The sequence below is a fragment of the Sciurus carolinensis genome, chromosome 16 (genome assembly GCF_902686445.1).
Source record: "Sciurus carolinensis chromosome 16, mSciCar1.2, whole genome shotgun sequence".
NCBI classification, from domain to species: domain Eukaryota; kingdom Metazoa; phylum Chordata; class Mammalia; order Rodentia; family Sciuridae; genus Sciurus; species Sciurus carolinensis.
In genome coordinates this window covers 1,580,394-1,636,798 of record NC_062228.1, presented here as the reverse complement: position 1 = coordinate 1,636,798, position 56,405 = coordinate 1,580,394, and the positions used below count along the sequence as shown (strand labels likewise).

The following is a 56,405-nucleotide window of genomic DNA, read 5'->3' as shown; positions in this document are numbered from 1 at the left end:
CTTTTCTTTTAGAATAACTTTAGGTTTGAGACAAGTAGCAGATAGTCCTGAGAGTTCTTCTGGGCTCACCTTCCATGACCACCATACACTGTTCACAACCAAGACCACAACCCTGGGACATTGCTACCAGCCCAACTCCAGACCTCGTGTGGATGCCGCTGTTTTCCAGGAGACCCTTGTTCTGTTCCCCGAGGCCCAAGCAGCAGACATTTAGCCACAGTTAGACAGGGCTCTCTTTTCAGACTGTCCTGTGCCCCCACTCCCACCCTTCAGCTGCCCCTGGTGCAAAGGCTGGAGCTGCACCTGAGCCTCCTGCTCAGTGGCCTCTCAGGTGCCTCTGCAGCTGCAAAGAAGAAGGCTCCTCTGCTGCTCTCCTGCCACCCAGACAACCCACATTGGCCAGGCAGCCAGGCGTTGTTCCCCTTACTCTCTCCCAGACATGCTGGGTTTGCAGAACGCTGGCTGCATTCTGCAAACTCAGGGAACCAAGCACAAAGAGCTAAGCCACTGCTGAGCCTTGGGCAGTGGGGCCATGGCAGGGGTCCACGGCCTCCTGCCAGCCCCCAACGTCTTGCTCAGGCTGCTGGGTCGGACCAGCCAACGGCGTCTCTCCGCCAGGCATCTGAGCACAGCCACACCCAGTGTGGCCCAGGAAAGGGGCTCAGCCCTTTGCGTCGCCCAGCCCCTGCCAGCTCCAGCCCTTGGCCTCCCACTCTCGCCAGCTCATAGAGGGCTCTGCAGCTCCGCCTCAGCCTTCCTCTTCCTTCCATGGTTGCACCTGTCCTCGTGTCCCAGAACTCTGGACAGGAGACTAGAACGTACACCTTCCCACAGTCGGCCGTGGAGTCAGGAACTCAACACCAACCTGGAGGGAGGACAGACTAGTTCTTAAAAGCAGCTAAGGGCTCTGAGTGACCATGATATGTCCATGTAGGCCCATGGATCAGGATGAATTCTGGTGTGGATGTCCATGGAGAGGCTGTGTGCACGGGCAGGGTGTGTGGAAACTACTTACTGCTCGATTTTGCCATGGCCCTAAAACTGCTCTAAAAAAAAAAGTCTATTAAAAGACACGAGCAAACCTTGTGTGACTTGGCTATCCTGGGTCGCTCCTGTCCCGAGTGGCAAGGGTCTGGGCTCTTGCTCCCTGCCCTCGGCCCCTACTCTGCAGTCCCCACTGCAGGATGACCCTGTGGCCAGTTTGGGGCTGGGACTCTGCCCCCCCTGTTCTTTGCTCAGATTGCCAGACTGGGCAGCTCCAACAAGGACCATGATTTTCTCACAGCCCTAGAGGCTGGACATTCAAGGTCAAGGGGGCACCAGGGTTGGTCTTCCCTGAGGCCTCTCTCCTCGGCCACCCGCAGCACCTCCATGGTTGTCCCTTGTGCGCACAGGTGTCCCCGGTGTCTCGGCCTGTCCCAATCCCTCCTCTTTGAGGACAGCAGTCAGGCTGGACTTGGGCCACCCTGACATCCTCGTCTTACCTCGGTGACCTCTTGAAAGGCCTTGCCACAGATGTAGTCACTTCTGAGAGGCTGGGTTGTGGGGCTTCAACGCAGGAACGATGGGAGGGCAGTTCAGCACGGACATCCCGCCCTGCTACCTTTATATCCTGAAGGTAAAACAGATTCAGAGAGCCACGCAGAGCAAGAGTGGGTACTGGATCCCTGCACCCTGCACACCAGGGGTCAATAAATAGCCTTTGCCACCCAGGAGAACCCCCACAGGCCTCCTTCCCAGCCCAACCCTCCTCTTGTGGCCATTCTGACAACTGTCTGGTCCCCGCTCCCTGCCACGTGCTGACCAAGGCTCTGATCTGGCCCTGGACGCTGCCGAGAGGCTGCTGCACGGTGGCCCGGGGTGGAGTCGGTGTCCTCACCTCTGTGCTCCTCGTCAGTCTGTCCTTCTTTGCAATCTGTCTTTGAGGTGACCACGCAGCTCAAGCTGAGGAGTTTCCCACGCCTGGACTTGGCCGGGTGCGCTCACGGTGCAGGCTGGCGTGACGTGCGGCGACCCGTGAGCTCCCAGCGGCACCTGCTCCTGTGTTGGACACAGGCATCTGCTGGCACCTCCTTTTGTGATGTCGGGAGCCATTGGGGCTGCAAAGTTAATTGCCCCCTTTGTTTTCATCAAATAGTTGTAATGATCCATGATCTTGGAAAGAGGACTTCTCCCACATCTGCTGTTTGATCACAGTGGTGCACATCTCACAGCAAAGACGTGATCAATTTTTGCTTTAATTCACTTCATTTTCAAGAGGAAGACTCACCCGAATCACCCTCGCGGTGTGAGAGATGAGTTTGCTTGTTAAATACCATGGTGAACTCTTGGGTCTACACAGATCTAGGGGCTTCGGATTTGTCACAGCTCTCAGCATCGTTGGGGCTGAACTCACCCCTCTTGGGACGGCGAGACCCTCCCCAGGCTATCGCCTGGGGCCTGTTGAGCGGCCCTCGTGGTCCTCATGGCTCCCAGGTGTAGGCGCACCATGACCTTCCTGCCCAGACCCGGAATCCAGCATTTTCCAGGCCCTGGCAGTGGAAAGCGGTATCTCAAGACGGCAGCCTGGAATCCTCCTCTGACCCTTCATGTTGCACAGAGTCCTGAATCTCAAGGACAGGAGGGCGAGAGGGCGACTCCCTTCGTTGCTCATTAGCTGTACTCTGGTTCACAGACCCTTGTCTTGGGAGAGCATATTAATGCCACCACTGAGTGTGACTGCTGACAAAGTCACGCGGCTTTCAGGAGGTGCCCCCGGTCCCCTGTCCGGCATCTGTGTGACATTTACGTCGTCACGCCACGTGGCTGCTGCACTTTACAACATCTCTTCTTTCCCACTAGTACTTCAACGCCCACCTGTCTGGAGCTCAGGAGCCATCCTGGCGTCCGTGTCCTCCTGGTCCTGCCGGCGGTCGAAGCCCTTCTCCCGCAGGTCCTCAGAAGGAGGTGGGGACAGAGTTCTCGCCCTCCTTGGTGTTTCCTCTGCCCTCTTCGTGGTTGGGGGTTGGTTCGGCGGAATAGGGACATCGGCTCAGACGTGCTTCTCTTGAGCCTCTGTCATCCTCAGTCCACTGCCCCTGCTGCGAAGGGCTGCCCCCAGGAAGTCCACCCAGTCTCATCTCCTCCCTCCTGAGTCTGCGATTTGGCCCGGACGCCCAGGGATTGATTTTCCTAGCCCTGTCTAGGCCCTCGTGGCCCAAGTCCTGGGCTCCCCTGCCCTGGCCTTTCCCTCAGCCTCCTCTTGTCTGGATGCTGGGTTTCTCTGGCTGACCTCGGTATTCCTCACTTTCTCTCACACCCTCGCATGGCTTCCTTTGGGTTTTTTTATTGTTTTTGAGTTTTGAAACTCAAAACTCTCCTCATCATCTTGTTTCTCTCAAATGCTATTAATCGTGTCAATTTACTCTTCTTCTTCTTCTAGGTGATCTTTGCTGATGAAGTAGTTTCTTTACATTTCTAATCAGATCTTGAGTCTGTCACCTCACTTCTGGATTTTACTTGGGGTCTTTTCATTTGTGTGTGTGTGTGTGTGTGTGTGTGTGTGTGTGATTTTAGCTTTTGAAACAGCAGGACACCATTTTGGTCTGTGCATGTGGCCACGTCCTCCTGGAGTGCTCCACAGACCGTGGGGTCATTCTACTCCTTATTCTCACTTCCTGTCTTTTTCTTTTTCTTTTTATTTATTTATTTATTTTTTTATGTGGTGCTGAGGATCGAGCCCAGGGCCTCATGCATGCTAGGCGAGCGCTCACCACTGAGCCACAGCCAGCCTCCTCGTAGTGCCCTGGAATGGACGGGACTGGTGCTTTCCTGTTTCCATGAGAGTGTGGTGGCCGTGGTCTTGGAGCAGGCTTGCTGCAGACAGCTTTTCTCCTTTCGCTGGTCCCCTTCTGCTGTTTGCGTGTGACATTAGCCTGGCCTGAGGTCTCTTGGTCCAATATTCTCCCTCACTGTGGCCTAAACCCTTTCCTCCATTTGTCTCCATTGTCCTTTCCCTCGTAGATTCTGATGCGCTCCCAGTGTGTCCTGGAGGCCGTGTGCCCTTGAGACACGCAGGGTCTCCACGACCCCAACAACTGCGGCAGAAGCCCTTCTGCCACAGTGCTCCCATTACATGTTAACATAAATGACTTATTTCTAAGTGAAAAGTAACTATATTTCTTAAAACACAACATTTAGTGAGGACAGTGGCTTGTTTTGTTTCTGCAAATCTCCTTGTGTCTGAATTAATGGAAGAGGTCAGGTTCTTACATCTGTGTCAGCCTTTAATCTCTTGGGCTATCACCTGTCATGTCATCTCTGGGAAATCCCTGTCCACACATACCTGGGGTCTTTATGTTGCCAGCGGCTCTTACTCTGTTTTTGTGTGGGGTTTTGGAATATGCTGCCACAGTCATCTCCCAAGAATCCTTCATGAGCTTGTTGGTGGGGAGGGTAAGAACCAGGATGTGAAGCTATAGTGTCCTCTCTCGCTGTTACCATCTAGGGCTGCTGGGTTCATTTTCTCCATTCAGCAAAGAATCAAAGAACAGGACACAGAGACCGCAAGCAAGGAGCAGGTTTATGGCAAAAGCGACAGAGACAGACTTCTCCAGAGAGAAGGGCCCAGAGCTGGGAATATGGGAGTCTTGACTTGTTCTTTTTATGGTCTCTGGAAGTTCCTCCTCTCCTTATCTCCTGCCCATCCACACTCTCCTCACTATTATTGATTGGTGCTCCCTCTGTCCACACATCTGTCTTAGTTTTTCTATTGCATCCCCTGCTTAGGAGCATGAGGCCAGAAGTATCTGTCTGATTGGGTCCCCGCCTGTGTCCAGGAGCACTTTCCTCAAGCAAGAGGTTGCCCTCCTTAGAAGACCCCCTCCGGGCTCCTTTTCTGGCCCTGTCCCTGACCTCCTGATTCGCCATCTGGCCCTGGCTGCTTGGGCCCTTCTGTATCTCCCTTATTGCCATGTCAATTAACATCATAGAGGAATTAACCACAGCAACAAGGCAGGAAAAAGAAATAAAGGGCATAAGGTTTAGGAAACAGAAATTAAACTGGTGCTATTCAAACACAACGTAATATAGGAAGTCCAAACCACTGACTGATAATCTACCAGAATTAATTAGTAACTTTAGCTGAGTTTCTGGATACAAGATCAACATTAAAATTCTGGTTATGTACCAGCAATGAACTCGTAGAAAGTATGATCGTAAAAGTTACCATCGAGGGTGGGGATGTGGCTCAGTGGTACGTTGCTTGCCTAGCATGCACAAGGCCCTGGGTTCCATCCCCAGTACTGCAAAAATAGAAAAAAAGTCACCATTTATAAGAGAAGCAAAAAACAACAAAGACCTAAGACTAAATTGAACAAGAGACATGCAGTACTTCTCTACTGAAAACCACAATGTATCCAGAGAAATGTAAGGAGTCATAAATAAAAGGAAGGACACCTCTGGATTATCAAGGGGAGACTCAGTATAAATAGGTGCCAATTATCTCCACATTATCTCTGAATTTAGTGCCATTTTCTGCAGAACCTCAGATTGTGTGTGTGTGTGTGTGTGTGTGTGTGTGTGCGCGCGCGCGCACGCGTAAGGGCAGGCAAGCTGGTCCTAAAATGTAAGTGGACACGTGAAGGACAAGAGCGAGGGGGCTTAGCTGTGCAGGTGTGAGGCAGGAGGAGGTGGGCTGGGCCTCGAGGGGTGGGGAGGTGCACATGTGAGTTCACAGAGAACCAGTGGCCCTCCTGCAGTCACGGCACCTCTGTCCATCCCAGGTTCTACTCCAAAGCCGGGTGTAGCCAGGAGCAGGCCCCCACTGCTTCACTGCACAGGGTTTGTGGGTGGCCCTGATCCAGTCACCTCACACTCTCCTCAGTAAACTGGCTGTCACATCTGCCTCTCCCGGGGTCACCTGGGTCCTCCCCCAGGATTTGTCCAGTTGTGGGAAGGCTCCATGGTGAGGGCAACGCTTTGTCATTTTCATTAAGAAATGGTCAGTGAGCCAGGCACGATGGTGCACGCCTGTAATCCCAGCGGTTTGGGAGGTTGAGGCAGGAGGATTGAGAGTTCAGTCAGCCTCAGCAACTTAGCGAGGCCCTAAGCAACTCAGTGAGACCCTGTCTCAAAATAAAATACAAAAAGGGTTGTGGATGTGGCTCAGTGGTTAAGTGCCCATGGGTTCAATCCCCGGTTTAAAAAAAAAAAAAAATTTAAAAAAGAAAACGATGGTGTGTCTTTGGCCCGAAGTGCAATGTCAGAAGTTGGACGGTCTTCGCTTGAGGGAGGTGTCGCTGTGGCAGCCACGGCTCTGCCTTCAACAGCTCTGATTTCCAGCCCAGGATGCGCACAGGCTACGTGGGCACACCCGCCACCTTTGGCCAACTATTGAAAAAAATGGCAAAAGGAAGAAAGGACGACATGGAAGTCAGGAGGGAGGGGCAGCTCCTCAGGCTTGTCCCGTCAGGCCGGGAGTCGCTGATCCACCGGAATGCGTCCTGGCTGCTCCTGGGTCCCTCCGGCTGTTTTGCTCCTGGGAATTCAGGTAGAGGATTCTGAGGGCTTTAACGAGCAAGGCCAGAAGTGGGGAACAGGATGTGTCCAGAGCTGGAGTCCTAGCGTTGGTGCCAGAGCCCAGGGAGCTGCTCTGGGCGCACAAGGTGCCAGCGACCTGCAGGTCCCTGGGCCAGGGGTGCGCAGGAGGCAATGCAGGCAAGCTCACCGGGACGCGGGGGCCCTGCTCCAGACAACCCCGCCTGAGTGCAGGGTGCAGGGGCGGGGGCTCTCAACGGTGCCCACCCCCAGGTCCTCTCCAGGCCTCCGCAGGCCCCACTGCAGACCGCAGGCGCGGTTCCCAATCCAGGCAGCCCCGTTCCTCCTCTGCGGTGCACTGTTCAGGTCTCCACGGTCTCTGGGGAGGTGCTCCTGACAGGAGCAAATGAAAATAAACTCGACAGTCTTTTCTTCTTACTCGTAAGACGCACGCTTCGCTGGCTTTCCATCCACCTAGCTAGTGGACACACCTTTTAGCCCTGGGTTAAATGATGCCATGATCACATTCTCCAGAGATAATTAACCGTGTTTTGCTGTAATTAGCGGCCACGCCGGAGCCCCGTGAACTTCCTGCCCACCCTGATCAGAGGTGACAGGCATGCTGGGGCCTGGCGGCCTCATGGCTGCCGGTGTCTCTGCCGTCTGGACCTCGCTGGCTTCCCGAGGCCCTGCTCCCAGAAAGGAGCAGCCTGTGTCCTGCCGTCAAGGCTCAGAGATCCCTCGTCCAGGGCTCCCACGAGGCTCAGCCCCACGCTGGCACTGGGCCAGTGAATGTTGTTCTCTGCTGCTGAAGGCCAAGGCCAAACTCCGACTTGGTAGCACGGGTTAGATAAGCGAGACTCCAGGCCCCCGGGGGAGAAGCTCTGCGTTGCCCTGCGACTGCCCTGCCTCCCGGTCAGGAAGCTTGGTCGGGCGAAGCTCATAATGAGCACTCTGAGGACTGCTGCCGAGGACTCGCCTGGACCCAGCACACAGCCGCTTCTGTTCTCCCGCTGCGCCCAAGCACTCTGTGTCTGAATAGCTGCCTGTTGGCCACTGGACAGTGAGCCTCGCCAGAGGCGGCAGGGCCGGCTTTAACTCGCTAGGCCCTGCCGCCAGGGCTGCCTCCAAGGTCCGCTTAGGCCCTGCATCACGGGCACCAGGAGGCTACTGCTCTGGCGGGATGGTTCAGGTGGATGGCCGAGGCCTGAGGAGCCAGCTGACAGACATGGTCTCCTCTAGGTGACAGGCCCCACCAGGGGAGGCCATGGGCAGCCGTGGATGTCGTGACATGAGGGCAATTAAGTCAGGGCTCTTGAAACAGGAGATGACCCTGGACTGCCCTGTGTGCCATCAATTGAGAGGGCAAGGGCCACCGTGCTGGCTATGAAGGTGGGGACGAGGGCTTCTCCCTGGAGATGAGAGCCAGCCCTGCCCACACCTGACTTTGCACCAATCAGACCAGGTTGGGAATCTGACCCCTGGAGCTGTAAGAGAATCACTGTGTGTTCTAGGACACTTAGTCTGTGGTCAAGGTGACAAAAGAAAACAGATATACCTGGTCCAGGTGAGCAGGGGGGCCGGTTGCCCAGGTGCACACTCACACAGAAAAGGTGTCCCTGAGGGTCAGGCGTGAGGGGACCCTGGGGCTTCTCACAGCAGCAGAGCTGGGCAGGGACAGATCTGGGTCTCAGCTCCTCGGTGGCCTGAGGACGCTCTGAGTGCCACAGGTGGCGGGAGAGGGGTAGTGGGAGCAGATCCGATGACCATGGGCCGTGGGCAGTCCCTGAGTCCGGGGCTCCTCTGCCACCTTCCTGTGACCACTTGTTCCTCTCGGACCCCTGTAGCAGGAATGAGAGGAGAAGAATAAAGTTCAACAGCTGGAAATGACGACCCTTGTCCTCACACTGACCCCCAGAAAAGCCATGGAAGATGTTGGGCAGAGTATTCTGGAAAAAGCCCTCAGGAGCGCCCACCACCTTATTCCATGTCTTGGGGTCCTGTGGGAAAGGGGCAGCTCACGAAGCAGGAGAAGCACCTGCTGAGGACCCTCGTGTGCAGGACCCTGCCCTCTGCCATGTCTCTTGACTCCCCACGGCCCATGGTGCTGGGAATGGAATCCAGGGCACCCTAGCCCCCAACCTCCCAGCCTCCCTGCCTCCCTGACTCCCTGCCTCCTGCCTCCCCAGTTTAAAGCAGCCTGTCCAGGTGTGAACCAGGTACTCCTCCTCTCTGAGCAAGGAGCCAGGGGAATCTGGACGAAGCAGCTGAGGTAAGCTGGGCTGAAGGACCTCCCAGGACAGCCAAGAGGCCCAGCAGTTCTGCCCCCAGGCTCGTGACCCACAGAACGGAAAACAGGTACGGACAGACCCAGGCATGGTTGCCCAGAGCAGCCCCATGCACAGGAAAGGCGGAAACAGCGAGGGCCAGCCACCAAAGGCGGTCCTGCCCAGCTGGGACCCGAGGCAGGGGGCTCCGTGACCAACCAGACTCCGACATCCACCCCAAGTCCTCCCCTGGGAACTGTGCACAAGAGGCAGATTCAGAGACAGAAAGTAGATTGCTATCACTGGGCTGGGGGCACGGGAGTGGCTGCCAGAGGGGGCGTGTCTCCTTTTGGAGTGCTGAGAATGTTCTAGGACTGGACAGAGGTGACGGTTTCACACGCTGTGACTGTAGTAAATGCCACTGAGTTGTTCAGTTCAAAATGGCTGATTTTGTGTTCTGTGAATTATCTCTCAATTTTAAAAAGCTCCTTTAAAATTATAAAAAAAAAGGAAAAGGGCGTGGGGGGGCCGAGGTGGCTCGCTGCCTGGGCTGAGCCAGGTGAGGCCAGGTGAGGCCAGGTGAGCCAGGTGAGCCAGGTGAAGCCGAACCCCAGGGCGTCCACAAGGCCGTGGCTGGCCACAGCACGCTGGCCCTGGAGGACCAGGAGCGCACGCCCAGGAGGAGGGAAGCCCCCGCGCGGGCGTGAAAACCCCGGGCCTTGCACTTGCTCAGCCCTGTCCTCAGTCCTGGGGGTCTGGGAAGATCCTGACCGGCAGAAGACCTGTATCCTCTCAGCTGTCCTCAACCCAGTGGAGGCCAGGGCCACAGGCAAGAAACCATGGGCACAGTCAGAGATCTCCAGTCCTAACGGGGATGCATCTCAAGTCGTCCGTTCCCTAGAGACGCATGGGCCGTTGCAGACGCCTCCAGATCAGCGAGATCATGTGCCCCACGCTCACTCCTCCGGGGGCAGAGTTCTGGCCCCACTGGAAATGCCTCAGCTAGAGAGGCTCAGGGGCGTGAGACCCGTCCCGTCAAGGCTGGACTCCACAGAGCTTGGCAGGGCTGGAGACGAACCCGGCATTTCCTAGAGCACTTGTGACTCAGGCCTGGGGACATCTGCTCAGGCCCTGCTGGCCACAAACACTGGGCTGGTACCCACGTGAGGGCACAGCAGTATGCCCCACACACGTGCCCCGGGACCTCGGGAGCAGCCATGTTTGGAAAGAGGGTCACTGCAGGTGTAAGTAGTTAAGAGGGGCTGTGCTGGAGTAGGCCCACCTACCTCCAGTGACTGGTCTCCTGAGAAGAGGGCACAGGGACACAGGGAGGCAGGAAGGCTGTGTGGCAGTCAGGGTGGGTGTTGCAGTGATGTGGCCCCCAACTGGGGACACCAAGGACGGCCAGCAGCCACCAGGACCTGGGGACACAGGAGGAGCCTCCAGAGGCTGCCGGCCCTGCTGAGGCCCTGACTGTGGCTTCTGGCCTCCAGCCTGAGAGGTACAGGTCTGTGGTGAAGAGGCTGCAAGTGGTCACTGGTGCAGCGACTTCAGGAGCCAACAGCCCCACTAGGGACTCCTGGCTGTGCAGACCCAGGGCACAGGGCTTTCCACGGGCTGGGCTGGCTCCGAGGTGCCCGCCGCTCGTTGACGCCCGTGTGGACTGGCCCGCAGCCCCTCCAGCCCGTCTCTCACATCCCTGGGGGAGCAGCGGGTGCCGCCCCCCATCCCTTAGCCCACATGGGCTCACAACATGCCACGGCTCTCCAGCATGGGCTCCATGGATACGTGACCCTCGTCCTTTCCTGACCAAGCAGCACAAAAGCCAAGACACCAGGACTCAAAGTCAGCACGTCCCCAATGTCCCCATGCTCCATCTCTATCTGCCCAGCAGATCTGGTCCCTGGGCCACTGGGTTTCCCAACCTGCCCCTGCAACACCAGGCCGGGCAAGCGCACCGGGCTGCACCTCCCACCCACGGTGACCTCGTGGACAGCACCCCGCGGAAGCAGTCAGGACGTGTGTCCCTGTAGGGAGCGGTCACCACAGAGACAGGGCTCAGGACTGGGAAGGCTCAGGAGGCCCCACCAAGGCACAGGCACTGGCCCCACACCCAGGCCGCTGTGGTGAGGGTGGAGGTTTCTCTGGGACCCAGGGAGGCCCGTTGTGTTGGTGCCAGCTGCAGGACCGTGGGCAGGCCGCACCCCTCCCAGGCTCCGGGCACTGCCCTGCCTCCCCAGCTCCTGGTGGCTCCCGCGTTCTGGGTCTGTGGCCACACTGCTCAGCTCTGCCTCCCTCTTCATGAGGCTGTGGATTGTGTCTGAGTTCCTGTCCTTTTACAAGACCCCCGTTCCGGGATGGGAGCCTCTTGCAGGCCAGCATGACCTCATCTTAACTAATGACACCAGTGAAGACCCCAATTCCAAATAAGGTCCAATCCAGGCACCAGATCAGGACTGGAGCACATTTCTGGGGGACACGGTCAACCCATAAGAGCCGTGAGGAAGAGTGGTCTTGGCAGAGGCCGCAGGACACAGACAGAGCCCCCATCTCTTTTCCAGCCTCCCTCCCCGATGTCCCTGGAATCTCCTGCACAGGGCATCTGAGCCAGCTGCAGGGCCTGGACAAGGCAGCACCACAGCAGGGACCCCAGGCCCAGGCACCTGCACGCCCCTCCAATGCCAGGGCCTGGAAGCTGCTCGGGCACTCCGGTGGCACGGGGGAACATCCCCAGCCCTGGAGACCAGCCTCTGAGCAGGTGACATTGGCGCTGCATGAATTCCCCCGACAGCTCAAGGTTTGGAGAGAAAGCTCTCGAACCAGGGAGTGGCTCTGCCCCTGCCAAGGACAGAGCAAAGCAAGGTGGGAGCTTAGGGTGTGGCCAGTGCCTCAGGGGCCCAGGCTCAGACAGAGCCCAGTGCTTCCAGCTTTTGTGGCCACAGAGCTTCTGTGATTCTGCTGAATCGTGCCCTCAACCCCACCCTGTGCCCGGTGTAAGAAAATGAGGTCGGAGATCCCTCCTCGGGGGAGCTCTGTCCCAAGGACAAGTGAATGCCTGGCCAGGTGACCCTGCCCTGCAGCCAGGGGCCACAGAGGCCAGTGCAGTGGAACGGTGAGCCTGGAAAGCTCTCCCTGAGCATGGGATGCGTGAGCGGATGCTGGGGTGGGGAAGTGTCCAGGCGGGGCAGGGGTGGGACACAGCAGAGCCCCATGCCAGGCCTGAGTTGCAGGACCCCTTGCCCAGGGCAAGGGTGGGTGCGGGGAGGTGGGTGGCTGGGAGCAGTGCGTGGCCTTCCTCTTTGAGGGTGTCAGCAGGGCAGGAAGTGGGGCAGGAAGCAGGCGTGAGGGCCCAGGTGACTCCCAAGAGCGGAGTGTGGACAGCTACTTCCAGCTGTGGGACCTGTTGTTCTCCGGCCCTGTGAGGTGCTGGGGTAGCAAGTCTCATCTTGGGGCAGCCCAGACCACGGTTCCTTCCTGGGTCTGTGCTTCTGTCACCAAGTCACTTAGTGGATGCTAACCTGGAAGCAAAAGTAGCTGGAGTATCATTTGGGCTGCAGGATGAGCCAAGCAAAGCCCCTCCAGGGACCTGAAGAGCTCTAACCATGGTGCTCAGGGGCGCGAGCCACTGTCTGTCACTTTAGCTGCACGTGGCCCTCCAAGGTCACCTCCACTGAAGGACCAGGACGCTCCCAGAGGTTGGGCATCTGTGCCAAGAGCTCAGGGTGACCCCATCCCGGCGTCCCTTGTGGCCTGTGCTCCCGTGCTGTGGGGCAGCTGCTCTGGAGAGGGACCAGCTGAGCCCCTGGGCACAGACCTCCCGGCGGCACCGTCGGGTCTGGCTGCTTGGCTCACTGTTCTGTGTTGTGCCTTGCAGAAAGGGTCGTGTGGCTTCAGAGTCTACAGGCCTCTGGTCTGGCTGGGAGGCAGTGGCCCAGTGTTGTCCCCAACACCGGGACTACGGTGGCAGAGCCTGACCACTTGCTGCAGGACATCTCACAAAATGGCAGTGATCTCTCCATAGACCAAGGCTGACACATCCCTCGGGAGAGTGGACTAGTGTGGATGTGCCCACAACGTCCATGCCCACTCAGACCTCAGCAGGGGCTGTGCTTGGAGAAGGGACCTTGCAGGTGCAATTATAGAGAGGATCAAGAAGAGATCATCCCAGAGTCTAGCCAGACTGCCCTGGTAAGAGGAGAAAAGGACACCAACATGGCCACACAGAAAACACCTTGGAAGGACAGAGGCAGAAGCAGGTGTGACGGAGGCACCGATGCCTAGAGCCCCCAGCAGCTGGGAGAGGCAGACAGAGCCTCCCTTGGGGCCTTCGGCAGAAGTACAGCCAGCCACGCTTTGGCATGGACTCCTGGCCTCCAGGCTGCAAGAGAGTGAGTTGTAGTTGCTAAGTCACCTGTGGAGGCCACTGGTGCAGCAGCCACAGGACATTGGCATAGGACACTGGAACTGTGTTTTCTTCAGTGACAGCAAAAAGGCATCCTAAGATGATCTGAGGTGGTAGGAGCAGCCCCCACAAGCCAAGCTTGTCTGACCCTGCTACCTGGTGCCCGTGTGCCAATCCCTCCAGGCTCCCACCAAGGAGGCAGTGACTTTATGGTGGATTCACTTGCCAGCATTTTCCACCCTGCCAACCTCACCCCAACTGCGAGAAGGTGCCCTGGTTCTGGATGCAGGGACTGCCCTGTCCAGGGGTGTGGTTTGCACGGGTGGTGACAGCGTTCCTCAGCACCTGGAATGTCCCATCGTCTCACTGGGTCCATGCTCCCAGCTGTCATCTGTCCTCTGATCTGGCCCAGAGCAGAACAAAGAGGAGATGCGGGGGGTATGGACAGGCCCGCTGCTTCAGGGAGGTCAGAGAGCCGCTGTGGACAGAATGTCTGCAGAGCTCCTGGGGGCCTTTCCCACCTCCACCTAGACCTCCTCCCTAGCTTGGCCTACGCCAAGGACCCCAATGGCCTTGCAAACACCCCCACAGATCGACCCTCCAGGAGGCTGCTCTCAGAGCCAGGCTGGACCAGAGAAGTCCTGAGCCCCAGCTGGCACTCATTGAGGGCCTACTGTGTGCACTGCGGTTTGCACCACTCCACGCAGGCCTGGAGCAAGTTCTGGCACCAATTCTGTTTGCAAGATGACTATGAAGAACCAGAGTCAAAGAAATGAAGCTGTCTCTGGTCCCTGGGCAGCTGGGCAGGGGTCAGCAAGCATTGTTCCCACGGTTCTTGGTCACCAAAGCTGGAGTGCTCTGGGACGCCCCCTTCCAGCAGAGTCTTGGGAGATCCATCAGGAGCAGCTGGCTCCCTCCAAGGCACTAGGCCTAGATGGGCAGAGAGCCTTCCCGGAGGCCACATGGGATCACAGCAAGCACCCCTCTGCCTGGCAGGCACTGTCAGGAGAGCAGGAAAGCCTCCTTAGTGGCCCATCCCTCTCACCCTGGGGAGCACCTTCCAGGGTCATGACCTGGACCAATTGCTCTGCCGCCATTTTGAGATGCTAGAGCAGCTACTGCCTGGCTTTGGCCATGAACCCTGACTTCCTGCTCCCTGCCCTGCACCCAAGTCTGTTCTCTTCCCAGACAGACTCTTGGTTTTGCAAAAGTCATCAGCACCAAGAAATCACTCCTGTCCCTCTTGGAGGGCTGGGGTGGGGTGCAGTGGGGCAGCCCTGCCGGGAAGCATGCCCTCGTGTGCAGGAAAGGTCTGATAAAATGGAGTTCATGATGAGGAGCCCATGCTCACAAATGTCTGTATCAGGCCTTGTCACAGAACTCTGAGGCCACAGTGTTCAGATAAGCCACTTGCACAAGGACAGCGGCAACGACTGTGCCCACTGGTGACACCAGCCATGCAGCGAACCTCTGGAGCAAAGGTCGTGGCTCGGAAGAGCTGGCATGGGCCACCTCTTTCTGCGTCCCCTTGCCTGGCCTACAGCCAGGAGGCGAAGCAGCAGGAGCGCAGGGCTGGCTGTCCTGCAGACCCTCACTGGCTGCCTTGCTAGACGAGCCAGTCGAGGTGCAGGCAGGGTGCAGGGTGCAGGGTGGGAATCCTAACAGGCGAGGAGAAGGACTGAGGTGATGTGGTGTCCTGTGTGGGGTTCTGGAATAGGGACAGCACACAAGGAGCCAGAGAGATCTGTGCAAAGTGTGGGTTTAATTACTATCACGAACCCCTGGGTTCACCCTGTGACCAGTGTTCCTTCCTGCGAAGGGTGGGTGCATACAGGAGCTTCCTGTGCACTCTTCAGTTTCCCATAAATCTAAAATAATTCCAACATTTAAAACTTTTAAAAAATCCAGGGAGGTGCTCTCTCTCGGGTGCTGATTCTGTCCGGGGACTGGAGGGTGAGCGCCTCCTTAGACTTTCTTTTCTTTTTGTGGTGCTGGGGAGAAAACCCAGGGCTCTGCCACTGGGCACATCCAGCTGCCTCCTTGTCCCCTGCCACCACACCCTCCTCCCCAGTGGGCGCCCTGTTCTTCTCTCCTCAATGCCACAGAGAAAGGGAAACAGAAGGTGCAGGTGTCAGAGGCCAAGGGGGAGAGGCAGGGCCCTGCTGGTGTAAAGGGTGAGAAGCCCGAGAGTCTGCTCAGTGAAGGGGGTAGGAGAGGGAAACAGGACCTGTGGCGGGCATAGCTTCCAGTTTGGGGCTCTCTTCCAGCTGTTCCTTCTGTTTGGGGCCTTCTAGAATATTCCGTGGAAATCTTGCAGGTGCCCACAAGTACACATGAGGTGGGCCTGGTCAGCACTGGCCACCTCTCCATGGCCTGTGGGTGTGGACCCCAGGGGGTCAGTCTCCCTGAGCCTCAAGAGCGAGGCAGGGTAGATGTCTCCACTCTCTGCAGCTGACATGGTTGACCTGTCGCTGAGTAAGCAGGAGCCCCAGATCAGGGCCAGCTGCCACAGAGGTGGACAATCAGCATGTGCCCAGCAGGCAGGAGATCCTCAGGAGCTGGCCTGGGTCATGACTTCAGGCACGTGCCCGGTGAAAGAGCATCAAGTGCAGGTCTGCTGGACCTCAGGTGTGATCTCATTGGGAAGCAGGGTCTTTGCAGGTGGGTTAGGATGAGGTAACCTGGGTCGGCAGAGACGGGAGGGGCAGGCGGCAAGCTGAGGGAGGCCTGGGGCCACAGGAGCCAGGGCAGGAAGGGTGTCCACTCTGGGCTCTGGAAGGGAAGTGCTGCAGCCCACCCAGGACAGCTCAGAACGTCCAGGATTGCCCTTCGTGCCATCCCCACCCGTGCCCTGCCCTTTTAGGGGGCGTGGAGTTAGCTCTGCTCACACCCGACACCCCATGCCCTCCGCCCCAGCATTGAGCATCCCTTGAAGCCAAGGGCACGAGGCAGAGGGAAAACTGAGGCCCTGCAGCGACCTTCATGGGGTGCGAATGGATGGGCTCTTGGCCACCTGCAGGGTTCTGAAAAGTATGGGAAGACCTGACCTGGATGAGCCCAGAGGGGGGTCAGGAGGTCCCCGCTCTCAGAGGACCCCACAGCAGGGGCACACTCAGAGCAGGGGGTCAGCACGCCGGCAGAGCTCGCGATTGAGCCTTGGGGTTTCTGGTCACGGCCCTGAGTGGCCTCACGTGGGCTGCAGCACTTCCCTTCCAGAGGCCAGAAGCCTAGGATCAACGTGTCCATGGGGCCATGCTGCCTCCAGAGGCCAGAGTGGACACCCTTCCTGCCCTGGCTCCTGTGGCCCCAGGCCTCCCTCAGCTTGCCGCCTGCCTCTCCCGTCTCAGCCAGCTTCCTCTGGAAGAACCCAAAGAAAGGAGACAGAGGTCCGGCCTGAGCAGTCGAGGGCAGGGCCGCCTGTGCGGACTGGGCCTGACGCTGCATTTCCCTGCTGTCCTCCCCAGCTTCACTCAAGCCGAGTGTGCCACAGAACAGAGCTGACGCCAGATGGAGGGACAGAGTCCCCTCCTCCAAGGCCAGCCTGGAGGCCTCCCCAGGAAGCAGGAGATAAGGGGTGGAGGTTATGGGGGCCTTGACTACCAGGAAAGCAGTGCTGGGCAGAGTTCGAGTGACCACATGGTCACCCAGGAGCCTCTGCTGATCCCACAGGAGTTGTGACTGGGACAACTCTCAAAACCGTCCTGGCTCCGGGCACCGGGGCCCGTGGTGCATGTGCACCTGCCTCTGGAAGCGGGCAGCCACAGGTGGCAGGCTTTGGCAATGGCCTCCCCAGGTTGAGCACAAGTCAGGAGAGCTCAGCCCGGGACTCTGGAGATCCTGCGAAGTGAGGCCGGGTCCTGACCGCGTCTGGGCTGTACCCCAGTGTCCACTCCAGGCCTACCTCCCTGAGTGGTTCCTGGAGGGGTGGCAGCTGTTGCCGTCGCAGCAGGAATGCAGCTCGGCTCCCAGCTGTGGGGCACCCTGGACACCCGCCTCAGGTTCAGAGCCACAAGGTCTCTGGGTCCCCGGGGACTCACCCCGCACGGGAGCCTGAGTCAAACGGGGCACAAGGGCAGACTGCTGCGGCAGCCCGAGGGCGGGGGCCTCCTGCCTTCCTTCCCCAGGCTCTTGCTCAGGCTGCCACCAGCAGCTTCCAGCAAAAGAAACTGCCCCTTCCAGGAGCTTGCATCACCAAGACTGGGCTCTCCAGCGGCTTCCGGCAAGTCTCTCCTCAGGCCGCCTCGCAGCAAGCCCTGGGAAGGGGAGCAGCAGTTTCCCCGGAGCTGCCCATGGGCTTCTGCTGCCCAGAAGCCCCTGGCTCCAGAGGGCGGTGGGCCCCAGACAGGTGGGTTTCCTGCGGGGAGGCCACTTCCCTACCCTTGCCGGCGCTGCCTGGTGGGTCCTCTGCCCACCCCCACTTCGCAGGAAAGACGTAGGGGGTGGAGCTGCCCTCTCAGGTCTCGGGGTGGGCTGGGACTCCACATAGGAAACGACCCCGGGATCCTGAGGTCGGAGGGGACAGCGCCCTGCCTATTCTTCGACTCCTGTCGAAAGATGTCTGGGAATCTCGTCTTTAGAATTCTTTTTGTTTTTGTGGGGATTGAACCCAGGGGATTTCTTTACCGCTGAGCAACACCCCAGCCCTTTTCATTTATCTTTTAAATTTTGAGACAGAGTCTTCCTGATTTGCTGAGTCTGGCCTTGAACTTGTGATCCTCAGGCTCCTCCTGCCTCAGCCTCCCCAGCTGCTGTGACGGCTGGTGAGCATCACCAGCCCGGCTTCCCAGCTGTTTTTACAGAGGGCCCAGTGAGCAAGGCCATCTGGCCATGGAGCTCGGCAGGCATCTGTGCAGGGCAGGGCCTGCAGGCTGCAGGGAGCAGGGCATGCCCACCTCGAGCCTTGACTGCGCTCTTCCCCTGACCGTTCATCTTCCACGGCCCAGCTCCCAGGGCTGAGCCCAACATAGGAATGAAGCGGGAGCAGCTGTCATGGAAGAGGCGGCGTGGGTCTCCACTCTGGCAGGGTGCCTTGGAGAGCCAGCTCAGGCCGTCCCGTGACGGGGACTGGCTGGATAATGTCACAACAGGAAGGCGTGGGGGACAGTAACCCCAGGGCTCCCTTGAACTCTTGCCCCGAAGGGCAAGCCCCCTGAAGTGTTAGGAAATGTCACCAGCAAGCAAAGGCAGCTGCCCGTGTGCACTGTGCCCAGGAGGACCTGGCGAAGCCTCTTTGAGACCCAGAGGGCCAGAGCCCATGTCCCGGCCACCCAGCCACTGTGACCTCGCCCTGAGCTTGCCCCAACCCCTCCCCGACCTGAGTCAGGAGCTTTCGGGGGATTAAGGGATTCCGAGAAGCTGGTGGGACTAACTGGAGCCTCCTACTGAGGACAGGGTAGCCTCGGGCTGCCAGGCTTCTTGCAGAGGGCTTGGAGGGTGGCGTGGGCTGGGAACCTTGGCTCTGGGCTCTCACTAGAAGGGTTAAGTCTCCCTGGGGTGAGAACTGGGGCTATGTGCCCGCTCTCCTCCCAGCCTTGCAGCTGTCAGCAAGGGAGAAGGGACTTCTGGAACCTTCCATCACCCTCTTTGACCCAGAGGATCTGCTCGCTAGTGAACGGGTAGAGACTAGTTTGTGAGGGACCTGTTCACTCAGGGCACTGTTTGAAGTGGCTGACTTTAATCATGCAGTTGAGCTCCACCTGCAGTTTAGTCATTCTCTGCTTCAAGGGAAAGGACTGGGTCTTGTTGGGACTGGACCCCAGGAAGCGAGCAGGGCGGGACTCGGCCTGCTTGGCGTGGCCAGGCACACACCAGTCAGGATTTAGGTTTGGCAGGAGGATGAAGCCTTGGACAGAGTCCAAGATGCTTCTGGGGGTAGGATTTGCCTGTTCCCTGGGGACAGGACCAGACGGACTTGGGCCTTAAGGTGGGTGCTGAGGCCAGGCCCAGGAAGAGGTGGGCTGGAGGCGGGGCGGGCCTGCAGGGTGCAGGGCAGGCACCTCTTCTGGGCCAAGGTCTCCCAGTGCCAGGGTTTGGGCTCCACCCTGTGTTCTGAGTCCAGTACACATGGATCCAATCCTGCCTCTGAGTTCCTGTCTCCCTGGGCAGGTGAAGGGACTTCTGGGGGCCCATTTTCTCCCCCAGGGTGGGGCAACATCATCCATCACCCCATCTACCTGCCGCAGGGTCAGTTCACTTTCTCAGGAGCGACCAGTGGGGCCCCAGGTTCTGGCCTAGGAGCTAGAGGGCAGCCCCTCCTGGCCGCCCAGTCACAGGCCTCGGGGAGCACACTTGGAAGACTTGCTGGGGAGGGGCAGGCCCAGGGTGGGATCCTGTGGGGCTCTTCCCTACCTGTGCACCCCACCACAGGAGGCTCTCCACTGTCACCGTCCCTGCAGATGGAGGCAGGCAGAGGCTGACAGACTCTTCAGAGTACAAGAGATACCCATTTAGGGGGCTGGAAGGTCCTGTCCAAGCCCAGGAGGACCTCAGAAGGCTGGTGTCACCGTCCCCCTCCCTAGTCCTGGGGGCAGGGAGGTTCCTGAGTCTCCCACTGGCTGGAGGTCAATAGTCCATGCTCTCAACCAGACCTAGTCCCACTCCCCACCCCCAGCCCCATGCCTGCTGACCACCCAGGCCTGTGTGGGCTTGGGCCAGCTCCCCAGGCAGGGGCCCTCCTCACTGCAGGCCTGCCACCTGGGCCACTGCCGGCCAGGACCCCTGTGGCTCATGCAGGTACACCAAGGCTCGGGAGTTCGATGACCTGAGGCTGGGGGCACAGGACAGGCCAGCCGGCAGCATCCTGCTCGAGGCTCCCTGCCGCCCTCCCTGCTCTGCGGACCCAGCACCGAGCACACAGGGTGGTGGGAGATGGAGCAGGCACCGATGACCGGCCAGCGCGGCCATCTCTCCACCAGCCGCCGTGGCAGCCGCGCGCTGTGGGGGGCAGGCCCAGCTCCCCCAGGCAGGTTTGCGTCAGGACACCTTCACTGCAGCGACGGGCGGCGAGGCCCCCATTCACACGTAGTCAGGACTCCCACACGCTTCTAATGCCTCTCCTGCCAAGGTGGTCCTAGTGGCCACTGGGCTTTCTGTCCAGCTGGACTCCGTGGGCAGAACAAGGGGCTCGCTGGGCTCACTGAGGGCAGGCAGCTCGGAGTGCACTGGGAGTCCAGGACTGACCCCAGGCCCTGCTCTCTGGGGAAGGGAAGCTGCCCCAGCCCTGGCACCAGGGACGCATGGTCCACCACCTTCCAGACTGCTCCTCTGGCACCAGGGTACCAGCTGGAGCTTTGAGGGGGAGGGAGGGCAGGGTGCACAGACAGCCGTCTACCCAGACCCTCTGGCCTCCATTCCTTTGCCTCATCAGTGACCAATGAGACAAAATGCCTTTTGAGCAAACTGGTTCAGTTCCTCTCCTGCCCCTGAGCCTGGAACTCGGAGCAACCTGAAGCGCCTGAGACCCTCTGGTCAGCAGATGCCTTATCTACCTGCCGCTCCTTGAGCCCTTTGCCTGCTCCCCAGACCTCCATTTCTGGCCCCATTCCCTCCCAACAAAGGAAAACCCTCACCTGAAGCTTGAGGCCCTGCCAGGCCTTACAGTCGGAGCCTTGGCTGTGATGTGCCCTAAAGCTCCTGGGTCCACGCAGGGATCTTCAGAGGTGCCTGGACCCAGAGCTGTAGTCGCCCCAGTGTGGCTGGGTGGTAACCAGGCAGGTGGGGCATGGCTGCAGCCGGTCACTGCTGCCCTGTGGCCCCTTCCCCTCCACCAAGCCCTTCCACCATGATGTGCAGCCACACCCGGACACAGAGCGGTGGACTGGCCATCCCTGAACTCAGACCTCTGAGTCCCTGAGCCAGATGAACTTTCCCTCCTTTAATTGTTCTTGTGGGTGCTTCAGTTGCAGAGGAGCTGACCAAAGCTCGGTTGAAGCAGGGTCCCCCAGAGCGATGACTCTGAAGAGTTCTTCATAAAGCGTGCTGTTTCACTTCTCATACCCGTTTAACGCCCACCAGAGCAGCTCTCCTTGCCCTGAAGAGGGTGGTGACGAGCCCATCAGGCCTGCCTCCAACCAAGGCTGGCCTTCGGTCCCACCAGGCTGTCCCAGCGCAGGGCCTTCACACTTGCCTGTTGCTGCTAGCTCCCCGTCCTGCCCCTGGGACCTGCAGCTCACCCTGCAAGGTCAGCCTGCTCTCTCCTGCAGGGACCTGAGAAGGCCAGGCCCTGGCCTGGGGAACTTCCCAGGGACTAGAGCTCCGCCCTGTCCAAGGCTGGCTGTTTGTCTGGCCCACTGAGTCTTGGTGGGGGTCTTGGAAGAGATGGATACAAGGCAGCACTCCAACCCAGCTCTGGGCTCCCAGCAGGTGGCACCTGGGCTCCACTCTGCTGCTGTGGTCCCTGAGGAGTCGGCTATTCAGAGGAAGATAAGGGGCTTGAGGATCTGGGACTGGTCTTGCCCCAGGGAGACCCTAAGCCCCCTGGGAAAAGGGGCTTTCTCCTAGCAAGGTGCTCCCAAGGACAAGGGTGGGGACCGCCCAACCTGGGCCACTGTCCAGGAGCATCAGGCTGTTAAGTTCACCGTGGATGTCATCAGGAAGCGCCAGAGGGTAGGAGGGTTGGCGGCACCTCAGGAGCCCCAGGGCGCTTCTCTAGCAGGAGGGCGATGGCCACCTGTGGCTGTGGCAGCCAGGCGCCCACTGGGATCTCACCCCAAAAGTGGGGCTCACAGCCAGTCCCTGGCCCCAGTTGGTGCTGGGGCAGGTGTCAGGGACTGAAGGCCCAGAGGAAAGGCTGATCAGGAACTGCCTGGAGGCAGGCAGCAGGACCACCCTGCGGACAGGCCCACCTGGTCATTTCACAAAGCGAGGGGGATGGGTTGAAGGCCTTTCGACGCCCAGCCTCCCCCAGTGTGGGAGGCTCTTGCAAGTCCCACTGCTTCAGGAGAACGCCAGATCTACTATCCCTCATGACAGGAAGGACCGCCGGCTCAGATCACTCCTGCCTTTGGACAGCACCGGAGGCCTGGGCCTGCCCTTCCCAGGTGGGGCACTATTCAATCTCCCAGGACCCAGGGAGGCCAGCAGGCAGGAGGAGCCTGGGGCTATTCCAGGCCCTGCTTGGGCACAAAGCTCCCAGGTAACCCTGCTGCAGGGCTCCCTAGCGGGCACGTCAGGATGCTCTGGGCAGCACCCGCATGGGCTCTGGTGCCGGCCCCTTGGGGAAGCCTCACCCCTCCTAGGTTCACAGGGACCTGCTGCAGCCCTGCCTGCTGAAATCACCCTCCTCCACTCTTTTGCATAGACACTACTGGCCTGGGGCTTTGTGCTCCCAGCACCTAGGCCCACGTCAGGGTCTGTGACCCAAGCCCTGGCCCCTCTCCATGCTGTTCTGGCATGAGATCCCCAGGTCCTGGGACAGAGCAGGTCCTGGCACCACAGGCAGGGACACTGTGATGTGGCAGAGGCCCCAGGTCCTTTGCCTGGAAGTCCAGCCACAGAGACTCCGAGCTGTGGTGGAAGGACACCCTTAGGTGCCCCTTCCCTCCCTTTGATCTGGAGCCTCCCCTATGGGTGTCCCACACCAGCCCTTTGGCCCCCCAGGCTGGGTCCCTCCACCCCAGGCCCCACACTTGTAAAGTTGTGGTGCCGCCCCCCACCCTGTGGGGCCACATTGCCTGTCCAGACCCGATGACTGTGAGAGTAAGGTGGTGGGAACCCAGAACAGTCTGCCACCCGAGAAGAACACAGAAGCACCTGCGGTTTTTAGAATTCTAGTTGCATTTCTGTAAAAACAAAAGACCCCACAAATAACAGAACTCCCCACCCCAACCAGCCTAGTGTAACAGGTTAGCCATAACACAAGAATGAACAAAGTACCGGCCATGGGCCACTAACTCTGTGGACGCCACAGCAGATGGGTCATGGTGACCGACACAGACACTGTGCCACACACACCACAGCCAGATGCAGCCGACCACCCAAAATAAATACACACGGTGCCAACAGTACCTCTGCATTAGTAAGTGTTAGGAGAGGATGGAAAGGCGGAAGGTGAACAGAAGACTGTCAGGCCAGGAGCTGCCACCCGAACCCAGGGGACTGTCGGCTGTGCCTGGTTGGACAGCAGGGTCTTCCCAGACGGGCCAGGGTCCCACCATGCTCCTGGACTCCAGCCAGCAGATTGGAGTCAGCACCATGGACACAGCCCAAACCAGACTGACCCCTCTGACCTGCCTCGCAGGTGGGGGTCCCATGGCGTTACCACACCCAGCCCCAGGAACACGGTGCACCCCGCAAGGTGACCCACACTGCCCTCCTCCTGGAGGTTAGTGGTCTGAAGCTGAGCTGAGCTCCCCAGAGTGCAACACAGGAGCTGGCTGTGGTCTTCTCAGGCCCTGAAATCCCTTCATCTGACCTGAGACAGTAACCTCTCTTGCGGGTGGCTTGCAGAGACTTCCTGAAGATCAGCAAGAACCAGGTGGCCAGATGTGCTGGCCAGGCCTCGAGTGCCCCAGGGGACAACAAAGACAAAGCCCAGCAGAGGCAGAGCGGTGAGCTGGGTGCTGCAGTGGGGAAGGGGCACGCGGAGGGAAGGGGCACCTGGCCAGGCGGAGGAAGCCAGCCCAAGACAGCCCAAGGGGCTGCTGTGTGGTCAGCAGAAGGCAGAGGCTGGGCCCCTGTGGCCTCTGGGGGCCCCCAGTGAGCCCTGCCTGCCCTCCTGGCTGTCCCTAGATCTGAAGATCCAAACTTTGCCCGAAGCAGAGCTCAGCCAGGAGGCGGCGCTGCCCGCTCCAGGGCCAGAGCACACGGGCACATCGGGATGGAGGCCCAGGCGCGCTCTCAGGATTCCAACGGTCCCCGGGCCCAGGGAGTGGCCCTGCTGAGGCTTCCCAGGTGGCACAGGCTGTGGGGAGCCCTGGGTTCGCCCGAGCCATGACCTCTGCTTGGAGCACACAGTGGCCACCGCTGGAGACTGGCAGGGCCTGTCCTGGCTCTTCCTGAAGAACTTTCTGTCTTGGATCACAGGGAAGGAGCTACCTTGGGACTTAAGGCAGAGACGCATCAAGGGCTGTTCCCTCTCACGCCGACATCTGTGACATGAGGTGTGATGGCCAGGGACAAGCCCAGGGGCATGCTTGCCCAGCCTTCGCCGGGCCCTGGTTCGACCCCGGCACTATGGAAAGGGGCAAAGGCAGGCACTGCCAGGGCCTGGGTCCTCAGCGTCTGCGCGCCACAGTGTCTGGTCCCGTCGAGGCACGCGGTGCTGCGGGCAGCACTGGAACAGGAGGCCTGTCTCCCCGCCTCCTCCTGACCTATTTCTTTAAACAATAATCGCCTTGGTGGCATTGACCTGACCCGAGATTTAAGTTAAAGAATGCAAATGAACGAGGGAAGGGAGAAGGGCCCGAGGTGAGTCCGCGGGCTGGAGCCGCCGGGCCTGCCTCAGCTCACTGCCGGCACCTGGCCCGGGAGCCACCAGGGATGTCCATCTGCCAGGATGCCACTCGTACCAGGCTGTTCACAGCTGCTGTAGGTGCCGCCCCAGGCAGGGGCAGTGAGGGGACTTGGGGGTTGGACAACAGGACCAGAAGCTGCTTTTCTGAGGGTGAGCTGTCTGGACGTGGCCTTCACCTGCTCTCTTCCAGCACTGTCCACCGGCTAGGTCTCCTGAGGGACCACCTGCATGAGCTTCTGGCAAAGGACCGTCATGGAGACTGTGGGCAGAGGACAGGCGGGTGAGCGTCACCAGGCCATGTGGTGGGCCACCATCCTTCCTTTGGAGGCAAGGACCTCATAAGCCCGGTTCCCACCCAACCTACCTCCACACCCTGCCAAGCTGCCAAGGAGGCCAGGCACTGCAGCTGTGTGGCGAGCACTGGCAGCTGCCCCAGGGCCTCCTGGCTGGCAGCACACTCTGCACCTCTTGGTCCTGCCAAACTGCCCAGGCAGCAGGCGAGCGGTGAGGGAGCAGGTGGAGCCGCCCACCCGGGCCCTGTGCAGGACCCGCAGAGCACACCTGGTGGCCTCGGGGCACCTGGCACCCCCTGCACACATGCCCGGCCCTGCAATGCCTGCGTAGTCCCTGCGCCCCAGGCCAGGTGTGAGGGATTCCCATGAAGACGGGGACAGCCGGGCACCTTCTTTCTTTCTTCTTCGTGGTGCTGGGGGTTGAACCCAGGGCCTCACGTACGCTAGGCCAGCGGTCCCTACTGAGCCACATCCCAGTGCCACCCTGGCACTTTCTACAAAGAAATGGTCGTGGGGAGGGAGTCTGGTTTCAGGAAAAGCTTTCTGTCCTTCCTTTGGCTCTGGGTGTGATCCTGCATGACAATCAACAGGGCCCCCCAGCCAGGCTCAGGGGAACATCCTACTCTAGTGACCAATGGCTTCTCAGTCCATGGTGAGGGTGGGGTGGGGTCTCCTCACCCACAGAGGCCATCCTAGAATCTTAGGTCACCCCATGCTGAGGTGCTGGCGAGGCCTGCAGGTGCCGACTCCCCAGGAACCTGGCCCTTCGTGGGGTGAGGACAGGGCCCCTGCAGTGAAGCACCCCGGGGCTGGCCACTGACATGCCTTCTCTAAGCTGGTGACCCGCAGCGGGAGCTTAACTGGCGAGAGCAGCCTGATTTGTGGGAATCCCTTTGAGATGAGCTGGTGCCCAGTTCTAACCCCTGGAGTAGGAGGGCAGCCCTCACTGCCAATACCCCACTGTGGCCAGAAGCCTTGGCTGGAGCCAACACGGCATCTTGGCCAGCAGGGGTGGACAGGCCTCACAGGGAGGAGTGGCCAGCACAGCTGTGCTCAACCAGCAGCCCTAGGACACTTACAGATGCCCTGGAGGAGCCACTTGGGCTTGTTCTGCCACCAGACCCCAAAGAAGTAGACAGGCAGCCCGCTGAGGATGATGGCGAAGCCGATGCCGCACTCCACAGGTGTCTTCCAGAAGGACACGGCGATCAGGAATAGGCAGGCCAGGATGAAGAAGATGGGGAGGGCCAGGTTCACCTGGGGACAGGCATGGTGGGCATCAGCAACCAGGCCTCGGCTCCCTCCCACGCTGCACCCCCACAGCCCCACTGAGAGCTCCGGCCCACCACCCTCTGGCCAGCAGCCAGCGGCACAATCCTGGAGCCTCCCGGCTCCGGCTCTGTGCCCGCCCACAGCCCTGGCGGGCGCCTGTGCCAACAAGGCACCCACTGACTTGCATCTTTTCCAGGGTCGGCCCTGGGGCTGCGGAACTGAGCCCACGTCCCACACCACTTCACTCTGGCCCCTGCACAGGCGCCTGGCATGTGATTACCCCAAGCTGACAGAGGGATGAAAACAGGCAGCCAGGCTGCTCAAGGTCTGCAGGGGCGCAGAGGGGAGCCCTGCTGGTTCCCACGCCACAGACACGGAACCTCTGGCCCCAGCACCACGGGAGGAGCAGGGGTTGGCACTTCTAGGAAGGCCTGGCCACCCACCAGCAAGCAAGGACTCCTGCCTTCTCAGAGGACCCTTTGTGGACTGAGCGCCTCCTGCCCCAAATCCACAGCCTGCAGACAAGCTGGAGCAGAAGCCCGGCATGAGAAGGTGGGCCAGAGGCCTCAGCAGCAGAGCCTGTTCTCCCTGCTCCATCTTGGGCTGTGCTAGACAGGCCTGCTATGAGCTAGCTACCCTGCATCTGCAGGCAGGGCAGCCATTCTGGGGAGTGCAAGGCTCGAGGGAACTGACCACGACAGTGCCTAGTCCCCTGGGCAAGGGACCCACAGGGCCTGGTGCCTGCTCTCCACGGCCAGCGTGGCTAGTCTGCTGGGGCCTGCACAAAGCCTTCTTGTAGATACCTGCCCCAGGGCTTTGCCACTGGCAGTGCAGGCGGCCAGTAGGTTGGTCCCGTGAAGGGTGCAGTGTCCGAGCTGGCCGCACCCGTGACAGTTTTCCCTTAGGGCTCTTGTCGGGTGGAATTTTGAACCATGGGTAAGAAGGTGCTAACAGGCCACCTGAGCCCCCAGGCCCAGGGGCAAGTGGAGAGCAGGGGCTCCCTCCAGAGATCCAGGCTCTACCTGTCTGGAGGGACAGCAGGGGCGGGGGTGGGGCCTGCAGTGGGGGCCAGCTATAACGGTCTGGTGCCAAAGGGAACTGGCTGAGTGACGGGAGCTGCTGGCCAGTGGCCACTCTGGCAGCTGCCGTGCGTCTCTGCAGGTTTGTGCTCACGGGCCGCCCTGCAGTTCTCAGAATGCTACAGAAGGCAGCGATGCCACATTTGCCGAGTGGAGGAGGCGGCCGCTGGGGCGGACCAGGAGCGTGCAGAGGCCCCCACCCCTGCCCCAGGTTCCTTGGGGCACACAGCCCTGCTGCCTCTCTGCCCGGGATGCGGGCTAGACAGTCAGCCAGGAGCTCACCTTGATGGGCCGCTCCAGCTCCGGCTTCCGGAAGCGGAGCCAGACCATACCGATGATGGCCAGCGCCACACACAGCCAGTTGAAGAAGCTGAAGAAGTTGATGACGGAGAAGATGTCCTTGGAGAAGGCGTACAGCAGAGTCATGATGCACTGCAGTGGAGAGCGGTGGCTGAGCCTAGGCAGGCCGTGCCCAACCGGGGAGGACAGCAGTGGCCCCTGGGTGCCGGGACGCCACCGCCTGTCTTGTTGTAAAAGGGAGTCTAGGCCTCCCACACGTGGGTCCGTGTGAGGAGCAGAGGACAGCGGCGGAGGCGCTGCTGAGAGCGGAGCCCACCCCTGGCCCCGCGCCTCTGGTGCAGCCTGGTCAGAGCAGCGACCGGGACACTGACACTCCCACCAACAGGGGCCATGCAATAAGCGCGAGCACCCACACACAGGTAGCTGTTTCAAAGCCAAGGTCAAGCTGGGCCGCCTGAAGCATGTCCAGAGCTTGTGTGGTGCCTCTCTCTTCACGAGGTGGAGCCTGGCCTGCTCCTGAGGGACGGTGCTTGTGGACTCAATTCTAACAGGTCAGGCAGCAAGGACAGTGAACTCTGAGGCAGGCCACAAAGCACTCTGGACCCAGGTGCAGCGGGCAGCCAGTGCCCTATCACAAGGGTACCCCTGTGCCCAGGACCTTTGGCCTCCTGCCCTCAGCCCCCACCATGCTCTCAGAGGGCAGCATCCCAACTGCCATCTTGACCACAAGCTCCGAGAGACGCAGGTGGGCGGCCTGCACGGCTGCTCACAGAAACATGGACGCTCGGTGCTTTTTCCTCTTCTAGGCCATGGGTTCGGGGTGACTGTTACAGTGACAAGATCCAACATGACCAAACAAGCGGGCACAGAAAGAAGCTGCGAGAAAGGCTTGTGGTGGGCCCGTTAATAAGACTGCCCGGGGACACGGCTGAGAACACGCCCCAGCCCCGGCCAACAGGCCCCCGGGAGGCACTGTCCCTGCACACGCTTCCGGCCATTGGGATTGCCTCCACAACCGCACGGGCAGGAGAGTCCCAAGCTTCAAGACACTGGTGTCTTTTGTGTCCTGGGGCCTGGCTGACTCCAGCCCCTGCCCCGGCCCTGCACCCCAGCACAGCCGGTTGCAGGCCCAGAGCGCCAGGCCAGGGTCCAGAGCACAGCGGTGCACGCCTGGCAGCCCAGGTGCTGCGCACGCCCGGAGGACAACCAGTGGGCAGGGGCTGTGTGGCAGGCTTACCGTGAACACGAGGGACGGCATGGGTGTCAGGAGCTGGGGGTGGATCATGGACAGGACCGAGGGCAGGTGGCCCTCCCTGGACCCCACGAAAAACAGCCTGTGGACAGAGCAGTGGGCACTCAGCTCTGTGACTCCACGCAGGGACGGAAGTGCCTGCAGACAGCAGCTGGGTGGACTGTGCCCTGCCACCTCCCCGGGTGGGCCTCCCGGGCACCCCTGGCTGCCTCAGTGGGCAGGGGCAGGAGCGCTCATACCACCTCTGGGGAGAGCGAGGGGCAAAGGTCATACTTCCCATCTCCACAGCACCTCACTTTTAAACAGGTCACATCCTTCAACAAACAACGGGGCTTTGAACCACACGCCCAGCCGCTGGGCAGTCTCCCTCCGGGACGGAAGGGTGCTCACCTTGAGGATGTGAACAGGGACCCGTTGACAGAGCCGAAGCAAGACAGGCCCACAAAGACAGGAATGATCCAGGACATGACCCCCAGGTGGTAGTTCCCGAAGTCCTGCAGGCACAGGAAGACATGAGCCCTGGCCCCGCAGTGTGGAAGCCTCACTCTGGTCCTCAGAGCAGCTCATCCGTGACCTGACTGGGGCTGACCCAGCACCCACCCCACCCTCGTCCTGGCTTCTGCACACACAGCCATATCTTGGGATCAGTTCTGGACTGTGGGGACATCTCAGGGACAGTGGCCCTTCCTGCTGTCCCAGTCCTGCTCGCAAGGGGGCGCTTTGGCTGCTCCTGATGCCAGGCCCTCAGCAGGGCCACCTGACAACCTGCAGCGGGCCTCCCTGGGCTGCCCTGGCTGCGCTCACCGGGGCTCTGGTTGACCAAGAGCAGGAGCTGGTCTGGGGACAAGGATCAGACTGCCTTGCTCGGTGACTCTGCATAGGGTCTGGTAAGTGGGTCTTTGCAAACAGTGCCATCTGAATCAGGTCCCTGCTCCCCCTGCCCAGGAGGGAGCCCCGGGAGCGGAGCAGTCACAGCCCAGCCCCTGTACATGGGCCGGGAGCACCCAGACTCGCTGACTCAGTGCAGGGCACCTGGTGTCAGTTTTAAAGCCCTCTGTGATTTTAATGGCAGCCTAGGTGGAGGACGACCCCCCCATTCTGGCCAGCTGGCGGGGCCTCCTGGTCAGCTTTAGTGGAGACCCGTGACAGCCACGAGGCCCCTCCAGGGAGGTGGGAGGCTTGCACGCAGGGAGAGCCTGGGCTTGGCCTCTGGGCCCGGGGGAGGCAGGCGGGCTGTCTCACCACGGCCACAGCCTCGGAAGTTAGCATCTGCTCCGTGGTCAGCGTGGTGAAGTAGGCCAGGTTGGTCAGCACATACACCAGGGTGACGATGGGGAGGGAGATGATGATGGCCAGGGGCAGGTTCCTGCAAAGCGGGACCGGGTGTAGAAAGGCAGCCCAGGAACAAGGTTCCCTTCCCTGTGTGCTCCCACATCTGAGCTGGCTTCTTGGGCTAGCGGTGAGGTCATTAATGTGGGCAGGTGGCCACCTGCTTGTGCCTGGAGCTGGGATGCTGGGTGATTCAACCTGCCAGCCTTGCTGCCCCTGAGGATAGGGTCCTGCAGGGGCTCAAGTCTGAATACCCACAGCTCCGACCAGTCCCCTTCTGGGAGACCCTGGGGGCCGGGCTGAGAGCCCCCCCGCCCCTCCCAGACCGTCCCACCCACGTGTGGGGGGCCTCCGCACACACGCACCCCCCCCCCGCCCTTACCTGTAGGGGTTGATCATCTCCTCTGTGACAAAGTTCAGGTAGTTCCTACAAGTCAGGCAAGTGCTTCATTAGGTCACCCTACAACCACTGGGAAGACAAACCCAAGGGAACCCCAATGCCCCACAGCCCCCCAGGAAGCCCTGCCCACCCGCCAGCACCGACGCCTGGGGAGCGGGGAAGGCCAGTGCCGGGTTCCGCTGGGGGGGAAGCAGCCAGGTGGCCACTCCCACCTGCTCCTGCTCTCAAGCATCCCTGCCCACCGCCTCGCCTGCCTCCAGCACCTTCCCACCCGCTGGCCACCGAGCTGCAGGCAGGTCCAGCTGGGGCCTCTTCAAGCCTGTTACCCTGTGCTTGGCCCCAGGACACAGGGCTGGACACATGCCAAGGTGGCCTTAGGGCTGTGGCTGGGGTCACTCTCAAGGGGGTTTCTGTGCTCTGTCCTGCCTGTCTCCTAAGCTGCCCCGTTTGGCCAGGAGCCTGGATTTCTGCACACTTCAGGGGCTGGGAGACCACAAACAAAAGAGCGGACAGTTTGGAACCTACCATCCTCCGTAAGCAAAGAGGCCACTGTACAATGCCAGCACAATGTTCCCCACGTCCAGCTTGGTGCCTTCAAAGGAGAACCTGGGGTCCAGATTAGACACGTCACCTGGTAAAGACCACACAAAGGAAAGTTAGTCAGGGAGTGCCAGGCAGGGGGTCATGCCACAAGGTCCAGAATGTTCCTGGAGCGAAGTCCTGTAACAAGCAGAAACGCCGGACAAGGCCTTTCCTTGCCACCACTGAACACACCTGCTGAGCCATGTTCGGAACACTCCCTGCAGGCCCCAGGTGCCAGCATCAAGGACGCATGGGGCCAGGGCCCTGGGCTTGCAGCTGGCTCGGCACGAGTGCTGGGAACTGGGGCTGCTGAGCCCGGCCTTCGGTCAAGAGCTCACGCCCCACAGGAGCGCGGGGAGCGCGACCGTGAAGCTGAGGCCGGGCGGGCCGGGCGCCTGGTGCAGGGGAGGCCCCGTCCTGGGAGGGGCAGGGTCCCATCTCCAGTCTTCCTGCGCTCTCTGTATCCATCCCCTCCCCCTCTGCAGGACACCTGTCCCTGGTCCAAGGGCCCACCCTACTCCAGATGACCACATCTCAAGATGCGCACCATAATCCCCTGAGGTCATCAGGTGTGCAGGTTCCAGGCAGAGGTACCTTCTGCGAGTGCACTCACCCCAGCCAGTGGACACCACCCAGTCGGTCCCCGCACAGCTGCCTGGCTGTGGTGCTGGTGTCTGGCCTGTGTGGGCTCGGCCATCGCACCTGCCCCAGTGCCCTCAAGTGCCTGAGGGGCCAGCTCCCTGCCAGAGGCTCCCTGCCATGGGCTAGTCCTGCTTCCCCAGCCCTGGGTGCTGGGGCAGCCATGGCACAAGCCATGCCCTGTGGTGCCACGTTCTAGAAAGCAGGGCTAGAGCAGGACCCCGGGCCCGTGGGATGCAGGTGCACTGAGCGGCTTGCCCGTTAACTCAGAACCATTTTTAATGGAGTCAGAGTTGAGCTTCTAACTGTGGCTGTGGATTCAGGGCCAGTGCCCTGGTCCTGACAAGGAGAAGCCACGGGCCCAGGTCCATGGAAGAGGCAGGGACGTGCCCCAGGGTTGCCAAAGTAACTCCATGCCAACTCAGGTTAAGGTCACCACGGGGTTCAATGAGGGTGACCACCTCAGTTGCCAAGGGTCCTCAGTGGGGTGACAGGAGAGAACGATACAGGTGAACCTGTGAAGGGGTCCCCCCCAAACCTTGTCACTTGCCCACGTGAAGCCTGAGCTTCAAAGGTGGCACAGGACCTCCTACAGCAAACTGCCAGGGTGGACGGCACTCTTGTTCTGGGTCCAGGTTCTCAAAGAGCTCTGCCCCGTGGTGTCTCACCATACTGGGGCGGGGGAGCTGAGGACCACCTCTAGCAGGACTGGGACCTGAGAAAACCTCAGCCAGCCCCGGGCAGGTTGCCGGTCCTGAGTTGCGACAGCACGGTCAGCAGGGTTCAGGACAGGCGCTTCTCAGCTCCTCGGGGTTCCCTCCCACCTGCCCTCCAGGGGGCTGCTCCGGAGGGCACGGCTGCCTCCCGTCTGAAGAACCCAGCCGTGTTCCTGGGGCCTGGACCCACATCTCTGCTGGCAGGGAGGGCATCTGTCCTACAAGCAGTGAGACAGGCATGGGCCACATGCCGGGGTTGAGGATCTGCCAGCCTGAGCCAGGGACACATGCCTGGCTGGTGATGAGCAGCACAGGCCCAGGTCAGCTCGTGGGACGCTTCAGATCGTGGTTCTGCCAGACACACCAATGGCTCGCCGCCACTGCCCTCCAGACTGGACAATGGCACCTCCTACCCGACCGAGGACAAGACACAGGCTTGGGACCAGACAGCTACAGCTCCAAGGCCTGGGCGGCTCCAGTGTCTACACAGTACACTCTGGCCACCAGCGCAGGGCGCAGTGACCACCCCAGAGTCCCCGGGGATGGGATACCTGCCATAGAACAGAAGTTCAGTTCTTATTTTGTAGCCTGAGATTCCCAAGGAGACGTAAGGGCCTCTGAGGGACCCAAGCTCAAGAACCTCACTGGGCTCCTGTGGGAAGTTAGGCCAGTTCCTCTCAGTCAGCCACGTGGTCATGCTCCTGGGAAGTGTGGCTTCGGTCATCCTGCCAGGACCTCCCTTGGAGGAAAGTGTCCATCCAGGGGCACAGGGACGGCACCCCAGCCCACGGAGCCTTGAGCACAGCTGGCAGAGCACCGGCTTCCCACCGCCATGGCATGGGGGATGGTGAGGGCAGGGTCAAGACCCTCAGGGGGCGAAGCTCTGCCGAGGATCAGTGTGCAGGCCGCCAGCTGACACCAAGGCCCTGGACGCTGCCCTGCCTGACCAGGGCGGCAAGAGCGCAAGCGGTCAGCAGCAGAGCCGGGCGTGGCCAGCCTCAGTCTACGCTGGATGCCAGCCCAGGAGGGAGGCCACAGTTCCGCTGGCACTTGGCCAATCACAGGCTACTTTCTCTTTCTCGCCATGGAGTGGAGCCAGGTCTGCTGGGCTGGGGCTGGCACAGTCCGACGGGTCTGGGGGTGACCACACAGAGCCAGGGCTCTGCCGCCCCAACCGTGCTGCTGGGCCGCAGCTCTGCTTCGGGGAGGCCGGGGGCTGGTACTCGGGCTCCGGCGAGGGCCACCCTGCCCGCCCCCAGGCACAGCGCAGCTGCTCTGTGCAAGGCTCTGTGCGAGGCTCGAGGTGTGAGGCTCGAGGCTCGAGGCTCGAGGCCCGGTGCCGTCCAGGGAGAAATGGGACAGGCGTGCTCCTGGGAGGACGCGGGGCAGCACAGACTCCGGGCAGCAGGCAGCAGTGCCTGGACACTCCAGGACTGCCATGACTGGGAGGCACACACGGTTAAGGTCAGAGTGGCTACTCGATACCCAGAAGCGCACAGAAGAGCCCCCATAGTCCATGGAGCGGCAGCAGCGTGCCAAGTCGCACTGGCCTGCACCAGCTGCCCAGGCCAGGCGGAGCTGGCTATCGGAACCTCCTCTCCCACAGGCTGGCCAGCGGTCATGTTCCACGATCGGGTTCACTCACCCAACAGCTGCCCAGCGCATGAAATGGACAGACAGGAAGAAAGTGGAAGGGCAGAGGTGGGCTGCAGGCCCTGGGTCCCGGGCCCTGCACGAGGCAGCTCCCACCACGTGGAGCCCCGGGCCATGCCGCCTGGCCCAAGGCGTGTCTAGGGGCCTCAGAGCCTCCTCTCCCACTCTGGCCAGGGATGCCAGGCCAGGCAGATCCTGGCTGGCAGCTGGTGACAAACCTTAAGCCCTGCCCCCATCCATAAAATGCACCTTCCCCAGGGGTGAGGACTAGGGAAGCTGAGGCCCAAGCAGGCACTGAGAGCGCAGCAAATCACAGATGCCACATGGCCCTGGGAGCCGAGGACGGGCCCTCGAGATCGGGGGTGAAGGGTAGGTGCATGCAGAAGGCCTAGGAGAGGCTCTGGGGGAAGCACCCAGATCCCTGTCGTGCGGATGCGGCCATGGGAACGACCGCCCTGGGGGCAGGGCAGACTGCCCGGAGCAGAGGGGGCAGCTCCTGCCCTTGGACTCCAAGCTGATGGATGCCAAGGGCACCCTTGATGGCCAAGTACAGGTGGGAATGGGACCAAGAGTCAAACTCTTCCCACCTGGGAACACGGCAGCCCTGCAGCCCCGACTCAGGAGAGAGGTTCCCCATGGCCGCTGGGTCCCCAAGACCTGCCAGGCCCTCAGTGTCAGGGGTCTGAGGAAAGCCCTGGTTACATGCACGCCAGGGTCCCAGGCCTGGGAAAACCAGCGACCTGGAGACGGCCAGCTCTGAGCCAACCACTGGACTGGGAGGCAGGAGGGGCCCCAGACCCTGCTGAGGGAGGGGAGCTGGACTCCTGGCGAGGACAGCCTCGCGTCCACAGGGACGGCTGTCGTCCCTTCCCTCAGTCTGCCTCTGGCCTCCAGCACACAAGGTCAAGCGGAGGAGCGTGCTGAAGCACCCAAGCTGCGTCCCTTCCATGCAGAGAGCCGTACCTGGAACGGTGGTCCGTGCAGACCTGGAAGGACTGGCAAGACTCCTGAATCGGAGTGGGCCCTAAACCCAGTGACAAGGGTCCCTGTGTGGCACAGAGAGATTCAGGGAGAAGCCTTGAGAAGACCAAGGCAGGTCCGCAGTGAAGCGGCCACAAGCCCAGGGATGCCTGGAGCCCCAGAGCTGGAAGAGGAGGAAGGAGCCTCCCTGAGGACTCTGGGTCTCCACTTTCTTCTTTTTTCTTTTCTTCTTCATTCTCCTCTGGAGACTTGGGAAGGACACAGTCCTGACAACACCCTGACTTTGCACTTCTGGCCTCCAGGATTGTAGGTGGACGAATCCTGCCGTTGCAGCCACCCAGTGCCTGGGATCCCACGAGTGGACAGATCAAGGTGCCCACTGTGTCTAGGGGATGCCATCCTGGTTTGGGCCACCTCCTTGTCTGTAAGATAGGCTGACCCTTGGCTGGTGCTGGGGGATACTGGCGGCCCCAGGGGCTCCATCGCTCTGCTTGGCTGCTGGGTCCGAGGGCTCAGGAGAAGGCTCAGCCACGGCCACACCCCAGGGCCCCTCTCTGTCTCCCACCCCTCGTGTGAGCCTATGTAACTCTGGCTTTGCCAGAAGTCTGGGACTGTGGACAGGGCAGAGCTTTGGCGGTGGGGATAATGGCTGAGACCCGATGGTGTTTGTCCACCACGGTGGCATTGGTTTCTTAAAGTCTGGAGAAGCTGGGACCATGGCTCAGGGCCACGCCACTTGCCTGGCACACAAGGCCCTGGGTCTGACCCCCAGCACCATACAAGTTGGCGAAACCAGCCCCTTTGCTTTAAGATCAGCTCTGCACTGCAAACCTCAGTGGGAAAGGGCTCCTTCCCAACCCGTGGCCCCACAGGCAGCAACTGCCCCTTGCTCTGCTCTGGCTCCCCAGCCTCCATCCTTGTGCCTGATCATCCCCGGGCATAAGGGAAGCCCGATTTCCTGCCCTTTGATCCCACCCCGCTGGCATAAGCACACATGTGATTCCTGCCACGCTGAAGCGGCACAGGAGTCAGCAGGCCGGCAAGAGGGACTCAGTTCAAAGTTGTCCAGGAACACCAGCGGAGAAAGGAGCCTCCCTTGGCGGCAGCTTCCTCTACCACAGAGCTTGAAGGTGGCCGCAGGGGCCCAGAAGGATGCCGCGTGGCCTGCCCGGGTGTCAGGCAAGGGCACTCCTGTCTCCAGGGCAGGGTCATCTGCTTGGAGCTCTGATGTTATCTGGCACAAGTCCAGAGGGCGTGTCTGGAGGCCCTGGGCAGGCTGACCTGCCTGAGTCCCCGTGACAGATGGGCTCCCTGAAGTCCCCTGTAAAGAGGAGGCTGAAGGTTGCTCTGGCAACACCAGGCCGAGCAGTGGCTGGTTTCTTCTCAGGTGAACTCCCCTGAACTCATCTGGGATTCACTTGAGGATCCCAGGCTTGTCCCACTTCCTCCTGGCAGGGTGGAGCCCACGCGCAGGTCTTAGGCAGAACTGAGGGACACCCCCAGTTCAGATGTTAAAGCCCTAAGACCCACACAGCCGCCTCTGGGCTTGGGGCCCCTGAAGAAGAGACTAAGGCAGAAGAGGCCCCGAGGAGTGTGGGCCTGACCCTCAGGATGAGTGGCTTTGTTGGTGGAGACCCCGGGGGGCTCAATCTCTCTGCCAGGTGAAGAGACTATGAACAGGTGCCATCTACGAAGCAGGAGGTGGCCCCTCGCTGGAACAGCCCTGCTGGACCTGGGGGTTCCTGGCTTCTGGCATGAGACACCGTCTGGCCTATCCTCAGGTGCTGCGCTGACTGGACAGTCCTGTGGCCTCAGGTCCCGGGGGCTCTGGTGCAGGGTATGAAGCTGCTCTCAGCATCCAGTCCAGGATGTGAGGTCCCCACCCTGGCCACCTCCGGGGGGGGGGCGCCCTATGCCTTGGCCCTTGTGGGAAGCCAGCGGGAGCCCAGGAGTCAGGTGGAAAGGTGGCTCTAGCTTCTGGGTGCCTCTCGGGTCCCTCTGGAACGTTCCATGGTAACGAATCCCGAGCTAGACTCTCAGTGCGCTTGCTGTAGCAGAGCTCTGCTGCCAGCCTTCCCCGCGAGGCCTCCGAGGCCCCACACAAACCCGTGCAGATGGCTGCAGCCCCACGGGCACTGTCCTCCCACCGCGCTCCAAGGACGGAGCTCGCAACCCGGCACACCACACCGCTGCTCAAGAGCCACAGAACTCGGCAGGACACCCCACTTCTGAGACTGGGGGACCTCGATGGTGTGAGCGCTCTGTGAGAACAACACTTCTGGAGACCACGAGTGCACTCCAGCCCCACGCAGGTGACTTGGGGGGGTGTCTGCGTCCTGGGCGGGCAGCACTTCACCTCCCACATGCCGGGCAGCGAGGGGCAGGGGCCACTCACATGCAGCCGGCCTAACCCAGACTGCTCTCTGTGCAGGGAGTAGCAGCCCCAGGGAGGCAGCGTGGGTGGAGAAAGGCTCCGTGGAATGCTGCCGAGGAAGATAGCTAGTTCCGCCCCGTACTGCGGCCCAGGGCAGCACAACGCGCCCCTTGTGCCTCCCATCAGCAGGCTGGGGAGCGGGCCGCCTACCCACTCCCACCCACGGCCTCCAAGCCGTGTTCTGGCAGCCCACTCGTGTTTGGGAACAGCCCGACCCTGGGCCATGGCCATTTGGGGTGTTGTGGGTGAGGGACGGCTAACAAGATGGGCGGGCAAAGGCAGGCAGTGCTCATGCCCCACAGGGCCATCCGCCCACCCCCATCCCTGACCTTGTGCCCTGGGCTCTGTGACACCATATCTCACCTGCCCATCCTGGAATCCCGCGTTAACTGCTTGGGTCTGAAATGCTCACTTATGCCCGTGAGGGCAGCCACTGGTCTCCCAACACCCCACGGACTGTCCTGTAGCCAGTCACCTCCTCCCACCCTGGGGCCTCCGGGAGAACTGACCTTTCAAAGGGCTTTTCTGGACTGGGCTGGAGCCCCACCTGGCCCATCTACGACCTTCCTGTTCACAGGTCTGCGGCTCTCTGATGTCCCTGCATGGCAACACAAGCCCAGGGTGGCAGGGCCATGTCCTCACTGGGCTGGCACATGGGAGCTACAGAAATTCTGTGAGGCCAGCGGGGAAGGAGTGAGGGGCCAGGTGCCCTTGGGTTCATGACCTTCCCCCAAGTCAGGAACAGTGAGATGGGAAACGGCCGGCGGGACCCTTCTCCTTCCATGAGCCCTACAGAGGCCCCACCTAAGTGCTTGGAAATGTGTGTCCAGGGCCTGCGACCGCCCAAGGGGAGACTGCTTGATAAGACCACGCACATTCTTAGCCACGGACTATTCACACCCTGGAGAAGAACGAGCAGTCCACAGGCAAAGGTGCAGAAAGCATGCACTAAGGTGGTGGGCACGTCTGTGTCAGGGCAGCCTCCAGGATGCCCCACCGAGCTCTGCCCGTGTCCACCCGCAATCTAGGGAACATGTGCACTGCACCCAGCAGCCCCGAGAAAGGGGAAGACTCAGAGACATTCAGCGATTTGCCTAAGGCCACAGAGCATACCACCAAACCTGGGTCTGAACAACCTTAAAACCGAGGCTCCTAAAGTTGCTCTGAGTTGGCCCTGGATGTTAACGGAGGAGTTACAAGAGGCTTCTGTCATGTTTTTTGGTTTTTTAGATATTTAGTTGTAGGTGGACACAATACCTTTATTTATTGGTGCTGAGGATCGAATCCAGTGCCTCATGCACGCAAGGCAAGCACTCACCACTGAGCCACAGCCCAGCCCAATCTGTCTTGTTTTTTATGTTCATCTGACCTTTTATTTCCATTAAACAGAGGAGGAGGGTGTTCCTCACCTGCAGGCTGGGTCTCCACACCACTCAGAACACACCCCAGGCTCGGCCCCCGCCAAGGATAGGCACCAGGGCTTGTGCTGTGGCCCTGGTGACACTCCCTCCCAAGGGCTCTCAATGTGTCTCTTAAATCCAAAGCTGCACAGGTGCCGACCCCTCCGGATGCAGCCCAGGGAACCACAGGCCACCACATTTGCCAAGGAACACCGACAAGAACCCCCGGCAGCCCCTCCACAGCTGCCAGACAACGGTCAGACTGTGGTCACAGGAATCCAGCGTAGCACGGGCAGCAATGGCAGGGGACTGAACTCCCATCCTGCTCATGAGGTGCTGGTACGAGGCTCCACACACGTTCCCTGAGACCCAGAAGGGCTCCCTGTCCACCTGGAAGGGCGTCAGCCTCACAGAGGCTAAGCCCACGTGGGAGCAAGCCAGGCACAGGGGAGCATGGTGCCAGGCAGGGCCCCACCTGGCTGGCCCCATGGCAGCTGCCACTCACCCTTCCCGATCTGGACGAAGCCGAGCAGGATGATCAGGGCCAGGGCCAGGAGCTTGGCGGCGGCGAAGGCGTCCTGCACGCGGGTGGCGGCCTTCACGCTGTAGCAGTTCACGGCGGTGAGCAGCACTGCAGAGAAGAGCAGGCCAGGTCAGGGGCGCCTGGGCCGTGGCAGGACCAGCAGGAGCCGTCTGTCCACAGCAGCCACTCCCACAGGCCCTGGTCTCCTGGGAGTCTCTGACAAACTTTCTGGTTCTCTAGGGCCAAGGTCAAAGGTTGGGAACACCAAACTCTCAAAAGAGCTGGTCCCCAGGGGCACCAGGCTGGGGCAAAGGACTTCCTTTTACTGAGCTGAGCTCGCGCTGAGGTGCTGTCTGGCAGAACTGCCCTCCACCAGCCACATTCAAGTCCTACGCAGCCAGCCACCCACGAAAGCGCCAACTCGGACTCGAGTCAAAGGTGAAACCCCGCCACCGGAAGAGGGCTGCTTCACCTCTGCCCCACCTGGGCTTCAGGGGTCGCACAAAACAGGTGAGGGGGGCTCCCCGCCAGGGGGCGTCCACCTGACAGGCCATGAGGAGAAGAATGGGCACTGGATGCAACCTGCCCGGGCTGCAGGTGAGGAGCAGCAGGGGCCCAGCCGAGGCAGGAGACCTCCTCACACCCAGGCAGCGCTCTGGCGGGCTCAGGGACACGGACACGCACTCCTGTTCTATGCCGTATGGCTGGCACATGCTGAAGACAGAAGTCTACACCCAACGTTCTGGGGACACCTAGGCCCTGGAGGAGCCAAGAGGGTGCCCGGCATCAGCAGATTGCGGGGCTCAGGCCTGCAGCTGGGCAGCTGAAACAGGTCAGCAAGTCCAGCCTGAGCCCCACTGGACACCCAGTCCTGAGCCAGAGGGGCTGGTGGGCATTTCAGGTGTACGGGAGCCCGTGAGCGCTCAACACTGGCGTGAGCACAGCCCTCCGGCGCCGCTGCTGAAGTCACGTCAGGCTAAATGGTAACAAGCACCCCAACCTCCCCGCTTCACTAGCTGTACACCTCCTGTGCTCTTAAGGATCCCTACGCCACAGATGCTCCAGAGTGGTGAGCTGCCCACTACAGGGTCTCCCCAACCACGTGGAACCAGTGCAGTGTCTACAGTGGACCAGTCGAGCCTTTCCCTGGGGGCTGCTGCCAGGAATCCAGGTGGGTGGTAAAGGTCTTCAGAGGCCTCTCTACTGCACAGGCTGCAGGAGGGGTCTGAGATGTGCTGAGCTGGCCTCTCCTGGTCCCACAACAGCTCCTGGGAAGGCCAGGTCAAGCTCGGCCTGGCAGACACCAGGGGGCTATTCCTCAGCTAGGAACCTTTGCAATTTTTGAGAAACGGACCTCAAAGAAACAAGCCCATGCTAATTAATGGATGTGACCTGGTGTCTCAGGTGGAAGGAGAACAGCAGCCTCCTGTTGCAGTGGGGTGGGAACAGGGCCTGCTGGCCCTGCGCTGTCTCCCTGGGGATCGCCCTCTCATTAGCTGGCTCCCGTCTACCTCTCTGCAGCTGCGCTGCTGCAACACCTGACGGGTCACACTGCCCCCGAAGGCATGGTCTAAGTGTTTGAAAGTAGTCATTTTGGCCGTTAAAAGGACACGCTTGTAAATCCCTGCCCCCACGCCCCCACAGCCCCGCAGAGCGAAGAGGCACGTGGGGCGGTGAGGGCGGGCCCTTTCCGGGCTCCCGGCGATGCAGCAAGGGTTCCAGCCCACACCTCCCCGCGGGGAAGGGGCGGGTCCTGCGTCTGCCGAGTCTCACGGCTTCTGATAGGTGAATGTGCCACCACGTGGCGACTCAGCCCCTCCTCCGGCTCCCGGCCTTCGGGATGAGACAAGAGGCCAACGAATTGCATCACTCGCCCCTGCTGGTGGGCTGCCGTGTGGCAACCAGCCCCAGGCGGCCTCCGTGCCGGCTCTGCCAGGTCCCTGGGTTCCATCTCGTCTCTGAAGGGAGTCACGGCCAGGGAGAGCTCCGGAAGCCAGGCGCGCGGCAGGGGCTGTCTCTGCTGAGTGGCAGCCTGGGGCCTCCCTTACCCCGTTTGCTAGACACAGTTCCCAGCAAAGGGGGCAACCTCTGGAGGCCACCCTGGGCACCACGTCACGACAGTCCTCCCTGTGGATTCTCGGCAGCCACCCCAAAGCCCTGCCCTGAAGATCCAAGGCAGCTGTCCCTGGCCTAAACAGTCCTGGGCCCAGGCCAAGGGCCAAGTGGACAGAGAGCCAGCAGGTGCCAGGTCACAGCCACTCGGCAGGGCTTCTCCAAGTGATGCAGACCTCTCTCCTGACATTAAAAAAAACCCAGGTCACTGGCAGCCAGGTGCCCGGGGGCAGGCCACAGGACAAAGGGTACTTTATAATGCTTATTTCTCTGACAGAAAGAACTGCCTAGGTGCCAGAGACTGGCTCCTGGCTTTGGGGAGTGAGCAAATAAGGGCTTTGCTGCTCTACGCAGTTCTGTGTCCTTTCTTTAGGACTTCAGGAAGAAAGGTGATCTTAAATAAATACATGGATTCATCTGGACCCAATGCCCTCCAGCCTTCCCAAATCCTGTAGTCACGGGACACCATCCCAGAGGCTGGCTTAAACCTCAGCTGCCCACACTGCCCTCTGTCCAGCTGCCTGGCCTGTTTCCCCACCTGCAGACGGTGGGGGGTGGGGGGTGACTGCCAGTTGCTATGCACCCACAACCCTACAGCAAGGGGCACAGGAAGCAGCTGTGCCACTAGCAAGGAGTGAGGTGGGACACAGGCACCGGCAGGAGGCTGTTGCCCTCAGAGTTCCCTGTGCGGCACCCCAGATAAGCACAGCTGCGCCAGCTCACAGCAACAGCCAGGGCCCGGGAGATAAAACAGTGCCTGCCACAGTGTGCAGATACAGCAGGGCTCGTCCCCCGGCCAAGCCCTTCCTGCCTCTTCTTCCATCCCAGCCCCGCCGTGATGTGACCGCCAGGATCCTCTGGCTGGCTGCAGAGGCTCCCCAGCTCAAGTGTGACTGAGCAGCCAGGGTCTCTGGGCTGCAGCAAGCTGGAGGGGCCTCTGCCTGGCCAGGCCCCTGCAGTCACCCTCCCTCTGGCAACTACCTGCTCACCCCCTCTCTTCCCGGCTCCAGGGTTCCATCTGCAGCCTCCACACACCCACATCTCCAGTCCCACCTGGGCAGGGCAACAGGCCATGGAAACAGCCTCATTTCCTGGGTGTGCTTCAAAAGCAGGACACACTGCCCAACACAGGAAGGAACCCTCCTGCGGTGCCTAACTGCACTGCCCCATGCCGCAGGCCCTGCTGGGTCACCTGTCACATCAAAGCTCATGCTTCAGGCTCCAGTTAAGGGGTGCAGATTTTGTCCCTTCTAGACACTGCAAGTAAGAGGTGCTGTCTGATGTCCTTCAGGCTCCAAAAGACTCTGCAGGAGTTAAGCGCACGGGCACCCTGTGTGGTATCAGGGTCCACCAATCAAAAGGGCCAGTACCTGAGGCCGTGAGGACTGTGCTGCCTCACACAGGGGGTCTGTGGTCAGAAACCTGCTGGGAGATGAGACTGCTCCACCCAGAACTCTGCCAGCAGCACCACTGATTCCCACAGGCCCCTGAGACAGGACTGGGGAGTGGCCAGCAGGCTTCACTGGTTCCAGGAAGCAGGCCCAGCCTGGTCCCCAAGGGCGACAGGCCAAGAACAGCACCAGCTGACCACTGCAAGCAGAGTTGACCAAGACCTGGGCCCAGGCTGCCCAGGGGCTCCCAGCCAGCTCAGCCTTGCCCGGCACCTGTCAAACAGGATGCTGGGCACTAGCCCCAGATCTGTCTGGGACACACAGGGACCCCATAGGCTGAGTGACCCACCCCAGACATACTTCCCTAGGTCCCAGCATAGACTCACTTCCTGCCTTGCACTCACATCCCTACGGGTACCAGAGGATAGGCACCCCATGACCAATCACCCCGCAGCTCACAGGACCAGAATTCCAGGGGCTATAAAGGCAAATTGGAAGCAGAGCTTCTGACCAGGCTGGACCTGACCAGGACAGGGGATCTACATGCCAGCAAGTTCCCAGGATGTCCACTTGCACACTTGGAGGGGACTTCTTGAGCTTTCTCTGGGGCTCCAGAGAACATGCCCGTGGTCCCAGGACACCAGTCCTAGGCTGGCCCTGCTGTTTCTCCACTGCTGGCTACTGGGAAAGACGAACCTCAGAGGAGTCAGGGAAACCAAAGGAAAATGAAGGGATCCCAGCAGGGAGCCGCCCAGAGGGGACCCCTGGGAAGCCTCCCTGCTGCCTGCACACAGGCTCCTGAGGCTACGCCTGGCCTGTCCGCCTCCTGCAGTGGTCACTGGTTGATTCCCGACATTTGTGGACAAGGGCTGTGAGGCTGGTGAACACCCTCAAGCTCCCAGTGACTGGTTCCCAAATGCAGGTCTTTGTGTTGTTCCCGTCCCTTGGTGCCCTGCCGGGATGGGGTCGGGCCTCCTGCATGCAGAGCAGGCTCACTCTACCACCCCACATGCACGGGCCATTTCCTTTCCTAACTGGCTGTGTTCTGCCCGACCACACAGCTCCTCCTGGCACGGGAGTGGGGTGTTAGCAGCTGTCCAGAACAGGGCCAGGACCTTCTTTTAAAAATAGGCCAGAAAGAAGCAGATTTAATAAACTCTTAAAAATCTTCAGATGCCCTGCATCCTGGGCCGGAGAGGAAAGCCCTGAAGGTGACTCAATAGCCAAGCTCTTCAGAAGCAAGCTTCCTGGGGCAATTTCTCTAAGGGTCCCTGGCTCTGATCAGGCACCTGAGTTCTGATAGGCTGTGTGACCTTGGCCAGTTCCTGACAGGTCTCAGCCTGTAAACCCCTATAAACAGAAATGCGCCTGCCCACTTTGTGGGTGAAGCAACATGCAAGCCTGTTTTATGGCACCCTATTAAAATCTGACTGTCATAGCAGTATCTTCAAGGGACATGAAGCTGTGCGCAACAGATAAGGGTTCACCACCAGCTATATGCAGAGTCCTGCGTGTCTGAGGCACACCATGGTGTACCTGCCCTCCCAACTCTGCTCCTCCAGCAGTTGAAGCTAATCAAGAAAAAGGAGAGCAGGCCTGCTACAGTCACAGTCCTGGGGTGGAAGACCCCAGTTGAATGGGGAGGTACCCCATTCAACACCCTCACTTGAGGGCTGGAGTAAATGGAGCCAAGAGAGGCTATCCAATTTGCCAAAAGTCACACATCAGTTCCTCAGGAATGCACACGCCCACATCTTCTAAACCCCATGCCCAGGCCACTGGATTGGGGTCACCCTGGCTGTCCTAGAGAAGCACCAGAGCCATGTGGGACACCACCCCAGGACTGGTTCATGGCCCAGCTCTGGATGGTGGTGGTGTTCTCTCTGAATAGTGAATGGAAGCAAATACCACACAGCTTGCAGGATGGGTAGCATTTGGGCTTAAGCAGTGCACAACCTGTGCATGGGGGTGAGGCTGCTAAGACAACAGGGTAAGATTTCTCTCCAATCGTGACCAGGCTCTGCGGATGTAGTGACAAGAACCCAGGACAGGATCCCCAAGCACAGAAGATGCATCAGTGGAGCAGGGTCTAAAGTCGTCTCAGGAAGAACCAGCAAGCTGCAGCGGGGCCATGGGCTTGGGGTGCAGCTGTGCAGTGCTCCAGGGGCTCCCGTCCCTCCACGCTGCCAGCTGCTCCCCTGCTAGGTCTGCACCCAGTAAGTCCACCCTGCCTGATCCCGGTTCTGATGGAAAGCCAACTACCACCTACCCTGCCCTGCATCCTAGCTCTGAAATAGGCCCTGAGGGACCAAGTGCCCTGCCCCTGCTCACACAGCTCAAGGGACAGAGCAGGGCCTGGCTCAGCCTTTCGCAGTGGCTCTGAGTCCTCCCAGTCAACTTGGGCTGACACGCTCCCACGAGGGAACCGTGAGCCCAGTCCCAGGAGCCTGGTGCTCTGCGTCCTGGCCTGGCGGCACATCCAGGAAGCAAGCACGAGCAGAAGGCAGGTTCCACACTGGCCTCAGACAGCGGGAGACAAAGCCGGGCCACACTTCCTGTAGCTCACACCAGAGGTCTCAGCAGTGACAGACGTCTGCCAGCTCCAAGGTCAGGGTGACCCAGTGCAGATCGGGTTGCACACATCATGCCCCATGGCAGCAAGTCATGGGGTGGGCACCGCCCAAAGCAACATCCTGCCTGGGGCAGGCCTGAGGGGAAGGGGCTGAGGATGGAGACATCCCCACACGCCTGAGGACTGAGGGTGGTCAGCGTGGAGGCAGGTGCCATAGCTCTGGGTGCCCAGCCTACCCTGGCCTCAGTTACTCCAGTTATAAGTGGGGCAATTTCAGAGACCGGAAACGAGAATGGAGAGTACGTCAAAGCGCTGTGCTGGGGTAACCGTCCCGGGGCAGTTCTCAGTCTGGCTGGGCCTGGGTCTGGAAGCCCATTGTGCTGCACAGGCTGGTATGCAGGTGGCTGGCCGACAGTTCTGGGCAGAGAGCCTGCACATTCTATGGAATCACCTAAGGGGTCTGTGAACCAGAAAGAAAGGGTTAGGAATGCCCGCCACATCTCCCGCCTGCCCGGGGGTCACGCGCTCTGCGAACCACCCCAGCAGGCCTTGGCCCCAGATCCCGTGATGGGGCGTGACCTGCTCAGGCGGCAGCCACACATTCATGACTAGCTGGGAAAGTCGGATTTCAGTGCTAATTACAGGGCTCTTGGCTGTGATGCTGGTGCCTACTGGCACCTCAGAAACACCCAGGGCCTTCACCTTGCTCAGGCAGGGCCCTGGCCATGGTGGCTGGCAAACCCTGGCCAGGGTTTCACAGGCCTTGTGGGTCAGGTCTGGATTGAGAAGCAGGGTCTACAGAAGTGGACACCCTCAGAGTGGAGGAGGCCTGAGCAGGGAACCCGAATACCCACTCCTCCCATCCTCTCTGGCTCTCACCTCTGGGCCCCATGTGGCTTCCAGTCAGCTGGTCATGGCTACTCCCGCAGCCTCCAAATGCTGCTTCTATACCCTGGCCTTCCAGGAGGGGCTGAGCAGCGGTCTGGCATTTCTCCCCCCCGATCCCCCTCAGTGCCAGCTCGGCTAGCACTTGCACTGGGGACCAAGCCCGGAACTCCAGAGGAGAGGTGGCACCTGGCACTCACCTCCAGCTGTCCTCCCCTCTCCAGTCCCTCTCTCCTTCCTTCTGTTTGCTAAAAAGCAAGAGTGAGCTCTGGGGCTGCTCTGGGTCAGGAGGGAACAGGAGGCACCAAGAACCTGGAGCTACATGCTCACGATGGCAGGGTGGGCTGTGCAAATCTCCTCTCACCAACAAGGAGGCTCAGGGGAGTTTTCAAAATGGAACCATGTTGCTCCTAACCTGACGCTTGGTGGAAAACGTTGCAGGTCACAAGTCCCCAGACAACCAGCGATTCAGAGTGGCCACCAGCCTGCCCCCGACTCATTTGGTGAGGGGTGGTGGTTAGGTGGGTGGGCTCCTGGCTCTGGGGAGACCAGAGTTCCATGAGGCTGTTGGTCAGCGATGAGCAAGTGGGGGTGGCTGTCACAGCAGGCAGGGTCCAACCTCCACCAACCAGGAAAGGGTGGGAGACTGCTGTCTTCAGCATTAGAGAGCCAGCCCCAGACCAGTTCCCCCCCAACACCCATGTGGGGCTTGGTAGGTGACCACCGTGACAGAGGGAGCAGTGAGCAGTGAGACCCCAGACGCCTCCTTAAGAGCTTCTCCCTGGAAGGAAGACAGCAGCTCCCCTGGCCCAGAGCCTGCCAGGGACCCTGCAGCCTGCTCCCCCGCAGGGAGGTTAGATAAACTGCCTGATCTAATCCTGACCCAGCGAGAATCAGCTTGTCTTTGTGACTTCAGCCCATAAGATAAAATCCAGCATCATCTGAGTTCTAAGTGGCTCTGCTGGGTCTTCACTGTGCAGTAAGGAACCCCCAGAACCAACTCTCATTCCAATTCCACATGCCACCAAGACAGCAGTGGGGGGAACCAGTTTCTCCCCCTTTAGACCAACGAAAAGCAACAGGCACACTCAGATGCACTCTGAAAGGACTCAGCTCCGGGTGCCCAGGGCCAGGGCACAAGAGGGACTTCTGCGCTACCATCTGCAGGATCACTTAATTAATGCACCAGAGCCAAACCTTTTCTTTTTAACCAGGAAAGAAACTTCTGAGCGACAAGACCAGGGAACTGAAGAAGATCAAACAGCAAAAATGACAGCTTTGCCCCAGAATCTGTGCCTTCTGTGTGGTCGGCAGACCCTCTGCCAAGGCAGCATGAGGTGTAGGCACTAGGGTGCAGAGCAGAGGCCAAGGAAGAAGGGGCACAGAGTGCCCTTGCTCTCCGAGGGAGAACTTGGAACCCTGCGTCACAGAGCACTGGGACTCGCTTGCCACCGGTCTCAGGCAGGTGCTAGATAAGGCTCTCCTGAGACCCCTCCTTTTCTGCTACTAAAAATCCTCGCCATGCAACACCACACACCTTGCACACAAGTGCCAAGGGCTGATGGGCACACTGGTGGAGTGCTGCTGGCTGACACCAGCCCCCCTGCACCCGAGTGTGTTCCGACAAAGGCGTTTCACTCCAACCTACCCTGAACTCACCCACTGGGGCCACGAGGGACTGTGTGAAAGCTACCTAGGATATATTCAAGCCATGAACGCCTGGCTTGGCACAGCTTCGTGGGAAGGCACTGTGGCGATGCATGCCATCAGCTCAAAGCCAGGAAATCCCAACTGCTGAGCGCACCTGCTGGAGTCCTAACGTGTTGCTCCACACCTGAGGAGCAAGAGCTGACTCCTGCGTCCTGATGTGGACACCCTGCACTGTTACTTCAGAACATGTTGTGCGTAAGAGTCAACTGAGACTGAAAGATTAAGTATGACTGTATGTTTATGGCAGAGAAAGCTCCAAAAGCATGCGCTGTCAGCAGCTGAAGAAGGAATTCGGACCTCACGTCCGACTAGCTGCACAGTGGTATGGCCAAATCGTTATGTGATCATATATTCAAATATTGACCTTTTATTAGAAAGAGGACTTTAGAAAGCCTCCACCCTAACCGCCCGCTGGGCTGAAGCAGCCTTTCCCACTTGCCAGCACCTTCAGAGCTCAGACTCTGGGGGTCCATCTTTACAGGCAAGAGAGGAGGCTCTTAAATAGTATTATCATCGTCATTACCAACCAGGCCTAAACAGTAAACACTACCTAGAAATGACGAAAACTGGACAATTAAAATTCTCCTACAAACAAAATAGGCAAACATTGTATTCTTTCCTGGAGGCCTGCTGTTTGTGCACACGGCCCAGTGAGTCATCCCAGGAACCCTCTCCCCAGCCCACCCAGAAGTCACACTCCCTCAGTTCCCATCCCCTGCACACCACTGTGACCCTTCCCAGACGGGGATCACACAGAGGTTCTGCACCCTGAGCCCCACATCATGGAGACAACCCCTTCACTGCAGTTCGGTCCTGTTGCCTCAGGAAGGCTTCAGATCTTACAAGTCAAGCAGAGCCCACTGGGTTTTGCCTGTGCATTCTTATGGAGCATGCCTCAGAATGAAGTGTGACTAGGGAGGAAAGCAGCTCCTCAGCCCCAACTCCACAGGGCACCAGAGTACTGCCATTCAAAATCCACTCCCAGGATTTACTCAGACCCCAGAATTTCACGGTCATGACCCAAAACTCCAAGCGTCACCCTGCCAGCCACGTATGCACCATCAGATGCAGGAAGGCGGCAGCTCTTATGCCAACACGCCGAAGCCTTGGGTGTCCCAAGTGCCAGTGTAAACTGCAAACGCAGGCTGCTTTCAAGGCTGGTTAAGGGATGAGCTCCAGTGGCCAAAAGCCAAAACCAACAGGTCGCATAGATGTGTGTGTGTGTATATGTGTGATATATATATATGTATATGTATATAAGTAATTTCCTACAAATGATTTTTTCATCCTGAAATCCCACAAGAAAACTGTCCTGGAAAGCAGCAGTCCTCTCTGGCCCACCAACATGATAAAAATGCCCAGAGACTGTTTCTTGGCACAACTTGGGAGCCCCTAAGCCCCCTCAGCCCCAACCTTCAGGGGAACTCAACACTGCTGCTCAGCCTTATGAGCACCCTAAGTACCACGCACAAGTTCATTACTACGATTTTCTATGAGTCAGCCTGTGCACTGATTCCTGACAGGCTGGTTGGGAGAACAAAAATGAATGACTTTTTTTTTTTTTTTAACTGCAATTTCCCTCTTGATAACCAGTCAGCAACTGAAGCTGAAACAGGAAACCGGCTGTTCACTCACTCCACGTGGTGCCCTGAAAGAGGCAGGGAGCACTGCTCAGCGGGGCAACTGAAAGGCTGGCGCTGGCTTGAATTGCTTAAATCCTACTGGATTAGGTGGGGAGGTGGAATGCCCGCTGGGGGCCAGCGCCCAGGCCTCGCTGTCTGAGGTCTTCCCAAGGCCGCCCCGGAGTGTAAACCAACGAAAGAAACGCATGCGGGGTCTGGGACCAGCGACCTTAGCCTAGAGCTGCGGGGATGGGATGGTCCAGGGATGAGGGGCACGAAGACGGGAACCGGGAGCAGAGAAGCAGAGTTGCAGGATGCGAGCCAGGGAACCCGGGATGCGGGGTCCGCGGCTCGTGCCCGCCCGCCCGGGTCCCGTACTCACGCACGCAGAGGCAGGCCACGAGCTTGGCCGCCTCCTCCGGCACCGGGCAGGTGGGGAAGAGCGGCTTGAGCAAGTAGGTAGCAAAGACGAGCGCCACGATGTACTGCGAGGACGGCCGGATGATGAGCAGCTCGATCCAGAGCTTCAGGAAGGCGGGCAGGGAGCCGTAGACCTCCAGCATGTAGGCGTAGTCGCCGCCGGACTTGGAGATGGTGGTGCCCAGCTCGGCGTAGCAGAGCGCACCCACGATGGAGAAGATGCCGCACACGGCCCACACCACCAGCGCCAGCCCCGGCGAGCCCGCCTCCTTGAGCACGCCGGTGGGCGTCACGAAGATGCCCGAGCCGATGATGGTGCCCACGATGATGGCCACGCCGTTGAGCAGCGTGATGCTGCGCTGCAGGGTCACGCCCTCCTCCGCCGGGTCCCCGGCGTCCGCGCGTCGCGCCGCCAGCATCCTCTCCCGCGCCTGCCGCTCCTCCTCCTCGACCGCCGGGCCCGCCACCGCGCGCCGCTTCGCGCCCGCGCCCGCCATGCTCGCCGCGCCGGCCAGCCGGGCCTGGACTCGAGGTGAGGGGCACGGAGAAGCGAGAGCGCGGCGCGCCCCCGAACGGCTGCGTCTGCGCCCGCACCGCCCGCGGCCGCCCTTTATCGCTGCGCCGGAAGGCCCCGCCCACCGCCGCCGCTACCCGCCCACCAAGCCCCGCCCACCTCCCGCCGCCGTTGGCCCGCGCCGGCAGGCCCGCCCCGTCTCCAAGACCCGCCCCCGCCCGCTGGCCCCGCCCCGCCGGGGACCCGCCTCCCTGGAGCAGCTCGGAGCACGTGGAGCGTCGCAGACCGCACCGAGCCGGCGGAGTCCGGGCCCCGCGGCCTCGCGCCAGTTTCCGCGCGGCTCCAGCCCACCCTCCCTGCGGACCGCACAGGGGCCCTTTGGCGCGCCCCACCCCCTCGCAGCCTTCCTCCCCTGGCCTAGGTGGGAGCAGGTGGCCTGGGGCCAAAGTGCAGGAAGGGTGGGGCTGGGTGTGGTGCGCCAGTCCACTCCCCTGAGGGGAACACCTGCCCTGGAAGGCCTGAGCTGATGGACCACTCCCCAGCCCCGCCGTGCCTCTTGGTCCCCGTCTTCTGGGAGCTGGGGCACCATGTGGCTCAGCTCAGGCCTGGGGAACTGAATCGCAGGACGGGTGGCCCGCCAGAGTGCAGGGAGGAACAGGCTGTTCAGAGCCCATTTCTGAACTGAGAGAATCCCATTTTATCCCAGTAGAATCTGGTCCGAAACCTACGGATGTGGGACACACGCTCTGAGAAACAGGAACACAGGCTTTGGGAAACCAGGGATCTGCGTAAGCTCAATTTAATCAATGATTTGGGGTTTCCTCAGAAAGAGCAAGAGTGAGGACCCCCACCCCAAAGTCTAACTGGGCTTCCCAGACAAGCTGCAGGTGAAGGGGCTTCAGACTGTCATTTCTGGGACATACTGGAGGCATGTTAGGTAGGGAGGCTGCAAGGTAACATGGTCAAAAGTCCGAAGAGGGGCTACAGGGTGGCAGAACTGCAAATACCTGTTGAGCGAGCTGACAGGTGCACAGGGAGAACTCCAGTCAAGGGTCACGCTCAGGCAGGGACGCTTCTTGGCACCCTCGCCCCCCATCACCCCTCCTTTGTCTGTCATATGGTGTCTGGGGGAGGGAAGGTTAGCAGGCAGAAGTGGGCGTGCTGGGAAGCCTGTGTTCCAGGGGACAGTTCAGTCTCCCAGGTGAACTCCAGAGTGCAAGTCTGGTGTGCCCAGCAAGACAGTCTGCTGAGCAGATGCCACTGTGGGCTCCCCAGAGCCCTGTGGAACAGCCGTGGTGGGAGGAGGTCAGACCTCCACACCATCCTTGGGCCTCTAACAGCAGCCGGAGTGTGCTGGCTGTCCTGAGAGTCCCAGCATGGAGGTGTTCAGTGGGGGAGTGCCAACACACATCATTCTGGACCCTCCCAAGTATGCTGGCCATCCATCCGCAATGATAAAACTGTCTGGCTGCTCTGCAGCACAAGCAGCCAGAGCAGAGAAGCCAAAAGGTCACATACACATTAACCTGCGATACTGTATATTGCCTAAGTTGGTGGCTTGGGGGCTATTTAAAAAAAAAAAAGATCTCGGCTCTGGCTCCTCACACTGTCCTTTCAGAGGGCAGGAAACCATGTGACCGATTTACTGAGCCCTTCCTAAGACCTCAGTGTACAATTCCTAATTTAATAGGGCAGATGCCAATTCTTATTGCTATTTTGTCAATGAGGAAACGGAAACTTTGCAGCTATGTAACTCCTCTGGCCAGCGAGTGGCCTAGAACCCCATCCTTTTGGCCCCCAATCCTACTGGATTCTTTTAAGCAATCTGCCTGCCACCCTTTACCTGTGGTTTATTTACCTTTAGACAGTCTTGTTTCTCTTTCCATGATTCATAGTCCCTAAGACTTCACAATCTCAGTGTGCCTTTTGATTTCACAAGTAAGGCGATTGTTCAGCAAAGCCACAGGAGGGGCCCCAAGCCCCGGCACACGGGATTCATGCTGCAGTCACCTGCGGGGTACATTCTCAATACAGGTACTCTCCTGCGGGTGCCCGCGGAGCTCTGAGCCACAGAGAGAGGCAGTGCAGCAGTGGTACGGGGAAGTGAACAAGCCCTGGACGCTACGGGAGGCCCAGGGAGTCATCACAAGGAGCCAGGCAAGTCTGAATGGGCATTTCTGGGGAGTGTCCTAGAAGTGAGTCCAGTGTGAGTGGGAATCACCAAGGGAGGTGAAGGGGGCGCCTGGCACACCGAAGGGCTCTGGGGCAGCTGGTGGAGCAGTTAGTGCCTGGGGAGTGGGGTTGCCGGAAGCTGCTGCAGACCTTGTGTGGGAAGAGAGCTAAGGCCCTGTGAGTGTCCCCAAGGCCCCACAAATACTGCCACACCGTCACTTTTCGTAGGGGTCTTCATCTGCCTTCCTTCCTGTGGATCTCGCTTTGGTGTGTGGGTATCAGACTCCCCCGTGCTAGCTGAATCAAGTCCTGAGCGCCTTACCAGACATGGAGAACGCAAATCTTTGTCAAGAGTGCCACCTAACGGTGGGACCCATGGCAGCGTATTTTTAAACAGTTCAGCCCCTGGTCCAAGGGCAACTCAGGATAGTGGTCTCTTCAGCTGACTTATTAAACACCGTGTCATGTGTCCTTGTGTGGACTGGCAGGAGAGTGTGGCTGGACATTTCTATAGATAGAAATTTGAGGGTTTCTATCAAAAACCTTAAAACTGCCCTTCCCCTTTGCCCTTCTGGGAAGTTCTCTGAGGAATAAAGACAGATACTGAGTTCTATGTGGCTATTTACTATAGCCTTAAAAAATGACATCCAAGCTGTGCACAGTGGCCACGCCTGTAGTCCCAGAGGCTTGGGAAGCTGAGGCAAGGAGGATCCCAAGTTCAAAGCCAGCCTCAGCAAAAGCAAGGCACAAAGCAACTCAATGAGACCTTGTCTTTAAATAAAATACAAAATAAGGCTGGGGATGTGGCTCAGTGGTCGAGTGCCCCTGAGTTCAATCCCTGGTACCACCACCCCCAAAATAAAATAACAGCCAGTGTGGAAACAAAATGTCCAGAAAATCTGCTCTGGCAAAGCTACTCTTCCTGTAACAGGGTTCACTTGATGTTTTGACTATATCCCTTGTCGCTTTAAAACTTACATGATTTTTTCTTTTTTCCAGACTTTTTCCTGACCTTCTCCCTGATCTTTTCCCTAAGCTTCTCCCTGATCTTCTTTTCCCTTCTCCTCTCTGATCTTTTCCTGAATCCTCTCCTTCCTGATCTCTCCTCTGTAATCTTATTCCCTCTGAATCACCTCTATAAAAGCCCCTGTTCCTGCTGATGGACAGAATCAGCCTCTGGGACAGGAATCTCCTGTGTTTCTCCTTTGCTAGCAAAGCAGTAAACTGTCTTTTTCCTTTTTCTCAAAACTGTGTTCTAGTTATTGGATTGGCATCAGGGACAGGGACCGAGCTTGCGGCAACATTCCCGTACAGTGGAACACAGTGTGCCCAATCATGTAAAGTCCCACTGTGAAAGTCTGTACTGATATGTCGGATGCATAATCTTCTGGCTCTGCTGGGGACCACTGGGACGCTCTGGCTGAGATAGGACCTTACATGCATTTTTTGAGGACTGGAAACGTTGTTCTTTCATAGCAATTGTGTCCTTCAGGGGGCAGGTATGGCTCGTCCCTAAGGCAGTTTGGGAGAAACGTTCTCCTGGGCCTCGGGGTTGGGGAGGAATGGCCTATGAGAAGCTTAACAACCCTGGAGAATAATTCATTGCGACAGACAGAGGTGCTTCAAGGTGACGGCCCAGTTTTAGGAAGCCCCCATCACCTGGATTGGGATCGAGCTGTGGGACCCTGTGGCCATAGGAAAATGGGCTGGACCTGGGCTCACAGACAGGGGCGGGCTGTTCCTGCCCCTGCCCCTGAGCTCCCGTGTGTAATTGTCAATGATCTCCCAGCATGCCACAGTATAAACCACAGGTTTGATGGGCGTTGTCCATCTTGAGCTGCCTCCTGGGCCTCTGTGCAGAGCTGCTGAAGGAACCTGGGTACAGCCTAGCTCCTCACTTTAAGCCTTTTTTGTGCCTGTGGTCTCATCTTCCATAGGGCGGGAATCTGTGCCTGCTGCGGGTGAGCTAACGCACAGAGCGCTCAGAGAAGTGGCACAAAGGAATTTGCTAACCTGTGGTCCACAGGAGCAGCAGCGCCGGGAGCCGGCTGGGAGGTTGGGGCGCGGCACGCCAGGAGGGGTGCAGCCTGCGGGCTGGTGTGTCCCACACAACTCTTCTTCACATTTCTTGGTTTCCAAACTCTTCAATGAGCATATTTTCCTTTTACCTTGTGAGCTGATGAACGTCCCATTTTGCAGGCCCATGACGTGGAAGAGGACCTCGCCAGCGAGGGAGGGCAGCTGCCTCCCTTTTCCACGCCAAGCTGCAGTCTTCTCCACACTCCTGCCCCTGGTTTCCACTCTTCCGGGGAAGGTGGGGCTCCGCCCTGTGATGCTTTGCCGCTGTGCCCTTGGCTCTGCAGGAACAGGGTAGGATGCTGTGGGCCTTGGAAAAGAGGAGGTTCGGGCCCCTTGTCCAGGGAGCACTCGGTGGCCTTGAACACCCGGGTACGCTGAGGTCAATTCCACGTCTTTTACAGCCTGCCCAGGAGTCTCCACCAGGTGTGGGTCATGCGACTCAAACCTGCCTGGAGCTGGACGGGGCCCTGCAGCCTCCCGTGTGACCCCAGCTCTGCCTGTCCTCAGGGTGTGGCACTTTCAACACAGCGATGGAGGTTTGTCTTTGAAAGCCACACTCTTTATGTGCAGCAGGTAAGTTTTCCTGTGTGCTCTAAAGTTGGGGCTGTCCCCTGCCACTTCTGAATCCTGAACAGATGTGCGTCACGTCCACATATTGGTTGTTCGGATGGGACCAGGCCTTGAAGGTGCCTTTTGTCGTTGTCCTGGGACAGTCGCCATTGGTGTCCAGTCGTAGTTCCTGCTCACAGCTGGAGAAGTAGGTGACAGCTGGCTTCAGACCCCGGTGGCCCTTCACCCAGCTGCCATGCTGCAGCCCCACGCCTCGCGCCCTTCCCACAGGCTCCAGACACAGTGCGTGGACTCTCCTGAACAGTTGCCCCTTCGTGGGAACTACCCGACTGTCCCTCAGGCCGCCAGCTCCCGTTCAGATGCTGGGTGAGTTCTCCTGGCCCTCCGAGGTTCACGTGGGTGCCATAGGACGCACAGCTGCAGGGAGGTCCTGCAGCCTGGACTTGCTGAGTGAGGTTCTGGGGCTGCCCTCCCCTGCCCGAGCTCAGGTCAGTAAGGGAGGGCTTGCCTGTGTCTCAGGAGCTGGGCCGGTGACGGCCACTGCGGAGGTCACCTAGGGTTCTTGGCCTCAGGGCTGGTGGGTGTACAAAGCATGTCTGTGGTGCGGCCGCAGGAAGGAATGAAGCTGGGTGCCTCTGCTGTCGGCCAGACCACCCCGGAGCAGCTGAGGGACGAAGCCAGACACAGAGGACCGCATGGCCTGTGGTCTGTTCACACGGCATGTCCACAGCAGGCACGGCCCTAAGCAGGAAGCCGCTCATGATCGCTTAGGGCAGGGGAGGGAGAAAGGCAAGAGCCCGGCGAGGGGTCTCTCCGAGGCACGGGAGCGTCCGGGGCTGGTGGCAGGGGCAGCTGCACAGTGTCCTTG

The 56,405-nt window shown here is 59.8% G+C and overlaps 1 protein-coding gene across 1 annotated transcript; it reads right to left on the bottom strand.

The window, feature by feature from the left end:
* Positions 1 to 22,945: 22,945 nt before the first annotated feature.
* On the bottom strand, positions 22,946 to 50,793 carry Slc7a5 (solute carrier family 7 member 5). Its single transcript, XM_047529700.1, has 10 exons — positions 50,165 to 50,793; positions 39,473 to 39,598; positions 31,088 to 31,193; positions 30,545 to 30,589; positions 30,076 to 30,199; positions 29,224 to 29,327; positions 28,819 to 28,915; positions 27,564 to 27,713; positions 26,010 to 26,187; positions 22,946 to 24,896 (listed from the first exon to the last, which is right to left on the bottom strand). Exons 1-10 carry the CDS (start codon positions 50,697 to 50,699, stop codon positions 24,841 to 24,843), a joined length of 1,521 nt encoding a protein of 506 aa, XP_047385656.1. The 5' UTR covers positions 50,700 to 50,793; the 3' UTR covers positions 22,946 to 24,840.
* Between the last annotated feature and the right edge of the window lie 5,612 nt (positions 50,794 to 56,405).

What these genes read in the sequence shown, in the direction of transcription:
- Slc7a5 (XM_047529700.1), bottom strand. Translation starts at nt 50,699, where the DNA reads ATGGCGGGCGCGGGCGCGAAGCGGCGCGCGGTGGCGGGCCCGGCGGTC. An exon ending in CGTGGCCTGCCTCTGCGTGC is followed by an intron (nt 39,599 to 50,164) that starts GTGAGTACGGGA and finishes TCTTCTCTGCAG; the next exon opens with TGCTGCTCACCGCCGTGAAC. An exon ending in GAGATGATCAACCCCTACAG is followed by an intron (nt 30,200 to 30,544) that starts GTAAGGGCGGGG and finishes CCCGCTTTGCAG; the next exon opens with GAACCTGCCCCTGGCCATCA.